At 40.2% G+C, this 72,089-nt stretch overlaps 1 pseudogene; it reads left to right on the plus strand.

Moving 5' to 3' along the window:
- Window positions 1–28,962: 28,962 nt before the first annotated feature.
- On the plus strand, window positions 28,963–31,091 carry LOC124868974 (annotated as a pseudogene).
- Window positions 31,092–72,089: the final 40,998 nt, after the last annotated feature.

The raw sequence follows: 72,089 nt of genomic DNA on the forward strand, positions 1-72,089 counted from the left end.
TCTGATCAAGCAATAGATGTGAAAAAATGGCAGAAACTAAAGATTAAAGTAATTTAATAGTTTATTTGCCGTAGGACAGATTTTTCTATTATTTTAATATAATTTAAAGTAATCAGAAATACCAAGGTTGTCTCTCATAGTAATTGATTTAATTTGGTGCCACACACACATGCAGTAGCCTTAATTAATGTTTGCTTCTTTTATAAACGCTGTCAAAGTAAAGACTGCAGAAAATAAGCACAGGCAGAGCTAATTTAGTTTTAAGCATGTCTGCTCACTCACAATCAGTGATATACAAGAAAATAGGCAGAGATCGAAATTAATAGATAGTGCAGTTAATGATTGACAAGAAAAATAATCATGATTAATACAGTTTTCTTTCTACAGTTCTCTTCATTGCTGGTTTAAGTCCAGTGGACTGGGAAAGGGGTTGAAAATTTAAAGCAGAGGAATAAATCATTCTCAGCTGTCAGTTCAGAACTGGGGCTCTCTGGATGTTTGGCTTTACTGGCCCTGAATCACTCAGCTTTAGCACGGCTGACCTTGACTAGACTCGTTTATGGTGCACGTTTAGTGAAGGACAGTTTAAAAATAGGGTCCTGGAGCGCTGGGAGTAGATATCAGAAGGTAACTGACCTACCTGTAGGTTAATACCTTACATTTGCTCGGGCCTGCCCCATCGTTTATTTCCTTTGAGTTCGAATTTCTTCGCCTCTCTGCTGTCAGCACGGAGATAACTGCATGGAGCTTTGTCCTGCAGAGGAATGTTACTTTACATTTTTGTCTAATGACCAATGTGGTCATTAGATAGAAGTTGATGAATATGTGTGTGTATAAACTGCAAAGAAAGTGACGTGACAGCTCTACTAACACTGCATTTTATCTGCACCCTTCATGATGTCTGAAGGAGCAGCAGCCAAGAGGAGAGCCATACACTACGGTTCTCCTGTTTGGACAGTGTTTTATTCATTGACCTTCAACATTTTCACACAATACAACCATAAACTTATGAGACAGACCAAAACCTTTATGATGTTTAAACTGTGTCTAACCTTTGACAAAGAGATGTTATTTCAAGGTACTTCCTGGTAAAAATAAGTTAAATTGGGCATAATTATGAAGCAGAAGATAAATGATACATGATTTTAAGCATTTTTACAAATATATGTAATGTGTGATGTGTTTTTATGTCTAGCCCCATTTACTCTGATAAAACCCAAAAATTGCCTTCTAAAGCCGGATAGTTGGTAAACAGAGTCCACATATATTTGCATAATTTAATAATTGAGCAAACAATATCATGAAGACCAAGTAATGTCATAACGGCTTTTCTGAGACTCTTAATGGGGACACAACCACGAGGACAACAGAGAAACGTTTCGAAAGGTTTATTGCTATGGATCACAACTGCAGGTTTTGAGCCAGGCAGGATCAGCGGGGACTCTACAGGTCCTTCTCAAAATATTAGCATATTGTGATAAAGTTAATTATTTTCCATAATGTCATGATGAAAATTTTACATTCATATATTTTAGATTCATTGCACACTAACTGAAATATTTCAGGTCTTTTATTGTCTTAATATGGATGATTTTGGCATACAGCTCATGAAAACCCAAAATTCCTATCTCACAAAATTAGCATATTTCATCCAACCAATAAAAGAAAAGTGTTTTTAATACAAAAAACATCAACCTTCAAATAATCATGTACAGTTATGCACTCAATACTTGGTTGGGAATCCTTTTGCAGAAATGACTGCTTCAATGCGGCGTGGCATGGAGGCAATCAGCCTGTGGCACTGCTGAGGTCTTATGGAGGCCCAGGATGCTTCGATAGCGGCCTTTAGCTCATCCAGTGTTGGGTCTTGAGTCTCTCAACGTTCTCTTCACAATATCCCACAGATTCTCTATGGGGTTCAGGTCAGGAGAGTTGGCAGGCCAATTGAGCACAGTGATACCATGGTCAGTAAACCATTTATCAGTGGTTTTGGCACTGTGAGCAGGTGCCAGGTCGTGCTGAAAAATGAAATCTTCATCTCCATAAAGCTTTTCAGCAGATGGAAGCATGAAGTGCTCCAAAATCTCCTGATAGCTAGCTGCATTGACCCTGCCCTTGATAAAACACAGTGGACCAACACCAGCAGCTGACACGGCACCCCAGACCATCACTGACTGTGGGTACTTGACACTGGACTTCTGGCATTTTGGCATTTCCTTCTCCCCAGTCTTCCTCCAGACTCTGACACCTTGATTTCCAAATGACATGCAGAATTTGCTTTCATCCGAAAAAAGTACTTTGGACCACTGAGCAACAGTCCAGTGCTGCTTCTCTGTAGCCCAGGTCAGGCGCTTCTGCCGCTGTTTCTGGTTCAAAAGTGGCTTGACCTGGGGAATGCCACACTTTTTCCTTCCCACAGACTTCCCACTGAGGTGCCTTGATACAGCACTCTGGGAACAGCCTATTCGTTCAGAAATTTATTTCTGTGTCTTACCCTCTTGCTTGAGGGTGTCAATAGTGGCCTTCTGGACAGCAGTCAGGTCAGCAGTCTTACCCATGATTGGGGTTTTTGAGTGATGAACCAGGCTGGGAGTTTTAAAGACCTCAGGAATCTTTTGCAGGTGTTTAGAGTTAACTCGTTGATTCAGATGATTAGGTTCATAGCTCGTTTAGAGACCCTTTTAATGATATGCTAATTTTGTGAGATAGGAATTTTGGGTTTTCATGAGCTGTATGCCAAAATCATCCGTATTAAGACAATAAAAGACCTGAAATATTTCAATTAGTGTGCAATGAATCTAAAATATATGAATGTTAAATTTTCATCATGACATTATGGAAAATAATGAACTTTATCACAATATGCTAATATTTTGAGAAGGACCTGCATATCTTCACTGGAGGGTGAGAGGATAAGGTTACTGATGTCCAGACAGGGTAAGTTATCTGAGAGTCTTTTGGTGGAACTTACTGGAGGGTGCGTGTCTTACCATGGAGCTGGGACCGGCAGTGGGTAGATTTGCGTGTGCAGCAGGTTTTGCAATTCCCTTCCAAGGAGGAATCCTCTCTGCGGTCGAGGGAGTGAGGTTGGAGGGTGGACAGGCAGGTGTGCAGACTCTTCAGCGCCGCACGGGCAGCGGGGCTGTGTGGGTCGGACCCGGAGCAGAGACTTACAGCTGGGCGTCTGGCAGGAGCCTTGAAGCTCAACTGAGCAAACACGAATAGGCTGGAACTCCAGAATCATGAACAGCTTCCTTTAACAAGGTCTGCAAGACAAGGCAAAAACAGAGGAGATCAAAAAGGTTTTCAAAAACTAAGCTGAGCAGCAGTTAGGTCAGTGCCACGCAGATAGCGACAACGGGCTGACGTCTCCCTCCCGGTTCCAACTCCTCTTAAAGCTCCGCTGCACTCTAATGGAGATCAGCTGTGCGCCAGCACCTGCCCGTCACACCCTGTGCAGAGAGGAGGGGAAAAGAGAAACACAGCACACTACCACAACGCACCCCAGCAGGGCCGAGCTCAATTTATGGCAGTGGCAGCTCCACTGCCACTGGAGCTGCCACAGCCTGCCGCAGGGTGACAGGGGATGCCAGAGAGACAAGACTGATAGGACATTCTCCATGTATTGTTCGAAGCTCTAACCTGTTACTCAGTTGTTAGCGGCAGACTGTGATGCAGTTATTGGTTGTTTCTTAACCAACATTCTTAACCTAAATTCAAAGTCACTTCTATTTTTAATAGAAAAATATTGACAGACATACTTTTTTTTATCTCTTTTGCTCAATAGTCCATAGCTCTGTTTCATTCTGCTTAGTTTGTCTTTGGCACTTGAATTACTTCTTTTCTGTTTGTATTCATGCTTTATGATTGTTTTAGATCAGTTTGCGAAATACAACATAACCCCATATTTCATGAAAGAATTAACAGTAAGATACAAACTTATGGTAGTACCATTTTCTGTATGTCATTTTTGGTCTAGGCTACAAAAACTTGCTGCAGTTAATAGTGTACTAAGAACACATGATGCACCCTAGACAACGGCCCCCATGCCAGTGTGTAGGGTGTCTGTAAATTAGGGTGTGCGAGCACAACTGCAAAACATAGAAACAGATAAAAGATGTTTTTGACTGACAGAATAAAGTGCATTTATTTGGCAAATGAGTTAAGGTTTTATTTCTGGATATGCTGGTGGGATCAATTTGAAATGGTTGCCAGATATGTGTTTGAATGCTGAATCCTGTTTAAAGTTTCAGTGAAAAGCTTACTATGCGGTATGACGCTTGTTTACACAAAGGAGGTAAGAAATAGTTGTAATAGACACAAAATGTAATATACACTGCTCAAAAAAATAAAGGGAACACTCAAATAACACATCCTAGATCTGAATGAATGAAATATTCTCATTGAATACTTTGTTCTGTACAAAATTGAATGTGTTGACAACAAAATCACACAAAAATCATGAATGGAAATCAAACGTATTAACCAGTGGAGGCCTGGATTTGGAGTCACACACAAAATTAAAGTGGAAAAACACACTAGAGGCTGATCCAACTTTGATGTAATGTCCTTAAAACAAGTCAAAATGAGGATCAGTATTGTGTGTGGCCTCCACGTGTCTGTATGACCTCCCTACAACGCCTGGGCATGCTCCTGATGAGACGGTGGATGATCTGCTGAGGGATCTCCTCCCAGACCTGGACTAAAGCATCCGCCAACTCCTGGACAGTCTGTGGTGCAACGTGATGTTGGTGGATAGAGCGAGACATGATGTCCCAGATGTGCTCAATCGGATTCAGGTCTGGGGAACGGGCGGGCCAGTCCATAGCTTCAATGTCTTCATCTTGCAGGAACTGCTGACACACTCCAGTCACATGAGGTCTAGCATTGACCTGCATTAGGAGGAACCCAGGGCCAACCGCACCAGCATATGGTCTCACAAGGGGTCTGAGGATCTCATCTCGGTACCTAATGGCAGTCAGGCTACCTCTGGAGAGCTCATGGAGGGCCGTGATGCCCTCCAAAGAAATGCCACCCCACACCATTACTGACCCACTGCCAAACCGGTCATGCTGAAGGATGTTGCAGGCAGCAGATCTCTCCACGGTGCCTCCAGACTCTGTCACATCTGTTACTTGTGCTCAGTGTGAACCTGCTTTCATCTGTGAAGAGCACAGGGCACCAGTGGTGAATTTGCCAATCCTGGTGTTCTCTGGCAAATACCAAGCGTCCTGCACGGTATTGGGCTGTGAGCACAACCCCCATTTGTGGACGTTGGGCCCTCATACCATCCTCATGGAGTCGGTTTCTAACCGTTTGTGCAGATACATGCACATTTGTGGCCTGCTGGAGGTCATTTTGCAGGGCTCTGGCAGTGCTCCTCCTGTTCCTCCTTGCACAAAGGCGGAGGTAGCGGTCCTGCTGCTGGGTTGTTGCCCTCCTACGGCCTCCTCCACGTCTCATGGTGTACTGGCCTGTCTCCTGGTAGCGCCTCCAGGCTCTGGACACTACGCTGACCGACACAGCAAACCTTCTTGCCACAGCATTGATGTGCCATCCTGGATGTGCTGCACTACCTGAGCCACTTGTGTGGGTTGTAGAGTCCGTCTCACGCTACCATGAGTGTGAAAGCACCACCAACATTCAAAAGTGACCAAAACATCAGCCAGAAAGCATCAGTACTGAGAAGTGGTCTGTGGTCCCCACCTGCAGAACCACTCCTTCATTGAGTGTGTCTTGCTAATCGCCAAAGATTTCCCCCTGTTGTCTATTCCATTTGTACAACAGATGTGAAATTGATTGTCAATCAGTGTTGCTTCCTAAGTGGACAGTTTGATTTCACATAAGTTTGATTTACTGTAACGATGAAGCAGCTCAACCAGAACCCAAAACGCAGCCAGACAAGAGAATGGTTAACCAAAAGTTTTAATATAAAAAAAATAATAATAATAATTGGGTAGAAGAGGTTCCACTGAAGCGGTCAGACAGGAAGGACAGGAATGGAGGTTTATCAGGGAACTGAAATCCAGCCGGGGAGGAAGGGGAAGTGGACAACAGGAGGTCTTGGGGGTTCCAGGAACAAACAGGAGACAGAGAATATTTCCACCAACCAGATGCAGAAGCAGGAGACAATCCAAGGTAAAGCACTGGAGGGTTTCAGGCAGGGGTAGTCCAGTAATCCAGAGACAGAGTCAGAGACAGGCAGGTTTCAGCAACGTGAGGTCAGGACTTTTCCAAACAGCAGAAGGACAAGGCAGAAATCTGTGGTCAAATAACAGGCAGGATCAGATAACCAGAAAAAACTCTGTTGAAACATGAATCAAGGCTTGAAAGCTGTGACAGAGGCAACAGACGATCTCGCACTGAGCTGGTGAGGAGCAGCTGATTAAATAGGAGCAGCCCAGTGCAGGTGAAGGCAATGAGTAATCAGCACAGTCAAGGTGAGCTGAAGGGCTGGAATCATGACATTTACTTGAAGTTATATTGTGTTGTTTAAGTGTTCCCTTTATTTTTTTGAGCAGTATATGTAGGGCTATGTCAAGAATTTATTGTCCAATAACAACTACAAATAAGTTAGAAAGCTTAACTGAAAACTGCGTATGTTGTTGCTATCACTGTAAAAGCGGAGGTTTGATTTGTGGATTTTATGCCCCAGAAAGTTGATAAAAACTAACTGGTCTGTGAATATAAATGTAGCTACAGTTTTTAAAAACTGAAAACCAAATGTTTGTGTATTTACATTTTCATTTAGTCATATTGACATATTTAGTTCACATTTACATGTGAGAAGAGTTGATGTTGATTCATTCCTGGCCTGTGCTGCTGCTCAGTGTATCTTCTGTGAAAAACAGCAACTTGGAAACAGTGGTCACCTTTTAAGAAAGCACCTGAGAGAAGCAATTTATTTTTCTGACAACAATCAAGGTATGACTTTATTGAATGTTATTTAAGTCTCTTATGGGATGTTATTGTTGTCATGTAGAGTATGCAATGCTTTTTAAACAATTCTGTATCTGTTTTTAAGAGAAATGTGTGGTGGCCTGCTTCTGTAAGGAAGGCGGACAAGCATTCAGCAGTCACTACCATTGCCCAATGTGCAACTCTCTTGTAATCACATGGTCCTCGAACTTCATCCAAAACGTCAGGCTAATTTGCAATACTCTAACAATATTAACATGCAAAGCGAAGGGAACTCAAGGGATTGGGACTGAACAGCTGTGTAACTTTAAGAAAACCTCTAATCAGTGAGGCTAACTGGAAAAAAGGCTTCAATTTGCTAGGGAGCATAAAGATTGGACTCTGGAGCAATGGATGAAGGTCATATGGTCTGATGAGTCCAGATTTACCCTGTTCCAGAGTGATGGGCGCATCAGGGTAAGAAGAGAGGCGGGTGAAGCGATGCACCCATCATGCCTAGTGGCTACTGTACGAGCCTGTGGGGGCAGTGCTATGATCTGGAATTGCTGCAGTTGGTCAGGTCTGGGTTCAGTAACAGTATGTGTTCAAAGAATGAGGTCAGCTGAGTACTTGAATACACTGAATGACCAGGTTATTCCATCAATGGATTTTTTCTTCCCAGATGGCACAGGCATATTCCAAGATGACAATGCCAGGATTCATTGGGCTCGAATTGTGAGAACAAGACCTTAACCCCATTGAGAATCTTTGGGATGTGCTGGAGAAGGCTTTGCGCAGCGGTCAGACTCTACCATCATCAATGCAAGATCTTGGTTAAAAAATAATGCAACACAGGGCGGAAATAAATCTTGTAACATTGCAGAAGCTTATTGAAACAATGCCACAGCGAATGCGTGCCGTAATCAAAGCTAAAGGCGGTCCAACGAAATATTAGAGTGTGTGACCTTTTTTTTTTTTATTTGGTGGCAACTTTTTGTTTTGGCCAGGCAGTGTAATTGACCACTTAAAACCAACAGACCAGAAAAGTAGAGCATTGCTCAGAGATGTAGCCAAAAGGTCCAGGGTAAATCTGGAGGAGGTGTAACAATACACAACTCAGCTGGACAAGACAGATCTTAAGCCTTCAGTCTGCAAATCGGACCTTTGCGAAAGAATGACAAAAAAAGAAAAGCAATTTCTGAAAGTAAATCAATACAAAGTCCTGTTTTCCACAAACTATAAGTTAGATGATCTCTTGAGTTAACGATCTCCACTGTCACCAACAGTCAGCAGATCTCCATCTAACATAGCATCAGTTTGGAAGCGAGATCAAATTTGTAAAAAACGTTTGACAGGCAACAAAATAAATAGGATTATTATATAAATTGTCTCATATTAGAATGCATTTTACTTTAATTATCAGTTAATGGGGTTTTTCTTGCTTAGACTTTGCAAATCATCTCAGCTGTAAAACAAGCCCCTCTTTTCTTATGTCAACATTTAATGAGCAGTAGTAGTAGTTAGTAGTAGTATTATACCTAATGGTTAATTGAAGAAAATAATGCATATCAGTCAAAGCAAAGTGTGATTATGCTGTAAATACACCCAAAAATCTCTAAAACTACTACTGGTTTGTAAGAAAGGAATTGTGAAACTTCCAATTTTCCAATTTTTGGCTTATAGTGTAGGTGACACAGCAAACATGTAGAATAAGGTGCTCTGGTTAGATGAGACCAAAATGTACCTATTTGCCCTACATGCAAAGCACTGTGTGGAGGAAACCTAAAACTGCACATCACCATGCGCACACCATCTTAACCCTGAAACATGGTGGTGGCACCATGTTTTTCTTCAGCAGGAACAGGAAAGTGGATCACAGCTGATGGGAAGACAGACTAAGCTAAATACAGGGAAAAACTGGAAGGTACTACAAAATACTTAAAACCCAGGCCGAGGTTCAATTTCCAGAAGGACTTGACACTAAACAAACAGCCAAGACAAAATAATGGTTTAAATTTCACCTGGAATGGCTCGGTCAAAGTCCAAACCAAATAATTAAATTAAGAGTATGTGGAAAGAGTAGACAATTGATGTTCACACATGCTCTCCATCCAAGCTGAGCTGAGCTCACAATGGGCAATAGAAAAGTTTAGCTTGTCAAGACATGCAAAGTTAGTGGAGACAGAGCTGTAACTGCTGTGGACATCTCTACAAACCATTGACACAGGGGGTCTGAAAACAAAGCACTTCACGTTTTTCAGTTTTTATTTGTAAAAGATTTTAAAACCATGTTTTCTGTTGCATGGTGGCACAGTGGTTAGCACTGTTGCCTTGCAGCAAGAAAGTCCTGGGTTTGACTCCCAGCCAGGGGAGTTAGCATCTTCTCCCTGTGCATACGTAGGTTCTCTCCAGGTACTCCAGCTCCCTCCCACAGTCCACAAATATGGCTGTTAGGTTAATTGGTTTCTCTAAATTGCCCTTAGGTGCAAATGTGTGCGTGCATGGTTGTTTGTCCTGTGTGTCTCTGTGTTGCCCTGTGATGGACTGGCGACCTGTCCAGGGTGTACCCCGCCTCTCGCCTATAGACTGCTGGAGATAGGTACCAGTGACCCTATACGGAAAAAGGGTGTATAGAAGATGGATAAATGCTTCCTTTTCCTTCCAGTTCAGAATGACGTTCTACTTTGTGTTGATCTATGTCATAAAATCCAAATAAAAGGCATTGAAGCTTGTGGGTGTAATGTGGTAAAATGTGGGTGTGAATACCTTTGTGAGCTACTGTATCCTTTTTTTGTTTTACCATGAGCATGATGATTATGTATTTCATATATCAGCTCTTCCTGCTCTTCTGTGTGTGCTGGCCGGTATACAATGACTCAACCCTATGTACTGATAGGAGGATAACTAATAGCTCAGCTATGGCCGCCAGCCCATACAATCATCCTTGCTATTGCCTCCACTGATTTATTGAGAGACGACGACCTTTGGTTCCAAGGAGTGCACTGCCTGGCCCTGTTCCCAGTCCGTGGATTGTTTTCCACTTTCGTGTCACACATTGCCATGGGAGGACACTTCTCCCCTGAGCTGAAGCTACAGCTGCTGCTGTGAATAAGGTGGTGACAGTAAATCATGCGCCGCCTTTGTTTAGCTGAATGCAGTCAATATGCTCGATAATAAAATACAGACTGTGAATTGATTTCATGATTGTGTGAACATTTTCAGGGGTTATAATGAAGTTCAATGTTTATTTATAATGTTAAACATTAGCAAAAGACACTAATATAACAAAATGATATTTCAATAGAGTGATTGTTTGCCTCTGATTAATGACTAATGTCTTATTCAAATATCTTTCAATTATCCCAGCTGGTATAATGCTGAGGTGAATCACAAGCGGACTGTTCTTGAGTGGAAAATAAATCATATTTTACATCTATCCGTACTTACTCAAATTCTGTTTCACTTTGTCAGTGCAAAATGTTTCATGTTACTGCATTTTTCCCAATGGAGCAAACAGTGGCATTCAGATCTCAGTTGTTGATCATCTGCCTTTCTGTGGATGAAGGTGCTACAAGAGGGAACCATACTGATAAAATGTTGTGGTTTCTAGAAGACCTTGATACTGATGACACAACCATGAGTCTATAGCAGTAATAAAATAGAACAAATTAAACTAGATTAATACAAGGAAAATTATATGTACTAGGAGATTTTGTGGCTTAGTGTGCTGCAGCACAGGCTTTATGGATTTGATACAGATTATAAAATGCTTTGATTGCCTATGGAAGATTACAGACATGCGGATATTGCAGGGGAGCTGCCTGGCCAGCTGCTAGGGAGACAGCCAGCTGATCAAGTGGGGTTGCACTGAGTATCTAAGGGAGGAAGCTTGGGAGCAGAACCTTTAGTCGGGCACGACTTAGAGCCACACTTCTTGAAACAGCTACACCACTGCTTCACCCTGCTAACCTTCATTCCCTGTAAGAAAATGCATTTCGACCTACAAATAACAGATGGTGGTGTTTTGGTTTTTGACCTGCTTCATGACAACATGTTTGGATCAGGCTGGCAGCTAAGCTTCTGTGCTGTAGATATACGGCAAAATCTGTCCTGGTGTTGTAGTGCAAACCTGAGGTAAAGCCTGAAGCAATATCGGAAGTGGTGGGAATTGCCTCCACCGGTCTCCTTGTACAGCAGTTGGTTACTATGGAGACTCTGGACGCAGCCTGTTAGAAAGTCATTGCTGACTAAGGTGTGGTTGACACTGCTAAGACATTCCTCCTGGCTCTGATTGGTTGGTTCTGATTGGAAGAGGTGTATTCTGCAAATGGCAGTACGATCACTGGTAAGAGGCAGAGGAGCTTGATTTTTTTTCACAGGTTATCTGTTCATATTCTACTGTCAGGACATAGTGACAAGTTTAACAAATATGTGAAAAATGCATTTTAACAAAGGTTACCTACTGCAGCTTTAACATCACCTTATTGATAGATAGAATGATCCCTAAATTATTATAGGTATTATAATAATAGGTATTATAATACCTATTATTATAATACCTATAATAATAGATAATAAAATAACTCATGTAGGGTTTTGCAATAACTTGCATCTCATTTAATGTTGTATAGAAAAACTGTGGTAAAATAATTGTCAAATAATTTAGATATTTCGGGTATGAAATATTTTTTACGTCAGTGCATAAGCTGTTTTTTAGTTTATTAATTTTGACTTTATATATTTAAATACAAAACATAATACATATTCAACTTATTTGAGAGTTCAATTTACTGGAGGAAATCGGATTTATTTATGGTCTATGAATTAAGTTGGAAACTTATGTCTATTCTGAGAGACCAGTAGCCATATCAATGTAGTGATGAAACAACATTAATGCTTAAAAAATTGTTCAGTCGAATGTATCTAGACTATAGTTATGTAAGTACTATAAATATATAATTTTGAGCCTATTATTTCTTGTTTTAGACTTTAAGGGCTAGATGGGTTTTAAACCATTTTAGGCTTTAAGATTGAACATAAAATAATTAAATTAATACAAAAGCCCAGTGTAAATCTGATAAAATGAACCTGAATTAAAAGTTCATGTTCATATGAGTGTTCATGCTTAATCTATAGAGAATGACAGTAATCCAATCTAGAGATGGCATAAACATATTTCCAAAAAAGGCTAAGGATCCACGTTAACCCATTTAAAAATGTGCAATTTCCAAAGGTATTCAAATCAGTTGTACTCTGTTTTTATCCAGAGTAAGAAAATCCTGTGTATGCCAGTCTTTGACATCTTGTAGACTAATAAACAGAGGCTGCAGTGGTGTCAGAGACATCAAATGAAAAAGAATACATGTCATCAGTTGTGCTAAAGTCACAGAAATTACTTTCAGCATGAAGTCATGAGATTTGCTCCTCTATTTTAAATTCATGATCTTCTTCTAATCAGTCAGATTCCAAATAAAATGTGTCGCTAGTCTGCAGACAACCAGACAACAAGACCACGCGCCTGTCTCTTTGCTTCTTCAGGGTGGAAATGCAGTGAGTAAAGACTGAATGGGTGCCTGGCTGACAGTTGAGACGAGCGCAGCATTGAAGGTTCATTACCAGCTGGTGGAGTGGAGCACTCCAGGGCATGGTTGTTGGAGGTAACACTCCGGGCCTCCTCATCAGCATCCTGTCACCTGAATTTCCATAAACTCTGGCACAGCAATCCGGCTGACCGGTTCCCCAAATCCAGCGGAAAAACTATCTTCCCAAACAATAAGTCAGAGTTTGGTACAGGAAAACAGGAAAATGTCACATTTTCTGTAGTCACAGAGGAATTGACAAAGGACATCCGTAGCTGAGTGTTACATGAATTTAACATGCAGTTTGTGAAAGAGACTTGAACTGTCAACGTATGTCAGAGCTAAAAAGATTTTTCAGCAGACTGCCTCATATCTGTAAAGCTTTTATTTAAATACAATTTTTTTATTAATTAAATATATAAACATTTCCTGAATCAGGTATCTCTCAATGGTTTGGCTTTCAATACAAGAAGGAAATTAAATTTTCATTAAAAAGCTTTCATTTGAGTTGAATAACATAAAAATGAATCCTATTTTTTTAACCTCGAGGATTTTACCCCCTATGCTGCATGATGATTGTACATCTTTATCTTTGAAGACTTTTTGGACATCAGATTTATCAGCACAGCATCCTGTATAAACAATGAATTTAAGTTGTAACCAGAGCTGTAAAGAAGTTGGACAGACGGTTATTTGAAACACTTATTTACCTTCACCCACCCAGCCACAGCTTTGCTTAACCACATAAACTAGCTGTGCCAGGTAATGGTGAAAAAAACATTTATACAGTGTGTTTAAAAGATTTTACATCTTCAGTTTGGATTATGTGCTGGCATGTGCTTTTAAATCCACTTCAGTATTCCTTATTAAGACATCAATGCGTGGTGTATTGCGGTGGATAAGAGATGGTGATCATTTCAGCTTGCCTGTATATGTATGTGATAAAGTGCACAGGCTTGGCTTGCATGCAACACCATTAACTTTCCCACTTCCCACCACTTTTCTTTCTTATATTTCTTTCTTATACTTTCCACAAAGGCTGCCAGTTAGTTCACTTAATTCTGAGCTGCAATCAAAGAGTGCTTTCCACAAGGTCAGCTTCACAGAAAATGTCTTTGAGAAGTTCCCCAGACAATTTCACTGCAGTATGAGAGTACTTTTCACTGTTATCTTTCAGCAGAAGAGGTGGGAGAAGGAAGTCATGCAATATCAGTCCGCAATATGTTTAGCTGAGAGTAAGAAATAGCTGGGCTTGTAATTGCTTTGGGACAAGCAAGGATGGTTCCTCTGGCAGTAGGAGATTTTCAACCATGAGGGCAATAAGACAGATAAGACAGACGAGAGAAAGAGAGAAAAAGAGATTGAGGGGAGAAAGAGATTTTTTGGATTCTCTGAAGTCTGCTGGCTAAATAGAGGTATTATTCCCCCATGAGTTTACAAAAAAGAACCCACAGCTTAAAGAAAAAGTTTCATGGGGAAAAAGCTGAATCACAAAATAAAACAACCAGTTTAGATTCTGTTCAGTTCTTTTCATGAAAATCTTTTACAACCTTTCTCATCCTGTGCTGACTCTCGCAAGAGCCCTCAGAGGAACCGTGTCACCGTCTCTGCTTTCAGTTACAATTTTTTCTCCAGCTCACTTCGGCCTATTTTGCAATCACTTCTTTATAAAATCGAACCTACTGAAGGCACAGAATGCGAGAAAGACACCCACAGCCTCACAGTTTTTTCCTCTCAGCATTGTACTGTAGATAACATCCTCTGCTGTGACCCTAATGTGGAGCTCAGGAGTTCTTCTGACTGTTTAACTGTCTGAAATGGGAATAACTATGTAAAATTATAAGGCAGGACTCTCAATCCCAGTAACAACAATGGATGCAGATTAGAGCTGCAGTGTTTTCTCATTTGAATAATGATTGGTAAAAAGAAACAAAAAAAACAATATTAGCATGTTTTGATTTCTCTTTTTGCCTGAAATTATGAAGCAAAACGTTAGATGAAACTCAGCCTGATTTTGCAGCTGTGTATCCTTTTAAACTCTCAAAAATAAACTTATTGTAAAAACCGATTACTGTAAAAATAGAGGCAAATCACACTTCCATGTAGTGCTGTGCAAAAGTATGTGTCCCCTTTCAGATTTATTCTGTTGTGCTTTTTTGCCACATTTAAGTATTTCATCTCATCAAATCAATTGAGGATTTGACTTATTAATGGAAACAAGCTAACCAGAACCTAACAAATCAGTTAAATAGAACCTGACAACATGAAGTAGGCTAAAACATCTAAAGAAAATCAACACATCATGCCCTGATGTGAGGCTGAAAAAGGGTTACAAAGCCATTTCTAAAGCTTTAGGAGAACAGCGGCTGGCCTACCCAAATTACCGCAAGAGTGCAGCAGCAACTCATCCAAGAGGTCAAAGTACCAAGGTCATCTAAAGCATTGCAGGCCCTATGTGCTTCAGGTTAGGTCAGTGTTCAATAATAGGAAAAACGCTGGGCAGAAATGGCATCCATGGAAGAGATCCTATGATCCCACTGCTGACCATAAACATACGAAGGCCCATCACATGCTTATCAGGAAAACATCTTCATGATCCTCATTACTTTTCGAAAATATTCTTCAGACTGACAGGACAAAGGTGAAACCTTTTGTAAGGTGTGTGTCCTGTAATTTGAGCTAAAACTAACGCAGCTTTTCTGGAAAAGAGCATCACACGGACAGTTGAACATGGTGGCAGTAGTGTGATGATCTGGGGCTGCTTTGCTACTACAGGACCTGGATAACTTGCTATAACTAACGCAAACATGAATTCTGTGCTCCAGTAGAAAATCCTGAAGGAGAATTGTGACTCTGTGACTTACATCCGATTGAAATGCTGTGGAATGATCCTAAACAGGTTTTTCATGCTCAAAAACCCTCTGATGTGGCTAATTCAAAGCAATTCTGCAAGAAAGGGTGGGCCAAAGTTCTTCCACAGTGAGGACATCAGTATTTGATGCCAAAGGTGGCACAACCCATTATTATGTTTAAGGTGGCATTACCTTTCCACTTTTTCTGCATTAATAAATAAATAAATGTCATGATTAGATTTTTGTTCACGTTATTTTTGTCCGACATTAAAATTAGTTTGAAACAAGTAAGTGTGACAAAAAGCATAAAAGCATAAAACAGAAACATAATAAGCAGACAAATACTTTTTCATGATTCTCTAAGTTTTATCAGGTGTTTGAATGTTGTACTTTCTGTAATCATGTTTTAATTACAGGAACAGACAATCTAGGTAATATTGTCTGTAGATACAGAATATTACCCTGGAGAAAGCATTTTATCGCCCATATCCTGAATGGTGAAAATCTTCTCTTTGTCAGTTTTTCCTTGCATCTCCTAATGAGATACAACAAGCTTATTAAATTGAACAAGGCTGCCTGGAGCCACTAACACAACATCATTTTATCTCCCTTTGTTTTCATCCAGTAGAAACATATGGAGAAGAACTTCATTTTATTGTTCTCTGGTTTTTCACATTATAACCAAATACCATGAACACATCCCGTTGCTCTGCTTCAGCAAATCATAACAAATGTGTACAAACACATCAGCTGCAGAACTGCAGCCATTTCTCTGCCTCCCCGTTTGCTGCTTTATTTCCCCAAACACACATTTTCCAGTTGGGCAGTTAATTGAATTCTGTGCTGGATGTAAAGTAGTGGGTGCTTAGCTACAGCTGCCTGCTCACACAGCATGAAGTAACGGGGGCTTTATCCACTGAATCCAGGCACTGATCGAGGAGCCAGTGGTGCACAGACACACCCACAGAGTAACTGATGGCAAAACCTACTGCTGGACATCAAGAATCGATCTGAGCTCTCAACTCTGATTCAGGAAAGGAGGTTTAACACCCAGTAAGACAAGCTGGATGTATGCAGGATGTAGCAAGAATAAATAGGTTTTGTGCATTTATCATGTGGCATTTCAAGATAAATGTCTGCACTTGCCTCAATAACGCCTCTCAAAGTTGTACTTTTCACACAGTACATCCTTTCTCATGTAATTACACTTCTTAAATATCCCTCAGATTTTATTTTATGGTCATTATTCCATTTAAGAGGTGCAGCTAAAATGTAATGAGCCCTCACATAAGTCAGCAGGCCTGCAGAATAATGCTGCAATCCATCTGACCTTTCTCATAGCTTTGATAGCGTCTGTAAAAATAGCCTTGGCTGTCCGCCTCTTCGCCCTCACTTCTCACAACAGGCCACTGTCAGTGTGTCGCACCTGCTGCGAAGAGACCATTACATAATCATTGCTGCTCATGCAGAAGATCAGCGTTTCTCTTGAGCGTCACACTGCGTGTTCGTTCGGAGGCTTCTAAACGACAGCAGCAGCCAGACCAAAGGACGCTAAAGGTCGACACAACATCAAACGGGACAAAATGGGCTTTTTGGGGGGTAAATATCCTGTCATCCTTTATCTTCTTTACTGAATCACCTTGTTTTTTTTCTCTCTCCATGACTGGAGACATTCCTAACTAAAGGTTATTGGAGCTTCGCAGTAAAGCCCGTCCAGTGTCTTTTAGCAAATGTGTTATCTCTTTACAGACATGTTAACCACCTAAATAGGTGAATTTGTATGGAACATAAATGATTGTAAACTGAAGGAGAAAATTACAACACTTACATTTGTAGAATTTGGCAAGTGACATCAAGCATCTTTTTAGCCCTTTTAAGTTGAAATTTCCTTCACTAGTTAGATTAAAAAAAAGCTTAGGAATTTTGCATATAAACTAAAGTATTTGTTTTACATAATAAATAATTAGGTGCACTAATTGTATTGCACAAATCTTGTAAAAATAGCAGGCTATTTTCAATGTTTTCATGTCACAATTTGTGAGACTTTCTGAGCTTCTAATCTTCATATCAAATTTGCATTGCAATTCATTTCCCATCTAAGAACACATGCAGTTGATACAAAATATTTACATACACTGTATAAAAACGTGTCATTTTTTTTGTACTGTCTGACCTCAAATACCTGCTCTTCATGTTTCTGACATCTTCTTGAATTGCAACACTAAATCTTAAGCTGCTGTCACACTGTGTCCTATATTGACATGTATGTTGGGGCAAACATGTCGAAGCATGAGTCCTTGCAAGGCCTTTGTTAAAAATGTGTGTTGCTTTTGATTCTGAAAAGTTTTAATTTACTTAAATCAATGGGGTGGAATTCCTGTTTTTCTCCTTAAGCAGCAGGAACTCAACACATTTTAGTGAAAGAACTAAGTATGGAAAATAAATTGATACTGTTGATATTGTTTTGTACTGAATATTCTTGTATATGTAGTACTTCTGAGGAGTCAGTATCTTACCAGTATGATCTCAGATGAAGATTGTTTTTGGGCACTGCTGCTCAGAAAAAGTTTCATTTAAGAGTAAATTCCCTCAGTGGAAATGAATTTGAACATTAGAAAATTTTTCAGCAACTCCTGCTGCTGTGTATTTCACCCTGCAGGGCTTCACTCAGCACAGTGCATTTTGTGTCTGTAAAAATGTTTGCAAATTTACGATAAACAGAATGTCTTCTGAGTACACAACCATAGACATATAGTGAAATTATTGTCAGATTGTCAGATAGTTATGTGATGTAAAAACCTAGAACAAGGCATTCTATTTTTTATTTTTAAAGTATGAGCAGTTTAATGGTTTTCTTACACTGTGCGATTTTAGCAATCTCATAAGACACCTCCATGACACACTATGCAACGTGGATCTAATTAAACTTTGGTACAACCTCAAGTTTGATGTGTACACATTGTACATTGACCGTTACTACAAAATCAGTTATGACGTACGACAATAAGCAACATCATCAGCTTGCACTGTATCAGTGTTCGTTATACATCTGGGGCACCAGAGTCAACAACAACAAATACACAATGAAGAACGCAGTCCCTGCTGCGGCTTTTATGTGCCTTGAAACAAATATGAAGAAAAGGAAAAGAAGGAGAAGAATGTGGACCATGGTTAATATGTGTGGATTAGTAAACGTAGGTTGTAACAGTTGTCACACTGTGAGATAGTCATATTAAATATCTGACACTGTCTTTTGTCGCAAGATGCTAACAACGTCCATAAGCCTGTATCACAGTGCAACATAAGGCAGCAGATTTAGAGTCACGACCAAAGATTTCTCCATGATTTTCATACAATCCTTGTCTTTGCATCTGTGACAGCCCAAAATTGCACAGTGTTTGGCGGCCTTTAGATTACATAATTTTACTCTTATATAATCTTTCACTCCCTATTGATATAATTTACTGTATACACTCCAGACTCTAAAAAGAAGGAGACGAGGATGAGAAAAACGAAACAGTTGTGGGTTTTGAAAAGTGTGGCATGCATTTGTAATCTGGTCCCCTGAGCCAGTACTTCTTAGAACCACCCTGAACTGCTTTTACCAGTGCAAGGCTTTTGTGGTTTGTCTCTACCAGCTAAAAGAGATTATTTTTTTACTTCTTTGCCAAATAACTCAACCTCTGTCAGACTGGATGATGAGTGTCTGTAAAGAAAAGTTTTGTCTTGCAACAGTTTTTTAATAAGATTATGGTCTATGTACTCTGTGCCATTGAGGGGTGGGGTGGGATGTGTTGGCCTGCCTGGTCATCACCTGGTCAAGCTTTGCTCCTGGGGCTTGGCTTGGCTCAGCCTGAATAAGCTGCAGGAATCACCCTCTATGTGGGCCCACCACTTGCAGAGAGGAAGGTCAGGATCAGGTGCCATGCAAGTTGGGTGGCAAGCGAGGGTGGGAGATTTGACATGCTAATTCCTGGTTTTAGGGACATGGCATATCACCTTATGGGTACATAAGGACCCAGGATTGTTGTGTGGAATTTTCTCTGGTGAGGGAGGGGGTACATGCTTTGTGATTTCAGCTTTCAAGAGTAAAGGTTTGGACTGTTGTCTGTGCTTTTGCACCGTAAAGTGGTTCAAATTACCTGGCCTTCTTGGAGTGTCTGGATGGTGCCCTAGAAAGGGTGCTATTTTGGGATTCATGGTACTTGGGGGACTTCACTGCCTGTGTGGTCAACAGTTGCATTACCCGGAGCGGTGTAACCAGGAAGAATAATCTCCCCGACCTGAACCCGAACTGTATTTTGTTATTGGACTTTTGTGCAATGTCCATAACACACACCATGTTTAAGCAAAAGGTGTTTCATTGATGTACTTGATATAAGGCTACCTTGGGCCAAAGGTCAAATATAAATGTGTTAATCATCTACAGGAGGAACATGTCTGAGTGATCTTCAATTCACACCTCCAGGAGAATTTCTCTCATGTCCCAAGGGAGGTTGGGGACATGGAATCTAAATGGACAATGTTCAGGACCTCCATTTCGAATGTGGCTTCCAAGTGCTATGACTTGAGGGTTATCAGTGGCTGTCACGATGGCAACCAGAGGATCTGCTGGTATTCACCAGTGATGATGGAGGCCGACAGGCTGTAGAAGGAGGCCTTTAGGGCTTGGTTGTCCTTAGGAACTGCGGCTTCTGTGGTCAAGGAAGTTCTGAAAAACCATTTTGCAACTCAGAAAGGGAAGACAGGGAACATCCCAAGCTGTATATGCTTTGGAAGGGGAATTGCGAACCCAAACTGAGTACACTGCTCAAAAAAATAAAGGGAACACTCAAATAACACATCCTAGATCTGAATGAATGAAACATTCTCATTGAAATACTTTGTTCTGTACAAAGTTGAATGTGCTGACAACAAAATCACACAAATTATCAATGGAAATCAAATTTATTAACCAATGGAGGCCTGGATTTGGAGTCACACACAAAATTAAAGTGGAAAAACACACTACAGGCTGATCCAACTTTGATGTAATGTCCTTAAAACAAGTCAAAATGAGGCTCAGTATTGTGTGTGGCCTCCATGTGCCTGTATGACCTCCCTACAACGCCTGGGCATGCTCCTGATGAGACGGTGGATGATCTGCTGAGGGATCTCCTCCCAGACCTGGACTAAAGCATCCGCCAACTCCTGGACAGTCTGTGGTCCAACATGACGTTGGTGGATGGAGCGAGACATGATGTCCCAGATGTGCTCAATCAGATTCAGGTCTGGGGAATGGGCGGGCCAGTCCATAGCTTCAATGTCTTCATCTTGCAGGAACTGCTGACACACTCCAGCCACATGAGGTCTAGCATTGTCCTGCATTAGGAGGAACCCAGGGCCAACCGCACCAGCATATGGTCTCACAAGGGGTCTGAGGATCTCATCTCGGTACCTCAAGCAACATCTGGCCGTGCGGCCCTCCAAAGAAATGCCACCCCACACCATTACTGACCCACTGCCAAACCGGTCATGCTGAAGGATGTTGCAGGCAGCAGATCTCTCTCCACGGTGTCTCCAGACTCTGTCACGTCTATCACATGTGCTCAGTGTGAACCTGCTTTCATCTGTGAAGAGCACAGGGCGCCAGTGGCGAATTTGCCAATCCTGGTGTTCTCTGGCAAATGCCAAGCGTCCTGCACGGTGTTGGGCTGTGAGCACAACCCCCATTTGTGGACGTCGGGCCCTCATACCATCCTCATGGAGTCGGTCTCTAACCGTTTGTGCAGATACATGCACATTTGTGGCCTGCTGGAGGTCATTTTGCAGGGCTCTGGCAATGCTTTTCCTGTTCTCCTTGCACAAAGGCAGAGGTAGCGGTCCTGCTGCTGGGTTGTTGCCCTCCAATGGCCTCCTCCACGTCTCCTGGTGTACTGGTCTGTCTACTGGTAGCGCCTCCATGCTCTGGACACTACGCTGACAGACACAGCAAACCTTCTTGCCATAGCTCGCATTGATGTGCCATCCTGGATGAGCTGCACTACCTGAGCCACTTGTGTGGGTTGTAGAGTCTGTCTCATTCTACCACGAGTGTGAAAGCACCACCAACATTCAAAAGTGACCAAAACATCAGCCAGAAAGCATAGTTCTGAGAAGTGGTTTGTGGTCCCCACCTGCAGAACCACTTCTTTATTGAGTGTGTCTTGCTAATCGCCAAAGATGTCCCCCTGTTGTCTATTCCATTTGTACAACAACATGTGAAATTGATTGTCAATCAGTGTTGCTTCCCAAGTGGACAGTTTGATTTCACAGAAGTTTGATTTACTTGGAGTTACATTGTGTTGTTTAAGTGTTCCCTTTTATTTTTATTTGAGCAGTGTATATCGATGGAATGCCATTCCACCACTGTGGCAGAGGTTGCTGAAGTAGTTAAAAAGCTCCCTAGTGGCAGAGCGCCAGGCATAAGGCCTAAGATTCTGAAGGCTGCTCACATGGTTGACATGCCTCCTAAATGTCGCATGGAGGACTGGGACAACACCTTTGAAGTGGCAGACTGGCGTGGTGGTCCCAATTTTTAAGAAAGGAGACTGGAGAGTGTGCTCCAATTACGAAGGTTTCAAACTTCTCAGTATCCCTGAGAAAGTTCAGCCTGGGGTGTTTGAGGCTCCGACTGATACACTGCTCCGGTCTCATGTGGTGAAGAAAGAGCAGAGCCTAAAAGCAAAGCTCTTGATTTACCGGTCAGTTCAAATACAACTGCTTTGTGACGGCTTCAGAGGTTGGTTAAGAGAATATTGGGGAGAAAACAGCATCAGGAAGACCAAGTAACACACACGACAGGTCAGGATGAAGTTGTGGAGAGGCAAGACAACTATTAGTTGTGCACTGCACAAATGTGATCTTTGTGGAAGAGTGGCAAGAAGAAGGCCATTGTTAAAGGAAAATCATAAGAAGTCCTGTTTGCAGTTTTCCAGAAGCCATGTTGGGGACACAGCAAACATGTGGAAGAAGATACTTTGGTCAGACGAGACCAAAATTTAACTTTTTGGCCAAAATGCAACACACTAAGTGAAGCAGAGAGCTAATACCACCCACACTGTCACATTCTCCCACCTGAGTTGTCAAGATGTCGGAGCCGGGGAGTTTCATGTATTGTTTTTACCTGCTGCTAACACTTACTCACCACTAGATGCTGCTAAGATCCAATGGTGTGGAGGGAAACAGGTGTGCCACATTTCCATCACCTACTGGAGTATAAGAAGGTGGAGCTGTCAGCACTCCAGTGCCTGGGTGTTAACCTCTGTGGAATCCTCAAGTCCTGGTTTCATGCTCTTGCAACCTTCAGCTCTGGCTCAAAGTCCTCATTGTTGGATCCAGCTTCAGCCTAAGCATTCAAACTTCAGAAGAATCCAAGTTTGGTTCAATCTCCAGCTGACAGCTCAGTAACAATTCCTCCAGACAAGCGAACCGTGCTCACCTCCACCAACTAATAACCAAAGACTCACCAGGTAAATTCATCTCCAAATTATTTATACGGATATCCATTGTCAATACTCACCAAAGCCTCCGCAAAAAGTACTCACCGTCATCCTGAACTATTCACCAGTGCCGCAGCAGCGTCTGTTCAGTCCTCCCAGGCTTCGTATCATTTCTCCACTCCACCCCCCTCTCATCAAAGACAGTAAACTCAAGTCTCATTTAATTCCCAGTACTCCGTTTATCTTCAGAGAACGTACCTGTCCTCCTTTCCCATGCAGTGCTGTGCCTCCAGTTCCGCTTCCAGTTCAATTCACATATCCTGTCTAAACTTGTTAAACTTTTCTCCTGCCTCCTGAGTGTCCTTCTGCATGTGGGTCAAATCTATAAAGAACACTATGACACAATGTCTGCAACTCCTCCAGTGTTGCAGAGATTGGCAGCCAATGTACCATAGGTACCATAGGTGCTTCTCTGATTATTGCTTTTCTTGTCAATTTAGGTGCACGGCCATGTCTTGGTTTCCATATTCAGATAGATTGACCAGTGCGCTGAAGGATTTTTAAAGCTTTGGATATTGTTTTATAATCTAATTATGCTTTAAACCTTCCACAAATTTCTATTTGACATGTCTGCTGTGTTCCTTGGTCTTCATGATGCTGTTTTTATATCAAAGTTATCTCACAAATCTCTGAGGCCTTTGCGCAGATGGACTTTATTTACTAGTTAGGTGACTTCTGAAGTGATTTGGTTTCACTGGATATTAGATTGAAGGGAGCTTAATACAAATGCAATTATTAGATCTGATTAGCATTTTCTTCCACATCTGTCACCATGCGTTGATCTATCAAATAAAATTTTATCTAAATGAATTGATGTTTGTTGTAACATGATAAAATTTGGAAAGAAATGTAGACTTCTTTTGCAAAGCACTGTAAATGTACATCATTTAACACTACCTCTAAAACTCTCTTAAGACACAGAACGTATTTCTTGTAAATTCAATTAGAGTGAATCTGTTTCAATAGAAAGTAGAGCTTTAGAGAAAGGATTTTATACGCTTCAAGCACAAACACTAAAGACCCATTTGGTTTTCATACTGAAATGAAATCGATATAAAACATTGATACAAGACATTTGGAGGGAATCAAATGAGTTATGTTTGCGTAGAGGTGTAATGTTTGGATTAGAGTGTAAGTGCTGAGCTACTGCTCCCAATTTCAGTTTTCTTTCCCTTCTCTATGGAGATGTGGAGTCAAAGCAAACTTTAACCAAACAGAATGACTGAGTAGGTAAACACAATGATTGTATGTGGTTGTCTCTACATTTAAGGAGTTAAAGATCTATGCTGACTCCATAACACTTGTACTTCGGTACGTTTTAAAGCAGCTGAACATGTAAACCACGATGTAAGAACACAACAGATAGCAGCTGTATACAGTCAAATACTGGAGTGCAGTGATGGTTCCGGATCAAGAAAGCAATAAATTGAACAATTGTCACCACACTGCAGAACAATAATTATTCATGTGTTACCTGGATCTCGGGATGTAGAACATAATATTTATCTATTTTGCCTTTACCTACTTGTAATACTTTTTAAAATTTTGTTTACTAATCAGTGAAGAAAGTAACAAAACGTCAATCCATCCATTTTGTATAGCAGTATGATCTTGTTTAGGATAGCAGGAGACTGGGGCCTATCTGTGATGATCTATGGGCAAAAGGTGGGTTAGGTTTGCTCTAACTCATCTACATGCCACACATGAAACATAGTCATGCCTACACACTCATACCATAGGACAATTTAGAGTACCTGAAAATTACAAGCTGGACTACTGTGCTGTCTTGCAACTGTGCAAACCCTTGCTTTGTTGTATTGCCCAAGTGTATGGACAGCATTATGAGTGAGAGCCACACCTCAGATGGACTTTCAGCTCAAGTTCTGGTCAAAAAACGTATCTGATCCCTTCCAGCAGAAGCGTCTAGACGTTTATACTCTAAGGGTGTATTCACACCACGAAAGTCCTTTAGCTTGTTTGGTCCAGACCAATAGCGGACTTTATTTTTTGTTTGGTGTGGCTGCTTTTCACATTTTTGCAAGTGAACTATTACTTGTAAACAAAGCCAGGCAGATGATGATCATTTCTCCCATTGGACAGAAATGAGAGCAATGATTGTGCGGGACAGGGCACAGACCCGAAAATTTAGGAAATCAACTGTAGACGTGTTGCGTGCAGCAACTCTATTCTGCATATTTGTGCTGTTATTACAGCTGCAATATTATTGTGGGAGTCAAGAGCAGCTTATTCAACAAAGATTTTGCGCACTTCTATTCATAATTTTGGAAAGGTGGCGGAGAATGCATGTGCCCCGTCCCACAACACGTCAGTAGCGTTGCTAAGCAACATACAGCTTCTCAGGCACAATTTCAGTACGACATACACCTTTTCTACCAGCTACGGTGGCTTGTGAAGTACAAAGAGACGTACATTTTATGTAGTTGGTTCTGATCGGGGCCGGTTTGTATTCAGACCATGAGCGAACCACACCAGAGTCCGTTTGGAAGCGGACCAAGACCACCTCAAAAAGTGGGTCCATTTGTTTGGTCCGGACCAGGGTTCGCTTGAGTGTATTCACACCAACTCTAGTCCGTTTAAAGTGGACCAAAAGTGGCAGGCGTGAATACACCCTAAATGACTGTACATGTATACATATATATATACATATAGTAACCATGTATATCTGTTGTAGCCACTGATAGAAATACTGCAGCCATTAATTTTGTGAAATCCTTATTTTCCTTTACTGTAGAAGGTACTCCTGCACCAGTGCTTCTGGGTTTTTCTGTGGCCGCTCACCCAAAGCTTGTCACTGCTGGAGGGTTCTTCCTGTTAAAAGCAAATTGATCCTTTCCACTGTTGCTACATGCATGCTCAGGAGGAGAGATGGCTATAAAGTCAATGACCTGATGAACCTGGCTGGCCTTAGGTAAGTAACTCTTTACCAATTGCTGACTGAATTTGACTGTATCATTTTACAATTTGGAATAAATTGCACTACCTTTTAAAATTTTAAAGTTTTAATTTTAATCATATGATTTTTAAGCTTAAATAACTGCTTAAGTGCTTAACGTAACAGCGAACTTTATATCTCTATCTAGCCTATTAAGCTCACTGAGTCAGTGTGTCCATAATATAATGAAGATTTCGGGTCAGAATGTTCTCCAGCTTAATGCATTTAAGACAGAATCTATTGTTTTTGGTTCCAAAAATAACCGAATAACTGAATCTGACTGCACTGTTCATTGGTTACGATTAATTGGAATGTATGTACCTGACTTTTGTGAAGTGCCTTCAGACAACATGTGTTGTGAATTGGCACTATATAAATAAACTGAATTGAATTGAAATTGAAAAATGCAAGGATTGAGATTAATGCTCAGCTCAACTGAATGGGGCCAAAGTCCACAGAACACGGGAGAAACTGCTCTCGGTGGAGGTGGACGCTTTTTCTCTGTCTCCCGCACCCCTCCCATATCTGCCCTGCTTCAGCTCTGTGTCTTGTCTTTTTTGGAGCCTCTGTTTGCACGTCTTCCAAATTCTTCCAAAATATGGATTTGGTCAGCTGGTCTCTCAATGCAATTGATCAAATTTTCTTGACGAGAAGACAGGGGTCGGGAGAGCCCACTTGCCCGGACGGGACATTTTTCTCCGGATACACGATGGACTCCTGGCAGAAGTGGAGGATTGTGTTTGTCGATAATGTCAGTCGAGGATGTGGAAGATGTGTATATAATTGGATGTTTGATATCAGGATTTCTGCTTTTTGGAGTCAGCGGTTACCTGGCATATTGAGAAATTCGGAGAATGTCAGCAGCTGTTTTGGCAATTGTGAGGCTGCCTGGCATGTGTGATGAGATCTTCAGAGCGATCAACACTCAGCGATCAACATTTAGACTGAGATGTTACGTGAGCTGAATCGCAGACTGGATGTGATCCTTACACAGGATCGCAGGCAGGTTGCGGTTCCTGGACTCAGGGGTGAAATGGGATGAATCTTGGAGAAAGTTGTTCGCTCGGATCTGGCAGAAAGACCAGGAATTTGGCTGTTTGAATTCGCCTTTGAGAAGCACCATCGAGACTCTCGAGGCTGAGGAAAATTAAGAGTCAGCCTAACCCAAATAATTGTTGTTTTTCTGAATCTGGCTCCCCTGCACGGCCTTGATGGCTGGCTATTTTCAACCTCTCCTGGAAGTTATGTAAACATGACGCTCTGCTCCTTCTGCCCCCTCCCTTCCCTGAGGACATCTGTGGACCTGCTCAGAACTTGGCCGGTTGATGAACATTCCAATGAACCATCAAGGACAATGGCCTCTGTGACGGTGCTTCATGGACTCACTTGCACACACACACATGCTCAAGATAAACATATGCACCCCTCACACCACCTTCACCGTTCCCGGCATGATGTTGTTTTGTAAATTTGTTGTTTCTTTGTGCTGAGGTTTTTTTTTTTTTGCAATCTCAAACTGTATCCTGCTAAGGATAAAGTGTGAAATATGATTTTTTTCCCTCTACTTACCTAATGTGGCCTCTTTTCTCATCTAGCAAGGGCACCGCCTGTGAGTGGGCAGCAAAGCCTCGGTGACCCGTCCCCCCTTGTCTTGTGTCATGATGTCTGTTTGGATGGGTTGTACTGGAATTCTAATTTCCCCTCAGGGATCAATAAAGTATCTTTGAATTGAATTGAATTTGTTATTTGTTACTAAATCAGCTTACTATCATCTTAAAAACATTGCAAGAAAAAGGAGGCACCATCCAGCACCCCCGAAAGGGACGCCAAGAAGGCCGGATACTCCGCACTACCGCCCAGCCTGTAGGCCAAATGACAGTCAGAGACCTGTCCCCAACCCGAAGGCGCAGGAATGCGACCCTCTCATCCATTGGGGTAAACCCCAACACGAGATGGCTGAGCTGGGGGGCAACAAGCAAACCCACCCCAGCCCGCCGCCTCTCCCCGTGGGCCGCTCCAGAGTAGAAGAGAGTCCAGCCCCTCTTGAGGAGATGGGTTCCAGAGCCCACACTGTGCGTGGAGGTGAGCCCGACTATTTCTAATCGACATCTCTTGACCTTCCACACAAGCTCAGGTTCCTTCCCCCCCAGTGAGGTGACATTCCACATCCCTAGAGTCAGCCTAAGCATCCGGGGCTCTGGCCGCCAAGGTCTCCACCTTTGTCCGCAGCCCAATCCTCTTTGCACCGGTCCCTCACAGTTCCCCCTGCAGGTGGTGGGCCCACTAGGGGATGACCTCGCGTGTCTCCTTCGGGCTTGGCCCGGCCGGGTCCCGGGAGGAGCAACCCAGCCAACCGGTCCCGACCCCAGTCCTGGCTCCAGGCTGGGACCCAGGCTCCGCCATACCGGGGGACGTCACGTGCCTCCTTTGTATGATCTTCATGAGGGTGTCTTGAACCACTTTTTGTCTGACCCATCACCCTAGAGCCTGTTTGCCATGGGAGACCCTACCAGGGGCATTTAAGCCCCAGACAACATAACCTCTAAGATCATTTGGGCACTCGAACCCTTTCACCACGTTAAGGTGGCGGTTCAAGGAGGGGAGAAACAGCGGTGCTGAAATAACAACCTGAGGACAAAAAACAAGAAACAACAAACTGAGGCTAAAAACCTGAACTCAGAAGCCAGGATTTCATCATGATTGTTCATATTTTTTGGGGCTTTTTTTAGCCCCTGATCTCCCCAGATTGAACAAAGATCCTGACCCCGGTGATTTTACAGCAGCTTTGTATACAAAGGACACAGCACCCCTGTCCTTCACTGATAAAACACTGAACCAATAAGGAATAAATAGAAGATATCAGCTGCGTATAACCTGGGTTATACGCAGCTGTACAGAAAGTCAAACTCCACAAGTCCTGAAATGTCCCTTTAAATACACACACCTCAAAGCTCTTCCTGAAACCAACAGTCTGATAACTCCTCCTACTGCTGCACCACCTGGTCAACACATTTCTTTGTTCCCTCCCCTTCAGATCTAAGAGTTTATAGGCGGGTCTAACAGCTCACACGCCGTCTTCACTACAGCAACACGTTATATTTAGAGCAGGGTTCAGTTTTATTTGTGAAGTGAAACTCAGAGTTGTCTCACTGAAAGGAGAAATGGAGCAGGCAGGAGTTCAGCTAAATGACAACAAATTCTGTTGTTCAATCTGTTTGGATCTACTGAAGGATCTGGTGACGACTCCCTGTGGACACAACTACTGCATGAACTGTATTAAAGAGTTCTGGGATGGTGAGGATCAGACGGGAACCCACAGCTGCCCTCAATGTAGAGAGACCTTTCGGCAGAGGTCTCTGGAGGACCTGAAGAAGATGGGACTCCAAGCTGCTCCAGCTGATCACTGCTTTGATGGACCTGAAGATGTTGCCTGTGATGTCTGCACTGGGAGGAAGATGAAAGCTGTTAAATCCTGTCTGGTTTGTTTGGTCTCTTACTGTAAGAATCACCTCCAACCTCACTATGAATCGCCTGCTTTTAAAAACCATAAACTTGTTGAAGTTTCTGCTAAACTTCAGCAGCACATCTGCTCTCGTCATGATGAGGTGATGAAGATCTTCTGTCGTACTGATCAGCAGTGTATCTGTTATCTCTGCTCTATGGATGAACATAAAGGTCATGAAACAGTCCCAGCTGCAGCAGAAAGGACTGAGAAGCAGAAGGAGCTCCAGGTGAGTCGACAACAAATCCAGAAGAGAATCCAGGACAGAGAGAAAGATGTGAAGCTGCTTCAACAGGAGGTGGAAGCCATCAATGTATCTGCTGATAAATCAGTGAAGGACGGTGCGAAGATCTTCACTAAGCTGATCCTTCTCATCCGTAAAAAAAGCTCTGATGTGAAGGAACAGATCAGATCTCAGCAGGAAACTGAAGTGAGTCGAGCTTCTTGAGAAGATGAAGGAGATCACTGAGCTGAAGAAGAAGGACGCTGAGCTGAAGCAGCTCTCAAACACAGAGGATCAGAACCAGTTTCTGCTGAACTTCCCCTCACTGTCAGCACTCAGTGAGTCTCCACACTCATCCAGCATCAATGTTTGTCCTCTGAGATACTTTGAGGATGTGACAGCAGCTGTGTCAGAGCTCAGAGATAAACTACAGGACATCCTGAGAGACACATGGACAAACATCTCACTGACCCTCACTGAGGTGGATGTGTTGCTGTCAGAACCAGAACCAAAGACCAGAGCTGACATCTTGACATATTCAAAGCTAATCACTCTGGATCCAAACACAGCAAACAGATTTCTGTTATTATCTGAGGGAAACAGAAAAGCAACTTTAATGAAAGTAAAACAGTTTTACTCTGATCATCCAGACAGATTCACTGATTATAATCAGGTCCTGAGTAGAGAGAGTCTGGTTGGATGTTGTTACTGGGAGGTGGAGTGGAGATGGAATAAAGTTGATCTAGCAGTTTCATACAAGAATATCAGCAGATCAGGATATTCAAATGAAAGTGGTTTTGGAAACCAGGACAAATCTTGGTCATTATATTGTAACTCAGACAGATACACATTTTGGCACAACGATGATGAAACCTCAGTGTCAGGTCCAGTTTCCACCAGAGTAGGAGTGTATCTGGATCACAGAGCAGGTATTCTGGCTTTCTACAGCATCTCTAGAACCATGACTCTCCTCCACAGAGTCCAGACCACATTCACTGCTCAGGAGAGTTTTATTTACCTGAAATAATAATCTCCCTTCCAATCTTTGTTTCATTGGGGGAACCATAAAGTTAAAAATAAAACTGTAATCAGAACAAATGCTTGGCTGATTAAACAACAATTTTGAAATACTTATGATAAAATAAAGTTTTTTTTAGTATGGACCACTGCAATCTTACTTTTTCCCATATTTTTTTTTTGTCCCATAATTTGAGACATGTTTTGGTCACATATATAGCAACATGTCAATGAACACTGTGTTTGCTTTCAGAAGACGGTGAAGCTGAAATTAAACCTCAGGCTGACGTTACCGACAAAGAATAAGGAGCTGCAGTGAAAAGCACAAACAAAGAAACAATTTATCTGTCCAATGAGGTGTTTTAGGCAACAACAGAGAGTGAGGTGATTATTTCAAACGAGCTTATTTATTGCAGTCATCCATCAGCACTGAAGAGCTGTGTTTAAGCTTTTTTCTCTTCGTGGTCCCTGAAACACATGGTACTGAAGCAATACCAAATATTTGTTTAAGCTCATTGAGGTGACAGAAGGTTCTGGATCAAAGTAAGTTACTGTTTGAGTCACAAACTCCATATTTTTATGTGTTTGGCCTGTTTTCATGTCCTGGTATTCCTAACAGAGAGCTTGAGCTGATACTGAAGGTATCTGTGACTACATGAATAACTAACTCAGTATGAATTAGCTATTCTGATTAATTAGATTATCTAAACAATTCAACAAATTAAATTAAGTCAATTTCAGGGTAAAATGCCAGTTTGATATCTAAGTCTGGAATATTATGGAATTTTATTTGTTTTTTTCAGTGTGGATGAGTATGGAAAAATATTTATACTTCCAGGTTTTGTTACCAACAGCATTCCATTCATCCCTCCATCCATCCATCCATCCATCCATCCATCCATCCATCCATCCATCCATCCATCCATCCATCCATCCATCCATTCTATGGTTTTTCCAGGTTCCATATTTTTAGCCAGGGTGAACTTTTATATTTACACTTTTTTTAAATAGTTTTTTTGCCCCACTAATGGCCTTTATGTATAAAGTGAGCTGACAGGAAATGGGGAGGGAAAGTGGGGGAAGACATGCTGCAAAGGTCAACAGGCCTGGACTCAAACCCGTGACTGCAGTGAAATTCCGTACATTGTTTTCTCTAAAAATAAATGTTTTACTGCATTTGTACCATGTTTTTTTTTTTTACAGATGCAAAGGGCATTCCTGAGTTGACTTAAATTTGTTAGGTTTTGATTATTTAATTTAGTTGATGAAAAAATAGATTTTGGTGCTAATATTTTATAATGAGGAGCAATACTCTTGTTGATGGGTGATTCTGGATGTTTCTGGCATAAAACTCACATTAAAGTCAGATTTTAGGGTTAAATATTGAGAATGGCTCCAGGTTGGTAACTTGCCCATTTCTGTTTTCTCACTTTTACAGATTTATTTATGTCTCAAAGGATTGATGAGCTTCCAATGTTTGGCTTACATTGAATCTGTTGGACTGATTTGCTTCTTTGAGTTCAATGAGGTTACAAGTTGAGGTGGTTTTAATGGGTTTGCTGATCTAGACAGTAAAACAAAAAATACTACCATTATAAATAATTCTAGTTTTTTTTCAGAAGTACATGAGCCGGCACACATTAAGACGTTCCCAGACTCACATTTACCCTGAGACAAGATGGCACCCGTGATTTCACAGCTCATCACAAATGTTTTGTGAGACAAGGCTGGAGCGAATGGGGAATGAATGTGATTAGCAAAAATAATTTTGCTCAAGTGATTTGATCAGTCATTAACATGAGACAAAAGACTCAGTGTCCCCAAACCAATTTGCTGTAAAGTTCGTGATGTGAAAATACTGTAAGAGTAACATTAATGTCAATGTTTTTCATTCCGCTTCACATACCAGATGACTCCACTGCAGAGGAGAATGTCTTTATTGGGCCAATTTTCTTAAAGACTTTTAATTTTAACTCAAAATCTCAATACTAAAGTCCAAACACAATAGTTTAGCCTTTGATTGCTGTCGCTCTGCGATGATTTCTTGGTGAACGTGCAATTTAATAAGACACCTGCATCAAACATATCTTAGTATTAACAATCATTTGTTATTTTATTTTATCTTATTTTTTGTGATTTTACTGTTTTAATAGTTGCATCACCCTCATTGTAAAATCAACATACACCTGAGTAGACTGAAAAAACAATCAGGAAGCAGCTCTTTGTAAAAGGAGAAAGATTTTGTATTAGGTTTTGGCTTCCTTTTAGTTTTCAACAACTGTTTATTTGTGGGGTTCAGTTGAATTTTAGTTACCTTTTTTATTGTCAAGCCTTTTAATATTTTAAACCCAAGTTTTGGCGCCCTTGGTTGCCAGTTTTGTCTGCCTCAACAAATTTTTTCCTAAAACATCCACACCCTCTAGGCCACATATCAAATAATAATCTGAAAACAATGGTGTTCATGTGTATTTCGTCCCCTAAATAAAATCCAGTGTAACCAACTGATTTCAAAAGTCTGCTAATTAGTAAATAGAGTCACCCTGTGTGTAATTAATTCTCAGTATAAATCCAATTGTTCTGTGAAGGCCTCAGAGGTTTGTTAGAGCACATTAGTGAACAAACACCATCAGGAAGAAGAAGGAACACAACACACATGTCACGGTGAACGTTGTGAAGACGTTTAAAGCAGGGTTAGGTTATGAAACAATATCCCAAGCTTCGAAAAACTCGGGGAGCATTGTTCAAGCAGCCAAAATGTCTATTAACTGCAGAGATGTACAAGTAAAGTGGGAGAATGTGTTGACACAACTAGCTTTGCAGTATGCAAAATTGTCTCCTATGGAAGAGTGCCTAGATTGTTGAAAGAAAAAAAAGCAAACTTTTGTGCCATCGTGCAAAACTCTGTGTGTCAGAAATCCTGTAAGAAAACGTGTTAGAGACTGCAAAACACCTGAGACTGGGGCGGAGGTTTACGTTTCACACTTTTGATGAGCAGGAACTTGGAAGCTGGTCCGAGTTGACATTGATGGAGCTAAATAAAGGGGAATCCTGGAAGAAACCATGTGGAATTTCACCTTCCAGCTGCACAATGACATTCAGCCAGAGCTACAATGGAATAGTTTACATCAGGGGTGTCCAAGTCCATTCAAATGGGCCAGGCCTTTGCAGAGCTGAATGGCTTGCCAATGAGGGAATTCAACATTTTGGTACAGGTGTGTTGGAGAAGGGATGGGTCCAAAAGTTGCAGGATAGGAGCTCTTGAGGACTGGAATTGGGCACTCCTGGTTTGCATCAAATACTTTTAATGTGTTAAAATGGCGTAGCGAAAATTCAGGCCAAAATCCATTTGAGAATCTGTGGCAATACTTCAACATTGATGACCGAAGAAGCTATCACTCCAATCTGACTGATCTTGATCTGTTTTGCAGAGGAAAAATTGGTAAAAACTTAGTTATCTAGAAGCTCAAAGCTGGTAGAGATATTCCCCAAAAACTTTCTGCTTCAGTTGTAGCATGAGGTGGTTCTCCATACTAATGACACAGGGAGACAAAATACAAAGGCCTGGCCACAGTTCTATGTTTGGGGGGAAAATAATAAAACCATGCATCATTTCCCTTCTACTTCAAAAAATATACACTACTCTGTGTTGGTTTAGCACAGATCAATCAAAAATGTTTCTGAATGTATGTGAATGGATGTTTAAATGCTTTTGTAAGGTTCCTTATGTGTGAACACAGCACCACCAAACCACTGGGCCTTTCTCTACAACACATCTAATCGTGTCAGTCTCCCATGCTGCATGATTAATTGACACCACCGGGACCCATTGTTCCTGACCTGGACAATAACAACTTCAAATCAAAGCTAGTGGATCAGCTCTTGTATCAATGGGACTATTTGACAGCTGTGGTTTAAATGAGATTTCTCTGACATGCACCGGTGTCAGTCAGCTGCATATGTAATTGGACGTCTCTGTCAATCACCGCAGGGGCTTGTTAGCAATAAAGTGACGACACAGCTAAGTGCCGTTTCTGAAGATTCGGCATGCCAATAGGATGGAAAAAGGAATGTCAGTCAATGTCAAACCAACAGAGCAGCGGCTAAGTCGGTTGATTTCATCACTACAGAATCTGTCATAATGCGATTCTTGTGTGGTGGACCAGAGGCAGACAAGCACGGAGAGAGCAGAGTGGGATCAAACTCCTTCTTTAATTTCCAAGGTTCAGAGAGTCACTTACAGTGCAGGCGAAATGCAGGTGTACAGCATAATCCTGAGAACAAGGCAACCTCAAAACTGAAACCTAACAGGATCCGAAACTGGGCGAGAATCCCAAAGGAGACATCAAAGTGACATATCACGAGGACATGGAAGAGACATAACGACACTGCGTGGAACAAAGGACAAAGGCAAACTTAAATACAGACAAAGGTGGACATGAAACAATAGGGCAGGTAATCAGAGGAACAGGGAACAGGTGAGACAAGGAGGCAGGGAAGCAGAGAGAGCAGATGAACCAGATAGGGACAAATGAGGACATGGAGGAGCTAGACGAAGAACAAACTGTAAACACGCCCAGGGACCAGAACACGTGGGAACAGATCTAGTAATAATAATAATACAAACACAGTCAACAGAACAGAACCTAGGAAACAGAACCCAGAAACGAGGACTTAAGGACTAGCCACACAGTAACAAAAAAAACACCTGACTAAAGGTAACTAATTACAGAATCAAAACCACATACAATAAACCGAACATAACCTAGAAAATAAGACACCAGAAAGGGAACTCAAAGACTAATCATACTGGACAGCAACCACCTAACTAAAATGTAAACAAATACAGAACCAAGAGACACACCGTGACAGAATCAATGCAAATAAACACAGTTCCTGACTGCAATACTGATTATTTTTGATGCAGGCAAACATTCTAGTTGCATTCCCAGAGAACTTTGTTAGTTTCACCTGGTAGGTGTTGGGACCCACAGCCATGGTTACAACGTGAAAGGCCAGTACAGACTTTCCTGGAACTTTCAAAATAAATTGATTTAACCTACTTCCGGCACAACTTAGGAATTGGGGGTAACAGCGGACTTCCCATGATGCCATGGCCCGTATAAACCCCCACCTTTCCAATGGTCCGATCTCTTCCACGCCGGTGATCATCGGGATAGGAGGAGACAGCGCGCTAATGTCTCTTTGCTGGCAAAAAGACATAAACTCTTCAACTGGATCCAAGGATGGCATACGATCATCGATCATATGCAAAGTTAAGTACGAATTAAATACTGTCTGTGTATCCGGTATTTTCATTCATGAACGGGGAAATTAAGGTGTTAGTATTGCTTACTTTCTCTCTGAGACCTGCAGAAGCAAACTGTCCCAGAGAAGTTCCCTACAGTAGGAGCTCTGAGAGAAGAAGTTCTGAGAGAAGGACAACAAGAGCCGCATCACTGTGGTTACGGCAACGTGCAGTTTTGTCCTACCGACAGGACGGCCACCACTCCCCACAGCTAAGGAGGTTAGCTGTAGCTAACCGTTTAAAGACTGTGGACGTTTCTTCAAACTTCGTCGCTCCGGACAGCTTTTCCTCAGCATGGTCAGAGGTTAGGATTGGGCAGAATAATAATAAAAAGATTTAGATTGAAATGATCTAAACGTTTTTCATTTTATGAAGTTTGGTTTTGTTTGTGTTGAACTCAGCTATCTTGGTGCTAGCAGAATATCTGCAGCACACATGTTCAGGTTGTGTTCTTTGTTTGTGTGTTTTTAAAGTTAAGACAAACTTTATTTAAAGGGTGATTTTAAACAGAAGGTTGATCATAAAGCGCCGTCCGCGCTTATGCATTTTAACCCTTTTATTAACCCTGATATTTTAAAGGTATGTGTTTTGATTCTGGTGCTAAGTTATCACCTTCTTTTGTTAGCTCAAGAAATAACCGGTAAGAACACGACCTTGTTACTAAAGAGTATTTAACAGAAAGGTTGTTAGTTTTCAAGCTAGTGAATAATAGTCCCTAAACATCATTTTACTAAATTTGATAACTAAGTAAACACCATTAAGCCCCATTTCTCCAGAAAGATTTGGCTCTTTTCCAAAATACTCCCTTAATAATATTTCTTTAAATATTATTTTAATAAATAAAGGCAGCTAATGAGAATAAATCATCCAGAAGGTTGGTTTTATTCAGCAGATCATTATTTAAAATATTATTTTATTAAAATAATATTTTACCTGATCTTGAATGGTTGTCTAAATGTTGCTGATTATTACCTAAGTTATTTCCAAGACTAACTTAACTTCATTTCCAGATTCTTCAAGATAATCCTTGGTTCTCAAACATAAACATTGCATGGTAATGTTTCATCACTCTTTTGGTCATGATTTTCAATCATCTTTAAACTTGTTTATATTGTACATAGCCCATTAGTCTTCGTTATTCTTTAATTCTGCTTGGTAGTTTAGTTGGATTGTTTTAACATAGTAAAGAGTTTGTTGATTGAAATATGTTTGACTTTGAGTTGAATTATTTTTGTTAATAAATTCTTGTATTTTAAGAAATTGTGTGAATTCATTCCGTGTGTGCAGAGTTTATGCTGTTCAATAATGTCAGAGCTCGTCTCACACCTTTCCATTTTGTCCTAATACCATCGCCTTACTGGGCTGGTATTCACAGGACAATCCTTAACGGACTGAAATATTATTTGATAAAATATTAAAATATTAATATTAAATATTAAATAATATTCTCAGATTAATAATCCTAACATAGGACACTAAGTCCCTCTCAAAACAAACATGACAAACATTTAATGCTGTATGGTTTTCATACACCAAGAATATCTTTATCAATATAATTTTTTACCATAAATATAAAAAATGTGAAGGCTCTTGCAAGAATTTAAAGAGAAACGTCACATAGCTGGTTTTACCCCATGGTGTTTCCCCTTCCTCTACTTAAAAACGGACAGGGCACCATTCCCACCATTTGAGGTGGGAGATAAATAAAAGTTATGTCGGTTGCACCTTAAATACATTTTCTATTTTTTATTTTCATGTTAACTCAGTTGGGCTTGTTTCTCACAATCTAGGCAGTGAAACACATTTATGACGTTAAAGTTTATATCAGCTTTCATTTCAGAGAGGGGTTTCACAAAAATGGCTTTCTTACTGTTTTTAGGACTTTGGACCATAATTGATCATCCCAAGGTCAAAATTTAAAATTGTTAAACTAATCAAAGCTGAACTTGAATAATAAACATAGAACATTTTTTCTTTAGTTTGTATGAAACTTTTATTTGTGAAAGTACAAAAACAGCATTTTTACTTTTTATTTTTTACACCACCCTAGATTGAGAGCTCACCCAGGGCACCATTCATACAAAAGACACCGCTGTGCTTGACTTCTATGCATCTGCTTTCCTTTAAGCCATCAGTAATGTGTTCAGACCGGCATCGCGTGTCAGTGCTGAGAACAGTTTTAATGCCAGCATGATCTGTGGCAGCTGTTATCTGCGTGCGCTGCCATAAATGCTGCCATCCAAGCAGCAGCAGTCAGGAAGCCGCAGATGATAAGATCCCTCCAGTTCCTGAGCAAGACTTCCCTACACAGCTGATTAAACTTCGCATCTTTTATTTATCACTGAAAGAGTTGTGATGCAGCTATATGGAAGTAAGATAGTCTCATTAGAATCAGACATTTTTTAGACATTTATAATTTATAACGCTGAATTTTTATCCTGTTCAACTAGGTATGTGATTTTCTTTGTGCTTAAAATTTGCCAGCAAAAATTTCAACTGCAAGAATTGGCCTTAAAAAATTCAAATGCAGAAATTCTCCTGCAAAATTTCAACTGCAGAAATTTGCCTGAAAAAATTCAACTGCAGAAATTCGACTATACAGCAATAGTTGTACTTAGAAACTTGCTAATTAAATAACATGTAAATAATTGACAATTTGTCCCATTCTTGACATGTTCCCACAACCACTGTGGTTAGTCCTTCTGACTAGAGGGGATTTCCCAACACTGCCTTTTTATGGAGCATTCAAGGGCAACTCGCAAACTGGATTCTCTAAAGAGCAAAACAACACCAATGTGATTTTGTTAAAGCTTTTTTAGAGACACTAGTGGCCTTTCTTTTTATTATTTTTTGAAAGTAGGCAGACAGGATGTGGGTTGGAGAGATGGGGAAGACATGCAGCACAGGTCTCCGGGGTTGGGCACCTATCTGTTTGTCGGCCCGTCAGTCTGACCGTCCATCCTTTCTATAATGTCCACTTTTTATTTATTTTTCTTTACTGAGGCAAACACCAATCACCAAACAGTGATTTTTTTTTATACCCTAGTAAGCTTTATGTTTTTCCTCCCTCACCATCCTGCTCATTGTGCATGGTGGGCAAATGAACTCAAGTTTCAGCTAATTTACCTTTTTAATTGTTGCTCTGGCTGTAAAAATGTTCAAGTTTAGGTGAGTCACTATTTTCTTGTGGGGATTTACTGGCTTCCTTCCTAGAGATCAACACACAGTATTTCGGCCTTACTTGAATGGCATGTTCTCTTGTCTTTCCCATTTTGAAGAGTGACTAATAGAAATGAGAAACTTTGATAATGGAACAAAAAGTTATGGATTAGTAATCAAAACTTTCTACACACTGAACAACCAAAAAGAAAAAAACATTTAAAAATGTTTCAGATAAATTTATTTTACATGATTTCTCTGTAGTTATCGTGGCACAGGTAAATTTAGTTTAAAACAAGTATTTTTTTCTCGCTCTGAATAAATATATTCAAATAAAGGTTGGACTTTACCAGTGGTGGCAACACATGTGAAGCAGTGTTTCTGAACGATTGCAACCATCTCTCAACAGTGAGGCCAACAATTAAATATTTTAGTTCTTAAGTTTCCCGTTACAGACAGCTATGAGTAAGTTGTTTTTCCTTAGTTGCCATTGCGATCTACACTCATTGGCCACTTAATTAGGAACTGCTTGCAGGTCTTGGGTTGGTCCTCCCCTTTTCCTTTAGGTCTACCTTACTTCTTCTGTACGTTTGATGGACTTGTCTCTTTGGTGATGGAGGGGCTCTTGGAACCGCAATTCTTGTAGTAAACTTTAATAAGCAGTATTTCGTTTGGGGTTATTTAGTAATGATTTGGTTTTTAAATTCCCCTTAAAGTTTCTTACAAATGCAGTCGTAATGAATAAATTAGAATAATCGTTCTGATAAGGCGTGTTTGTCAGATTAAAAGTACCTTTTGACAATAACAACCTTTAAGCAGGTATTAAACATATTTTTTATTAAGGCCACATTTCTGCATTAAACTGTTTTTTTCGTTAGTCTGATGTAATATTTTTATCTAAAATGTTTCATTAGCTGCAAGTGGAAAATCACCATAATTAGCAGAAATATCTGTTTGTAAGTAACCTATAAAATGTGTTTCACTTTGTGAATTAAGTTATTGACATAAATGAACTGTCCAATACTATTCTGATTAATTGAATATGACCGTATGCCCATTACAAGGTATAGTAACAGTGTTATTTTTTTAAACAGAAGATATTTAATTAGAAAAATAACACATTTCAATCAGATTTCAAACAATCTGATCTTTGTCCTTAGTGCTTAACATACGACCTAGATACTCAAACAAATAAGCCATAATGTTGGATAACGTTAGCGCTTAAAGTGAAGACACCATTAATGGTGTAATAATAAATATAATATTTATGAATACAACATTAATGGTGTATTGATACATATTCATCTAGCCATTTTCAATTGCTGCAGGGCTGTGGGGGGAGGGGGTCAGTGGTTATCTCCAGCTGGTCATTGGACAGGTAAAATAAATATGTTGTCGTTAATGATTAAACATTATTTTTGATTAAACAAAATGGACTTCTTCCTAATGCTGGCAGAGACCTTTCATCTTATTTCACTCAGCATCTGAAATATATTCAGGAGGTGACTTTGATGTCCAAATATATGCCCATGATATGGGGATATTATTTTAACTCTAAGAATATATAAAGGGAAGGATTACAAACTACACCATTTTGACAAAACATTGCAAGCAATGCAAAATATACTAATGTCACCAGAACCAGAAGAAGTGAATCACTTATTAACTGTATTTTGTTAGCTTACAATAAACTGATTACTTAATGACTGAATATAGCTGATTTATGTTGGGTAAACTGGGCAAACCGCAGCTGGTTCCAGTTTGAACTCCACACAAATGCTGGTGTTGATCTTATTCAGTTAGATAGCCAGGAAAGATCCTTTATGACTGTTGTAGAAATAGATCCTGCTAGAAGACAATAGTGTAATTTCAACAGATGGAAGAGAAACAGTTGTTAGAAGCAGAGTAAGGGGCCCGAGGAAAGGTGTAGACCTGAAGAGAGCAGCAGGCCGAGTGCGAAGAGGAGTGGGGCCAGGCAGAAGACAAAGAAGAGGCTGAAGAATGTGTTGTGGTGGAAAGTCTAGGTTTAGTCCAAGTCAGATGAACTCTGATCTTAATCAGTTGCCAGTAACCTTCAGACATGTGCTGAGAAGATCAGATTTGAAGAAATGTAAGCTGACTTTAGAAAAGAAGCCACAATTGTTTAAGGAGAATAATCCATCTTTCTCAAATGTTTAGCAACGCTCAGGGACGCTGATGTCAGTGTCAATGGTATTCACCTCCAACAGGCCTGGCATAGATATTTGAGTGTTTTAGTGGGCAGCCTGCTGATTGTGTTAATGGAGAAATATATCAGTTTAAAAATGTCTGTAGTCAGTTTCAGAGCTTTAATTTCTACCTATCAAGGCATGGGATTGTTTCTTGTCATTTACTGTTGCTGCATTTTAAAGTCCAAGGACTGCAGATAACAGATGTCTTAAAATCACACATAGGGTGACTTCTACCCTTCTACTCTTTTGCCATTTGATGACGAAGCTGTTTTACTTTAACTCTTGGTTATATTACTGTGGAAATCTTTGGATCCGGTGAGTGTACAATTTTAGTCTTTTATATTTTTGCTAATCAGTTCTGTATAAGTTTAGTTTTTCTTAAGTACTGTTTTTAACCATGAAGAACCTGAAATCACCCAATTATTGTGCCAAAGTTGTCATGTTATGTTGTTTTGGAGTTGGACGCAAGTGCAGACAGGAACGACTGATGAACATTGCGAAGATTTGATGATAAATAGAAAACTTACAGGGCATGGAACATAAGGAGAACAGGACATACAACATGGGTAGAGTCACAGGCAGTAAATGGTGAGGTTGACAGGCATTGTAACAGGGATTAACATAAGGATCCAGCAGAGCACAATGTGACCCAAGGAGCCAATATACAGAGGGACAAGTGGAGAATAACATGGGAAGCCAGTGAATAATCAGAGGATGATGTGGAGCAGCTGAGGAAGAAAGAAGGCAGGGAAGCGGAAAAAAAGTCTAACAGAGAACTAACAGAGATAAATCCAAATGTACGAAGAACAGAACACAAGAATCAACTAAGAAACTAAACACAGAGGAAGGAGCAAGCAAGGTGACACCTAGAGGACATAATAAACAAGGAAGTGATCAAAACACAAACACAAATGAAAACCAACACCCAAGGATCATGACAAAAGTAAGTCCTAAATTATTTTTCTATGACTTCTGCCATGTCTGTTTTTTCCAAGCTGTTTTCAGACTCGTTCAGTTTTATTTTATACTTTACAAAAGCATGACAGACTGAATTTACTATTTGAGAATTTTGATCTGTTTTTCTCTTCCTGACCTGCACACAGAGTGAAAAGTGAATTGAGTCATATTGTCGTCACAGGAAACGATACAATATGACAGACCTTCAGCTGGGTATCCATCCTGCTCATGGGAAGAAGAGCTGCCTGCTCCGCAGTTTTAGTTTCCAAGGTGAATGATTTCCACATATTCTCTCAAGAGCCAATTATCTCTCTTTCATTTGTATTACTTATGTATCGATCCGGTTTTGAGCTAAATCTATTAGTGAACCAAAAACAAATCTAAAATTAGACAATGGGATAAAAACAACTAGCATTTTAAAATGTGGATGTTTTTTATAGAGCAACATCACAGAGTGCATCACAACCTACGTCTCCATGGTGCCATGACTATCCCTGTCATGTTTGTCTCAGTACCGCATCAGTAAAGTCATTACAAAAACAGAATCAGTTATTCAACTGCTTGTAAAATCACTGTTAGCAGTATTGACTCTGTCGCCGTTTTCTGTATGGGGTCATCAGTCATTGTTGCCACAGCATTTTAATCAGGCTGACACCTTGACACTTTTCTTTTTCATCCCTTTATTTGTAAAATTGTTGCTGAGTTTGAGATCATGATCTCATGGTGCTTGGCATTAGCTTCAGCTGTTGGGCAGACAGCCTCACATTTGACTGTGAAACAAGAACAAATCATCACGCCTCCAATTCAATGAAAATACGGATTTCTGCATGCAGCAAAACTCATACTTCAAATGATAAGATATCTGGGTCTGTTGAATGAAATCAAATATTAATGGACTGCTTGAAAAAGTAGTGGTGCCATTCTGATTTGCACAGTCAGAATTTAAACAGCAGTTTTTATTGTGTTGACTTTTTAACTCAGTAATAGTAAACGTCAAAACAACAAGCATGAAACTATTGGGAATTTAATTTCAGATCTCCATTTTATCTGCCAAACACCTAAAAGAGAGTGTCCTGTAAAAACAAATGCTGCCCTAACAGAAAAAATCAAGTGATATGAGCAAGCATTTATAACGGAAGAAAATACCTTTTTAAATTGTTTGAAAAATTGTATCTAAAAAAAAAAACTATTTCTGGTTAGGAATAAAATAGGACATCCCCACATTTTTCCCAATTAAAACAGCTAAAATTAAACAGGCAAACCACATCAGGAGCACATGATTAAAAATATAATGACTTAGCATTTCTGTTGAGATTTGCCTTGTTTTAATCATAATTAGTTTGGTGCTTGATCCAAAGATCTCACCATAGTAAGAACTACAGCAAATGGCAGTAGCTCTACAAGTAGTATCTACAAGCTACAGGCTTCAGAAAGAAGATTGTGGCAGCCTATGAGTCTGGTAAGGGATCTAAAAAGATCCCCAAAGAATGTAAAATCAACCTTGTACAGTAGTAGAAGAGATTCAAAACAATATGATTAATATGATCAGGTCTGGCTGTTCAAGCAAGTTCACCCTAAAAGCAAAATCCCTAAACTTTTATCATGAGACCTACAGCAGGGTCTTGCTAAAAGACATACAGGCATACAGAGGCCGCACAAGTTTAACTTTCGTGGGGTTGGGTTGCTGCACAGAGGTAACCTTTGGTCTCTAGGACATGACATAAAGGTCAGACTGAAATGTAATTATCTGGACATCAGAGGAGAGGACACGTTGTCCTCTCACACCTGGGGAAAGATAACCTCATACCAACTGTGAAGCATGTAGAAGGATCCACAATAAATCGTACAGTGTATCAGAGTCCAACAAGGGCTGGTTAAAAAAAATTGAAACTGAAAGTCCTGGACAAAGTGAAAGCCCAGATTTGTATTCTTCTGTGAAGCTGTGGAGTTACTTGAAACAGGATAAATATGCAAGAAATTCTTCAAACATCTGACAGCTGAAGGTGAGGAGTGGGGCAAATCTTTCTCAAACTGAAGTCAGAGACTGGTAGGTGGCTACAAGAAGTTTCTCACTGGTTATTTCAGTGAGGTTATTTTTGTTTATTTCTTTTGTTTAATAAGAAAAACATATTTTTTTTGTTTTATTGGATCACTTTCTTTTCAATAGATAAATAAAAAAATGTGATTACACATCAAAATTAGAAGATTTCTTGAGGAAGCACTGGGTGGTCCAACTTTTTTCACAATGGTATACACAAACATACGTAGATATACATAACCACAACTACAGCAGTTTATTTTGGATGAAGTACGGAGCTTTGGGTGTTTTTTAATGGAAGAGTTTGTGGATTTTCAACCTTATTTCCCCTCGTTGCATATCTATACTGTCCACAGGTCTTCTGGCACCACTTAATCCAACCGTAGTAATTTACTTCCTTCATCCCCTGATATGTGCTGGATGCCTGAAGAAAGCAAAGAACTGGAAATTTGGCAGTTTGTTTTCTCCTCTTACAGGTCAGACTGTGATCAAACCTGAGAAAATATTTTGAGGCCAGCCATTCAATAATGAGGCGATCGAGGGATATAGTATTGCGTGTTTTATTACATGTTGTCAGAGGCTTATCGGTTTAAAAGGCACATGCAGGTGTAATAGCGTGAGACTATAAGAAGCTTTGCACCAGTTTTGTTTCTTTTTTTCTTCTTTCACCAGTTCTAAACCTGAATGAAATTGTAAAATAAAACATTTAACCCATGGACTGTGGAACAGATAGGGACAGCTGGGTCCTTCCTGCAAAAAGGAGCACAGAACAGCATTGAAGACAAATCAAAAATTATTTGTCAAGTCGAAGTCCTGAACTCTTAATTTTGAGTCTTTAACAAGTAATTTGACCAAATATGTAATGTTGCTTTTTACATGAAATATTAACTTAAACTAACAAAACCTCCAGCATATTTAGGAAACAATGAGAAAAATGATTCATAATAAAAAATTATTTCTATGCAAAATAAAAATCATTTCTATGTTAGCGTACTGCAACAGAACAAACCTGCTCTTACAGTATCATATGAGTAACACCAGATCTGCTGCTACACTATCTCACATAAGTGAGTACACCCCTTACATTTTAGCAAATATTCTATTATGTCTTTTCTTGGGACAACACTGAAGACACTTTGATGCAATGTGAAGTTGTCATTATGCATCTTATATAATAGTATAAATTATCAGTCCCCTCAAAATAATTCAACTAACTAACAAACTAACTACTGGTCTAAACTACTGGTAACCAAAGTGAGTACACCTCTAAGTGAAAATGTCCAAATTGTGCATAATTAGCCATCTCCCTCCCGGCGCAGCGCTGTTGGTGTAAGGATTTAACCGTGCGGCTTTTGTACCGAGGCTTTGGTCCTCTACGTGGTCCCAGGTAGTCCCAGCCCTAGCAATGTTTGCTGCATGTCTTCTCCCCTGTTTCCTGTCTACCTACTGTCAAACAAAAACAACAAAAAAACACTGGAAAACATAAAGGCCATTAGTGCTGCAAAAAATAAAATCTTAAAAATTTGGTGCTTTTGCTCTCTCATACTAGTCATGGTAAGTTCAACATGGCACCTAATGGCAAATAACTTTGAGGTCCACAACTTTGCTCTACATGACATTGCCCTTATTCTATAGAAACATTACCTGAGCTGTTGCATGGTGGCCAAGACAATACAGTGCTTAAACAGGACAGGTTCCACTCAGAACAGGCCTCAGCATGCTCAACCAAAGATGTCTAGTGTATGTGATCAGCATCATATCCAGAAGTTGTGTTTTAATTATAGATGAACAACGGGTGGGGAGTTAGCTTCTCAGGGCTCACACCATACACCTCACACTTCATCAAATTGGTCTTCCCAGAAGAAAGCCTCTACTAAAGATGATGTACATGAAAGCCTGTTTGCTGAAGACAAGCAGACTAAGGACATAGATTACTGGAACCATGCCCCATGGTGAGACCAGGATAAACTTATTTGGGTCAAATGGTGTCAAGTGTCAGCATGCACTGGAGCGGTTCGCAGCCGAGTGTGAAGCGGCTGGGATGAAGATCAGCTCCTCCAAGTCCGAGGCCATGGTTCTCGACCGGAAAAGGTTGGCTTGTCCTCTTCAGGTTGGAGGGGAGTTCCTGCCTCAAGTGGAGGAGTTTAAGTATCTCGGGGTCTTGTTCACGAGTGAGGGAAGAATGCAGCGGGAGATCGACAGACAGATCGGTGCGGCTGCCACAGTAATGGGGGCGCTGTGCCGGTCCATTGTGGTGAAGAGAGAGCTGAGCCGGAAAGCGAAGCTCTCAATTTACCGGTCGGTCTACGTTCCTACCCTCACCTATGGCCATGAACTTTGGGTCATGACCGAAAGAACGAGATCCCAGATACAAGCGGCTGAAATGAGCTTCCTCCGTAGGGTGGCCGGGCACTCTCTTAGAGATAGGGTGAGGAGCTCGGCCATCCAGGAGGGGCTCGGAGTAGAGCCGCTACTCCTCCACATCGAGAGGAGCCAGTTGAGGGGGCTCGGACATCTATACCGGATGCCTCCTGGACGCCTTCCTTGGGAGGTGTTCCAGGCACGTCCCACCGGGAGGAGGCCCAGGACACGTCCCAGGACACGCTGGAGGGACTATGTCTCTCGGCTGGCCTGAGAACGCCTTGGGCTCCCCCTGGAGGAGCTGGAGGAGGTGTCTGGGGAGAGGGACGTTTGGGCGTCTCTGCTGATTCTGCTGCCGGTCCCGGATAAGCGGAAGACGACGAGTACGAGTACAAGGTGTCAAGTGTGTGTGGCAGCAACCAGGTGATACAAAGACAAGTGTTTCTTGCCTTCTGTCAAGCATGGTGGTGGGAGTGTCATTATTTGGGTGTTCCATAAGTGGTACTGGCTGTAGGGAGCTACAGTTCAATGAACATAGCATGAATGGCACCATGTACTGTGACTGAAGCAGAGCATGATCGGCTCCCTTTGGAAACTTGGCCGCAGGGCAGCACTCCAACATAACGCCCACTGCCTTGCTAAAGAAACTGAACGTGAATGTGCTGGACTGGCCAAGCATGGATCCAAACCTAAATCCTATTGAGCATCTTCATATGGGTGGAGGAGTGCAAGGTCTCCGATATCCATCAGCTCTGTGATGTTGTCATGGAGGACTGGAAGAGGATTCCAGTGGCAACCTGTGAAGCTCTAGTGAACTCCCAAAACAGTTAAGAAACTCGTACTCGTCGTCTTCCACTTATCCGGGACCGGGTCGCGGGGGCAGCAGACTCAGCAGAGACGCCCAGACGTCCCTCTCTCCATACACCTCCTCCAGTTCCTCCAGGGGGAGCCCAAGGCGTTCCCAGGCCAGCCGAGAGACATAGTCCCTCCAGCGTGTCCTGGGCCGTCCCCTGGGCCTCCTCCCGGTGGGACGTGCCTGGAACACCTCCCGAGGAAGGCATCCAGGAGGCATCCAGTATAGATGCCCGAGCCACCTCAACTGGCTCCTCTCGATGTGGAGGAGTAGCGGCTCTACTCCGAGCCCCTTCCGGATGGCCGAGCTCCTCACCCTATCTCTAAGGGAGTGCCCGGCCACCCTACGGAGGAAGCTCATTTCAGCCGCTTGTATCCGGGATCCCGTTCTTTCGGTCATGACCCAAAGTTCATGGCCATAGGTGAGGATAGGAACGTAGACCGACCGGCAAATCGAGAGCTTTGCTTTTCGGCTCAGCTCTCTCTTCGCCACAACGGACCGGCACAGCGCCCCCATTACTGTGGCAGCCGCACCAATCCGTCTGTCGATCTCCCGCTCCATTTTTCCCTCACTCGTGAACAAGACCCCGAGATACTTAAACTCCTCCACTTGAGGCAGGAACTCCCCTCCAACCTGAAGAGGACAAGCCACCCTTTTCCGGTCGAGTACCATGGCCTCGGACCTGGAGGAGCTGATCCTCATCCCACAGTTAAGAAAGTGCTGGAAAATAATGGTACCACACAAAATATTTACATTTTTATTTAGGGGTGTACTTACTTTTGTTGCCAGCAATATAGACATGAATGTCAGTGTTGAGTTATTTTGAGGGGACTGCCAGGAATTGTGGCTCTTAGAGTAGGACCCAGTTGCAGACAAAATGACAGGAGCAGCACAATGATTTGAAGGATTTTAATTAAAACGCAAAAACTGTAACAACATGGCGTGAGAAGATCAGGACATGGAGCATAGCAAACAAACGGAGAGGAGCAAAACAACAGACATGGAAATGGAACCAAACAGAAGAATCCAGCAGAAAACAAATGATCAACAGAGAGCTTATAAGGGTGATGAAACAGATTCATCACTATGAATAGAACAGATCAGAGATACAAGAAAACCCAGCGCAAATAAGTAACAGGAAATAATCTAAAAGTACAAAGAAAATTAAAAGTAACAACTAATAACAAATAAAAGGCACAGAGAAATTAACTGACTAAGACAAGGCCTAAAGAATATAATAAACAGCAGAGAAAAGGTCAAGACACAAATCCAAAAGAAAACCAAAACCGAAACATCTCAAGACCGTGACAGGGACCGCTAATTTACACTGTTATGCAGGCTGCACACTGACCACTTTACATTGTATCAAAGTATCATAACTTCAGTTTGGTCCCATGAAATGATATACTAAAATATTTACAACAATGTGAGGAGTGTACTCAGTTTTATGAGATACTGTATCTATCAGCTTGGAAGCACTTACTGTGTTTGTGGTTCAGGCCCAAACCCCGGAAACCTGCTGCGTACAGACTGGAACCTGTGACTGTCTGGGCTCCACGATTAAATTAGTGAGCACAAAAAAAGCCTAGTTGTTAAGCTAACATGAAGCAAACAATAGTTCCTTTATTGGCTTTGATTTATTATTCTTTGAGTAATTTTAAATGTCAGAGAGAAGTTGTTCATTCTCTGCTTTAGTTTTCAGCCCACATGTTTTTCTAACTCAATTTTTTTTTTTATCACCTTGAAGTCTGTGAAAGCAAATAAAATTATGTATAATATTTCTCTGCTGTGTTATATCTGGGAATTATGAGAATTTAATAAGAGCTGGCTGAAAATTAATAAATCTACCTTTAACTGATTCAAGAAATGTATAATCGACACTGATAAGCAACATTAAAATACAGAGTTTACAATTTAACAAGGCAAATTTGCATGTGAAAAAATAACTAAAACTATTTTTCAGAATAATGATGCCTATAAATCTAACTATAACACTGAAACATTGCAAGCATTTAATTTGTCAGTGACATATTAATTTAACCTTGATAATAACGACAAAGAACACAGGGATATTAAAACATAAATGTTTTGCTTTGTTTTCTTTTGTCAATATTTTGTTTTATTTATTTGTTTTTTAAAGAAAAAACATTTCCATTATGACTTTAAGGAAGACATCACGGTTCCTCTCTATCTTGGAGCCTTCTGCACTGAGCCCATCACCTGAGACAATGGCCACACATTTATGGCAGCTCTGGAAACTTGTACATAATGTCGCTGGTGACTGGTCAAGAGTCACTTTACTTCTGTATCATGAACTTTTTATGTTTTATCTGTGTTTCCTCTTCATCTCCTCTCACTAACCTGCATTTAATATGCCCGCATTGTCCTCCTAAACATGCTATATTGTCTCCATTATCCCTGATGCTAAAGCAAAAGCTCTGCTAATCCTAAAACAGTAGCCACCATTAGTTCTGCTGTGTTTACTATACAGCTTGTTGTGTTCACACTGCAGTCAGCCATAGCACGCCACCAGCGCTCATATACACATTAATATTTGTATTAATGGTACTTAAAGGAATATGTGGTGCTTAGAAGGGATCCTAAATAGCCCCAAGCTGGTATTTGATTGTTGTCATGCAGGGCTGCTCATTCCAGATGTGACATCATCATGCCGGGTGTCAAGACGGGCAAACTGTCATTTTTCGCCACCATCATGTTAGTCCATTATTCCATTAAATCACAATCAGTTACTGTGATGGCTGGTTAACTCAACATTCAGAATCAATTGTCCAAAATTATTTTTAAAATATTAAAAATTATGGGTTTTTTTACCCTTTTGCTTTGCATTGTGAACTGGTTTTTTGAACACAGAGCAACTGTTGTTCTTAATGAGTTTTAAAGCTAACTTGACATCATTCTCAATTCCTGAAAACAAACCTTGGTTCTTAAACATACACATTCACATTAACCTGCGATATCCCTGCATCAAATTATTGGTTAGTGGTTTCAGTTTTGTTGTTATTTCATTCTTTTACTATTTTTTTGTAGTTTAGTTTCCTTATTCTTTTCATTTTTAATTAGTAGGTTAGTTGAGTGTTACTAGTCCATTTAAAGAGTTTTGTTCACACAAGTATTTTAACCTGAAGTTAAAGTATCCTTGTATTATGGAGATAAGTTGCTTGTGTTTATTCTCTATATGTGTGCATCTCTTGTTTCAAAACACCAGAGTGCGAAGTCAGTCCTTCATCTGTTGTTCTATAATACCAAACCTCACCAGGTGATTATAATTACTAACTTTGTAAATAATTGCCTTTGGCACTTATTAATAGTTATTCATGGCCAAACCAAACCTATTGTTGCACAACAATAGGATGCAGAAGATAAGAAGGGAAACGGCATGGTGGATGCAACATGCTTGTTGAAACAACAGAAGGAGGAAATATTGGCAAATGGTGAGGGATCATAGTGGGCTGAATCAGACGCTTGGCACAGTTACATGGTTGTGCACCTGACGCTTTTTTTTTGTAACACGCTTTCTGAATGGTGTAAGAATTCAAGTCTTTTCAAGTCAAAGGGTTTAAGTCCAAGTGAAGTCATAGGTCAGTGGTGTGAAAGTCTGAGTGTATAGTCCAAAGTCTTTTATGAAAGCCATTCAATGTGTGATAATGCAGGAAAGCATCAATTCTAACTGATTGGACATGAAAATAACTACTAAGAAACTAATTTGGGGTGAAACAAAAAAAAATTTACCCCCTCGTAGGACCACATCCAAGCGATGCAGCCCTGGGCAGAAAGCCTTAATGTGCATATTGAAAACCTTCATTGCAGAAACCAAGAACAAAAACAAGCTACTGCTTATTATGTAGAAACCATCCCACCATCATTAGTTTGTTTGTTTGTCAGCAATTATACCTTTGTGTTCAAGGACTTAGAGGACATTTTAATTCAAGATTTTTCTTTTCAACTTTAAGTTTTGTTTAACAAACTCACTTTTTCACACATTTTTTCAACCTTTATTTTGTTGACATTTATTTTAGTACTACAAGCTACATAAGTCCAACAAGTTGCGTAAAAAATAGTCAAAAGACATTTTTTTCCATCTTCCAGCTGCCTGTTAGACTTTTTATTTTTGAAATGTAGCTGAAGGTCATCTTTACCTTAGTTTTTGTGTTAAAAGACTACGCTGGGGATGAAGGGGTAGAGTCCTACATCTACAGATGTTACTACTTCAGTTGAACAACATTAATCTCATTTACAAAAAAATACATTGTGTGTTCACTACAAAATTGTTTGCTATTTTTGAGGTTGCAGAGTGGAAACTAGCTGGGAACTCGGTTCCTTCGGCACAGCTTGGGAACACCTCTGACAGCTTGTTTTCCACTAACAAGGATGCCATATCTCAGATAACAACCCGTGCATCACCATCTTCTGTGACTCACACAGGGACACCCACGGCAAGAGTTCTCAGGGAGGAAATGTCAACCGTGTAATTGTCACTAAAAGAGAAAAAAATAAAAAGTTTAATTTGCGTCCAAACAAATCCCACAGGCATATGCATATCTTCAAATTTACTTTCCCTCAAAGCGTCTCGGAGGGGCTGGGCACATGGCAAATGCAGCACACATTCATCTCATCACGTTTGCGTTTTATGGGAGAGCAGCACACCAGCTGGGATGCATGCTTTTACCCAAAACTATACAAACTCAGCAGCCCTTGCCTCTTCAATCACACCCAACATGTGATGAGCTGTTTCTTACAAATGAAAAAGGCATACAGTGTAAGAGACAAACAGGAAGAGGAAAAGAAACAAAGCTAGGAGCAGCCTGTCAGGAGAATAAATTACACATTATGGGGAACATTTTCTTTTCAGGCCCTGGAGCTCTGAACCACCTTTTGTCTCTGTTATAATGGAAGACAAAGCCAACCTGTTGTTTATATTCATTTCTATGTACTGAAGAGTTGAGAAGAGGTTTCCTAAGAAGTCACCAAGTCACGAAAACAAAACAACTGTAAATTTCAGCACTTTGAACTACTTCTTCTTAATAGCATAAACAAACATATACATAGGATAATAGGACTCTGCATGTATTGGTATACAGTATCTTGTTTGCTTTTGTGACATATAGTCCTGTGAAAAAGTATTTACCCCTTACAGATTCATTCTGTTTTTGCTCTAATGTCACATGTTAATGTTTCAGATCAAACAAATATTAATATCTGAGAAAGATAACCTGAGTTAATACAAAAAGCAGTTTTCAAATGATCACTTCAAAGAGAAAAAGCTATTCAAACCAGCCAGGTCCTATGTGGAAAAGTTACTGCCCCTCTTGTTCAAACACAAATTAATCGACCACATTTTCTGGTCAAATTTCACCTGCAGCAACCCAACCTGACAACAACCAGAATCAGAAAATTAAAACAAGCCCGGCAACATGAAGTAAGTTAAAATACCCTAGAATGCAAAACCTTTTGCCCCAATCTAAAGAAATTTAGGAACACATGAGAAACAAAGTCACTGACATTAATCGGTCTGGAAAAGATTATAAGGCAATTTCTAAGCGAACAATAGTGAGAAACATTTTCCTGAAATGAAACGACCATGAAAGGGTGGAGAACCTTCCCAGGTCTAGAATTTTGTCCTACCAGAATTACCTCAAGAGTCCATCGATGACTCATCCAGGAGGTCACAAAACAACCCAGCACAACAGCTGAAGCATTGCAGCCCTCGCTTGTCTAAAGGTCAGGTTTCATGATTCAACAGGAAGAAAGAGAGTGGGCAGAAATGGCAACCATGAGTTTCAAGGTGAAAACCAGTGCTGATCGAAAAGAACACAAAGACCCTCCTTCATAATATCGAATACGAAAATATTGGGTGGACCCGTTACCTCTGGAATAAAACTATCAGCATTTCAGAAAAAGAGCATCTTAGCTTCAATCAAACATGGTGATGGCGGTTTGATGGTATGAGGTTCCTTTGCTATTCTTGGATAACTTGGAGTAATTGATGGAACCATGAATTCTGCTCTCTACCAGAACATTCTGCAGGGGAATGTCCATTTCATCAACTTAAGCTAAAGGCTACCTGGGTTAACATGTGGTGACATCTACTTGAAAAAACGTTAGATTACAAAGGAGTTAGAGGAATAAATAAATTGTTGCTGGATTTACATTATCTTGACTAGAAGACTAGTGTTCTAGTTGTGATTTAATATATGCTTCTGTAATGTATCCATTTGCCATTTGTAAAAGAATAACAAGTACAATCTTTCAGTAATTAAGGTAATTTAATTTTTTTTTAAAAGCATTTGAGAGGGACTTAAATATAAATTCAATATTTAGCAGCAATTTATGTAAGAAAATTTAACTGATAATTGCGTTTTTATGAAAGCAATCACCAAATCCTAATAAAACTACTTGTTCTACACATTACATACTATATATAGTTTTACTTCACTGCAAGTCATAACTTCTCATAAAACTCTTCGGGCATGCATAACATAAGCAACGAAAATATCAGCAGGTCAAATCTTAAATTTTTGCTTTCAAAAAACACACTGGCTTGTAATGCAACTAGTGTTGTGTAATATTAAGGAATAATGGACATCAAATCAGAGTATGCTCTGTCCGTGCTACCTTTCAATCTCTATCACTTTTCAGCATGTTTAAAAAAAAATCCCATTTATTTTTCAGATCTGTTACAGGGCGTTTTCTGATAAGATATTCTACATCAAAGGGTTGCATCCATCAGAACAAACCTTAATAAAAAGAAATGAAATGAAAACTGCCTCTTTGAATGGAAAAACATTTTCCATTCACATGCACTGACTGCGCTGTGGTGCATAAGACTGCATGCACAGAGAAAACTATTCATCTCAGCTAAAGCATTCAACCAATATGATGACTTGCTGTACAAAATTTAATTATCTCGAGTGAACATAATGTAATTACACAAGGATGGTGTGTGAGCCTTAGTTTTATATTGATCTTGTATCTCCATGTTCTCCAGAAAAATTAAGATCAGAATGAAAAATATGTAAATACAAATGGTGCTACAAAAATTGTTTTATTGTTTTCCTTACAAAATGGTATTTTTTAACACATTAAAATTGAAAAATATTAGTGTTGTCTCTGCTTGATGAAGCTTCATGAACAGATGTAGGTTAGGTTATGGTTTCTTAGCACATTCAAGCAACATCTTTAAATAACATGCAGCCATTCTGTTGTTGCATCCATTTATGTGCAAAGACTTTTTCTGCGGATAACATTTCTCTTTGGAGAGTGGTCATTTTGCTCCTCCACCATTTTCTATTTTTGCAGTTCTGGGCCTTGCGTTCCCAAACATTTTGTCTATTAATAGCAGATGTCCACCACAGCACCATTCATACTGAAAAAAATCAATTTGTACTCATCTTTAGGACATTTTAAACCACGTTGACAACTATTTAAAATAATTTGTATAAACTACTTGTAGCCTATAGTAAAGAAATGTGGTTGTGTTAAGCCAAAAACAACAATATTTCTTGATCAGAGGTCAAGATTTCATGAAAGCTAACTGACACAAAGACTGGCACTCCAACCGATAGATTTAGGGTGTAATATAAAATAGAAAAACATCAAATAAAATAAAATATAATTGAAATAAATGTGAGATTTGTGCAATGCTTGCGTACACAGGTATGACATAGTTTTTCCAGGTAGGAAATGGAAGTAGGTTGCAGGAAACAGCAACAGGTGTGTATGATATAGATATGGATAATTAGATTATAAACCTTTATACTTTAGTTTCTTTCTGTTTTCCCCGTCAGAAAGTGATGTGCAGTGAGGTTGCAGGTTGTATCATTTCGCCTGATCAGATCGGACTTTCATTCCCCCAAGATTATTTCACGTTAACTATGAGACAGTAAATATGGGTGATTAAATCAGAGAGGATGAGTTTCAGTTTTTCTTGGGAGATAAGATGTTGGTTTGAGCCTGATAATACAGAGTAACACTGGTCTGATAAAAACATAGGAACAGAGAGAGAGAGAGAGAGCAGAGAGAGAATAGCAAAATGTTAACACCAGAGAGAACTCAGCCTACCTGGTGGCGCTGATGCAATAAGTGTTTCCAACTGTCATCACATCCTGACTGCTATTGCTGCCATGAATGAAACGTGACAAGGACACAGCTTCACGGTCAATCCAGCAGGGATGTCAGCCCCTCACAGTAAGCCAGTAAGACCCATCATGCAGAGTTCCCTGCACTCCTAAAGTCCTTCATTTTCCAAAGATAAACAGGAACAAAAATATATCCAACATCAGAGTCTCATGTCCAAGTATGCTCTATATTTGACAAACCTGTGAGTACACTGGGGGGAATGACAGTGTCAGCTGTCAGCAAGGACTGACAGGTAGGCCCAATGTTGCATCTGGTTTCAAATGTGTAGCCTAAATGTGCAAAGTAAGGAAATATTTACTTGACTTCCTTTGTTTTAAATGCAACATTTTGAGAGTAAATGCAACAGTTGATCTGTAACATTGAAAAGGATACAGTGCATCTAAACAGAAAGGAAGCTTGCTAATGGATCACCTTAACAAACTCTTTCACATTCAAAACACATCAGTATCAAAGACATATTTGGACAAAACGTTGACACATATCCTAGAGTTTCATAAATTGAGAGTGGAGCTGTGGGTGAATTTTGTATTAAACAAAATTGAGACAGAAAAATGAGTCAATAAACTGACAGAATTGTAGCAAACAAAACTGTTAAGCAATCTCTATTATTCCTCCATCCTGTGATGCTCATAGTGAGTTCTGTTGATAACTTCCTGAGCAGCATTTTGACCTGTAACCAAATGGTCTCTGTAGAGCAAATAAAACATCAGCTCCCACATCTTAAATGGGATTTTATCCTTTCACCAGTCCCAAGTAGGCATCTTCCGAAATGATCTGTTTCCAAAGGACATGTCCCTAGATGTGTGATTCTCACACCAGACAAAACATTTTCTTTAGAGATAAGCTACTTCAAAAATACAGCTCATTTAATACCAGAACTTAATAATCAATGCTCCTGCAGCGCTGCCAGGAATAACACAGATAGGATTGAAATTGATGTTGTAATCGCTAGTTGCAATAGTTTGTTACAATAATTATTTCATGAGATTATTACATTTTTGAAAGAATGAACAATAATTAATTAGTAGTAATATGACATAACCAATTAACCTTTTGGACATGTGTTTCTGCCAGTTTGCAGGCTCAAAACTCTTCAAAGTATCAGATAGACTGAAGTTGCAACAGAGGACTATAATGCTATCCTTCAGTGGCTGTAGCTAAAGATTTCAGCAATAATGCACAACTGCAGCAACCATAAACACATCTACCCATCCCCTTTAACTTCTGTGGGAAGACATAATTTCTAAAACTGCTCTTGCACACCAAGCACAGACACAAATAGCTGCATGAAATCAAAACTACCGTTTACTTCCACGTACTGGCTGCACGGTTGAAATCCATTATCTGCTCGCAATGTGCATGACTGGAGAGGACAGAGGACAGAGAGAGCTTTGCAGAGAGATAAGCCATGGTGTCATGTCAGCTTTGATAATTACTGCTTCCACAGAGGAAATGGGACTTTAATCAGCAGAGCTGTGTGTTGATCATCAGTGCTCAGTGTTCCACAGAGGATCATCAGTCAGTTAATCAAGTCGCTTGTCGGGCAAAGGCACTGGGAATGTATACTTTTAGTCAAATGCTTTCTTAGTTGGCTATATTCCCCATCAGTGATTTTCATTCTGAAAATTTATTTATTTTTATTACTTTTGATGCTATATTTTCTTATGTTAAAAATGCATATGCATAACAACATTAGTGTGGTTCTTTTAGTAATGGCAGTAGCATGTAGAGTTCTTTGCAAAAGTATTTAGACCCCTTGAACTTTTTTTGTCATGTTGCAGCCACCACCTTCACTGTATTTTGTTGGAATTGTATATAATAGCCCTAGACAAATTAGTACTTAATTGATATGAGCAGAGACAATGATACATGGTTTTCAACAGTTTTTACAAAGAAAATCTGAAAGTGTGACATTCATTTATATTTAGTCTCTTTCCAAAATATGTTGCAGTTACAGCTTTTACTGTACATACTGTACTTCCAATGCTTCCTATCTTTTCACACCTAGAGCCTGAAATTACACCCATTCCTCTTTGCAAAATATCTCAGGTTCAGTCACATTGCCAAATCTAACCTAACCTAACCCTACTTTAAAACACTCCTTAGTGCTGTTGTCTCTAATAAACCTCTGTGGTCTTTAAAAACATCAGAATTTATACTTAAATTACACACAGAATTACTGATTAGTTATTTTTCAAGGTAACTGGTTTCACTGGGCTTTATGTGAGTAAAGTGGGTGAAACACAAATGTATGCCATACTTATCAGACAATTCTTTGAAAAATAAAAATCAGAAATCACATATTTTGAAAAGAAGCAGTTTATGTTTTCCAAATGAGTGTAACCTGTAATTTAGCAGCTTTTTTGCCTGAGGAATAAAGTTCTGGCACAGACTTATTGTTCACAACTCAATGTAATTTTCTTGTAAACAGCAGATGATTGGTGTTGAGGTAGGGAAACTTTACTGGCTGTCAGTTAATTCTTACATTACTCCTCACCTCTCTCCGACTCTTTATATTTGGCACCCCAAAGGACAATCCTCAGTCAGAGATCAGTTGTACGTTTCCACAAGTTTATTAAAACCAATCTGAATTCAGAGAGGGGACACACGCTTACACTGGTACCTGGAAACGTCTGTGTGTTGTCTCACTGGGGGTGCGCCACATTACATTTTATACCCCACGCTGCTATGCAGTACACATACACAATCATTCTGTCTGTGGATGTCTCCCCAGCAACAGTATCAAAGAAACAGAGATACATTTCATCATTTAATTAAAGAATTGTTTCCCACACGTCTTCAGGAATCTTCAGTGAGAGGAGTACCATGCCTCCCTAATATACTGCCAGCTTCTCACGATACAGACAGAAAACACCTGCAAGCTTTAACCTTGAATAATAAACACTCATTGTGTGACCACATTAGAAGCTACTGTTTAAGGATTTTTCTAACTCTCAAAAGCATAACTAAAAACTCCTAATAATAATCAATCTATAAGCAGCAAATCCCAAATATATCTTAGCTTTAGCTACTAATGATAAGGCATTTATATTTCCACAATACCCCCTTTTGAAGTCACCTATGTGACTTCACCACTACTTGGAGATGCTAAATAAAAGATTTTAACAATCATTACAACCTGTGGAGCAGAAGGAAATGTTTGTCATTAAGCTTTTTGACCCTGCCTCCAATGCCACGCCATGTGCCCAGGGACTATTGCCTGTCGGGCCTTTGTAGTCCCAAGGATGCTTACAACCTTCTAAATCTTGACAGGGAGTCGTGACCCCTCTAACTGGAGGGTGTCGATCCGTGCTTTATTCCATAGTCTGTCCAAATATGCCAATATAATATTATACCATCCTTCTGCTCCCTAGACAGTAATACATATCAGACGTCCTGTAATTTACTCTTACGGGTTAATCTTCGTACTCCTCCTCGTTAGCATCCACAGGTAACCATAATAGCTACAAAAACAGTAATGGAAATAAACAATGACATAATCAACCCTTTCCAGTGTCCAAACATGGCCGTCATCCAGTCTTCTAACGGATTGTCTAGTCCTGAGTGCTCATGCATAGTGGCTGAAAGTGTTTTTAATCCTTCTAAAGCTTTTGAGACGGAACCATCAGGTGCAGTGTTGTTGGGAATAAAAGTGCAACACATATTCCCAAACATCGAACAGACGCCCCCTTTTTCTGCTAACAACATATCTAATGCCATTCGGTTTTGCACAGCCATGAGGGAGGTTGGTGCCAATTGTTCGGACAGGCCTTCTACTGCATCCCTTGTTAAGTTAGCTGGACGTAAAACATTGTAATGGATGTAGTTGATTCGATCTACGTTTTTATTGGGAGTAACATGGAACAAAGCTGTTATAATGGGGATGTTTTCAAAGCCTGCTGAGACTTGATCCGCTAATTTATATTCATTAGGTACGCCTTGAGGAACTCCAATTGCATCAATGTAAGTGGGTGAGTCTTTGCTTAAGTCAAAGGTGTTTGCGCTCCGTTTTATGATGTCTGCGCCTTCTCCTAGTTAAAGCTGTGCTTTGGGCGTGTGTTGAAGGAAGATACTTAAGGTCTTTTCCTAACTAGAGGAGAGGTGCCTGCAACCTAACCATGGCACACACTCCAATAGTATTATTTTGGATTCTAGTCAGAAGGCGGTGTCCTCCACAATAATAATAAAGTCCTGATCTTTCCCAAGGACCTATCACTGAGCCTGACACAGTGGAGTTGCACCAATCGCGAGGAATTTCCCCAACATTCACCTGCGGGGTTTTGGAAGTGAAGTTAAAACAACTGTATGTGCCATTTCTCCGTAGAGGGGTAAAAGAGCCAGCCCTGGTTTTGTTGGCAATGGGTGGAGCGCTGCGTTTTGATACTTTATTGTCTGGATGAGTGGAGCATGCTTGGAAAGGCAGTTCACAGAACAATCCGAAAATCAATGTAACAATGAAGAATGCTAAAACACCTATACTTACCATGACCCAACCCTTAAGGGGCCTGGGTCCTAGATTTTCACCTCCCATTCGTTTCGAAGGTACCTGCAAAGGAAGATGAGGATTAACAATATGGTGAAACACAAAATACTTTTTTATTATTAATTTTTTTAAAGTTCAGTGTTCAATTCAGTTCTCGGTGGGAGAGCAGCTACGACCACCAGTGAAAGAGAGGAAAGCTCAATCACATCCGCCTCTTCTGTGTGATGTCCTGGTCTTCACTCACAGGTGTAGACTGACCTGGAGCTAAGTGGTCTCACCAGGGGATTATTCTGCCCCTATTGGTGGGACCACTGATCTGACGGTGCACCCAAGGTGTAGACTAACCTTTAGGTGTAAATGAACACTTTCTCACCCTAGGGGATTATTCTGCCCCTTGAATTGGGTGAGAAAGATCTTCTGGTGTGCTGGTGTTGTCCCTCAGGTTCTGCTGGACCTCTGGCAGCGATCTCTGTGGTGCCTCTGCTGCTGCACACTGGCTCCAAAGATACCACGTGTCTCCTTTGCCCTTGACCCTCGCCGCATGTGAGGTTCTCTCTGTGACCTAGAATGGACCCGTCCACCTGGGCTCTGACCACTTCCTTCTGATCACCTTCAGCAGGATCCACTCAGCTACGGACGTGGTTGGCTGAGGTCCCTCGGTTGGTTTCTCTGGGACCTGTTTTGAGAACTCTGTAACCAAAATTAAGTTGGTGTCTGAGGTGTCCTGCCAGTCCCCAGTCCCTCTCAATTCCTTAATCTTTAACTGAAACCCTAATGCTTTAGAACTTAGTTCTATTAGTTTATTTACAAAATGAGTTCCATTATCTGACCTTATAATCTGTGGGATACCATATGTGGGAAAGAAATGTGTAACCAGGTTAATCTATTACCACTAGGCAATATTTCTTCCCCCGCGTTTGCAACAAATTATGCATGATCTGCAAAAATTTTTTGCATAGTCAGAAACATTTATAGTGTAGGATTAATGCTTTACTAGATGTAACATATTCTCCCCTTGACACATGGGTCTTCCCAATGTGTCACTGTAGCCGCTGTCCTTATTACATTTAAAAATGAGATCACTATTTTTGGTAGTTGCTATTAATTTAAATAATGCTTGGTTTAGTTCTTATTAAAAATAAAAATAAAAACTCACTCACTGATGAACACAAAAAATGAAGGGCATATTATTTCTTACAATCTTAGTTTATCTTACCCAGTTTTATAGGTACACCATCCAGTTTCAGTCAGCTTTGTATTTAGTTCAAGTAACTAAAGTTTGTCTCAATTAACTCAAGTTTTCTCTATTTCAGTCCAGTCCAGTAATTCTGTTAAGGTTCATTTCATCTTATGTTAAGTTTGAGTCTAATTCGATCATTTTGAACCTGACTGGAAAACGTCTAAACGTCTGTTAAAATCTTTTTGTTTTATCATAGAGAACTGACCTAATATTATTATGGTATGTTGAGGACTCTAATTTTTACATAACATGAAACAGACATTTATTTCACAAAAACAGAAAGTCAAATACAGACATTTGGCCACATGAAAGTTTAAATAACCTGTTTGTAAAAGAATTGTGAAAAATTGAAGACGGGTCTATGAACTTTCTTATGGTTATCAGTATTTTTAATACAGGTAGAACCTTTGCTATCTTTATATGATTTTCTGGAAAAGATTCTGGAAACCTTATTAAGATATAAGTTTGGCAATGATCATCAGAACATCAGACCTTTATTAGCGCTTTTAAGGTCCCTCAAAGATGCATTACAATGAAATCAGTCATTCCCATTCACACACATTCACACACTACTTACTTACTTCTCTGTCAGAGTAATTTTATTTGCAAAAATTTAACATAATTTGACTTCTATTATTCTTAAAATGTACAACGTTTCCTCATAACCCCTTTTGTTTCCACTAGGTCTGTTTTGAACGCTTCAATTCTTTTTATTCACCAAGAATCAATAAGGTGGTCTTAGTGGGTCCACCTTAAAGGTGTTGTCTGTTGGGTGTCATATTATCATTGTCTGGTCAGTGAGGTTCATAAGTCAGTCAGAACCTTGGTCATTTGTTCTGTGCTCATAATGTTTCATAGATCCAGCCTATGATTAGTTGGCAAAACTTCCACCTATAGGAGAAAAATGTATTGCAGGGCAGAGTTTCAATCCCCATCTCTCAGCAGAGACAGGCTTCTGCCTTTTGTGCAGAAGTGTTATCTGTGTTCTCAGGCAGCTGCATCTCCCCGTCAAGGTCGCCTCACAGAGCTGAAAACTAACTTCTCTCAAAGAGGAAAAATCAAGAATGCACACAATCTGAGCCAAATATGGAATTATTTCCCTGTAAAATGAATCTTTTGCATTTTATCATGGTATTGTTGGTAGTATAACATTTAGCACCCTAAAGAGTTTTTACACCTTACAAAAGTATTCACACTTTCAAAAGTGTTCACACCCAAACAAGTTTTCGCACTCAAAAAAGTATTAGCATGTCTGGAACTGTCAGTTAGCTTAATGGCACCAGGGAAAACTTTCAATCTGATAAATCACCAATGATTCTGTATGCAAAACTATTGTTTTCCTCAACATACCAGCATATACCTTTTTTTTTAGAGACAGATGTGTGAAACTTGTGTGCAGATCTTTGCTTGGACTAACATACAGAGAAACACTGAGAGGCATCATTCTTTGGTGGAATCTAATCCTCAGCTTGTGGATATGATGTGTCATGACGACAGCTCCGTGGATCCGAGAATACCCTGCTATCGCTCATTCTTCAAATCAAGTGTGAAATGTGCTTTAAATCACTTTTACCTCAAGGACTGATGTCATGATGACAGCTTCTAAAGCCCATAAAACTGTCCGTCATGTTAGTTTACGATCAAAACAGCTAATTTGTTGAGTAACTATTCTAGATTTATTTATGAATGACCTGCAAAACTCTGGAGAAACTCCCATTTAAAGCTAGTTAATCTCTAGTTTGTTCAGCAGTTAGCAGAGGCAACATCAGCATCAGAGGAGTGATGCTTATCTAAAAACAGATGCTGGACACACCTGTGTCAAAAATCACATCTGTGGAGCACTGCTAGATTCCCACCCAGCCCGTCTTCATGGATTATTGGTAGCAGTAGCAGCTACAATTAATCTTAGCTTTGTGTATTACTCTACGAGATTTAAAATGACTCGGCTCCCACTCTCATCTCATCTCATCTCATCTCGTTCTCCGGAAGCTGTCTCTGTTGTGATGAATCATTTCATCTCCCGCTCATCCCTGGATGGCAGAGAGACAGAGCAGCAGGCGTTCCAGAGACAAATGTTTTGCACTCAAATTTTTTTGCCCACAGACGGTGGACAGTGAATCTAAAAATTGAGTATTAACATTTCTTCCCTGCACAAAAGGTTTTTATGAACACATTACTCCTTCAATACACACAGGCTGAAGACATATACTCACATAAACATACAGACTCTTTTAGTTTTTAAGTGCAAGCTACGCTGTTCACTGACAGCACAATTCAATTTTAACAACAGCCAAGATATCAGGAAGATACTATGCATCTCCCCAAGTCTGGTTCATACTTGAGTGCAATTTCCAGATGCCTAGAGGTGCCACATTCATCTGTTCAAACAATTTTATGCCAATATAAACACCATGGAAATATCCTGCCATCATACTGTTCAAGAAGGAAACGTGTTCTGTCTCCCTGAGGTGGAGGTGTTCATGTGTTATGGTGCAATATGTGAGTATCAACCCCATTAGAAAAGTAAAAGACCGTGTGAAGATGCTGGCTGGTTGTTATCCACAGCGAAACGAGTCCTGTACCAACATGAAATGAAAGGCCATTCAGAACGGAAGAAGCCATTACTCTGAAAGCACCGCAAAAGGCCAGTTTACAAATTGCAAATGAACTCAGGGACCTTTGAAGGCATGTCCTGTGGTCATAATCACCATTGTTACATTAGAAGGAAAGGGGCAGGGGTTGGGTGAGATGTCTTCCAGATGGAGGCGACTGTGGCTCAGTAGGAAGAGTAGTCGTCTTGCAATCAGAAGGTTTTGCGATCGATTCCTGCTTCTTCCAGTCAATGTGCCCCTGGGCAAGGCACTTAACCTGCATATCGGTGTATGAATGTCTGAGCGCGATTGGGTTAATGTGGCTCTAGTGTAAAGCGCTTTGAGTGGTCTGTATGACTGGAAAGGTGCTTTATAAGTTCAATCCATTTACCATTTATATCAAACCCTAAATTAGTTACAAAGTGGTTTTTGGAGTGACTATCACAAAGCCTGATCTCATTCCCAGAGAAAGGAAGCCTGCAAACCTGTCTTAGTTCCACCATTTCTGTCAGGAGGAATGGGCCAAAATACCAGCAAACTATAGTCAGAAGCTCATTAAATTCTACTAAATACTAAAGTGAGGTTTTTTTTTAATAACCTGTTGATGGTATTCTAATTTACTACATACAGGTTAGTTGGGGTGTACAGTTTAAAGGTTATTAATATCAAAATAAATTATACAGGATAGATTAAAGTGCAGTTTACACAAGTAATAACAGCCATGTTACAAGCTACCACTATTTCAGTCAGTCATTTTCTACCACTTATTCCATAGTGGGTCACGGGGGAGCTGGTGCCTATCTCCAGCAGTCTATGGGCGAGAGGCAGGGTACACCCTGGACAGATCACCAGTCCATCGCAGGGCAACACACAAACAACCATGCACACACTCATTCAATACACCTACGGTCAATTTAGAGTGACCAATTAACCTAACAGGCATGTCTTTGGACTGTGGGAGGAAGCCGGAGTACCCGGTGAGAACCCACGCATGCACGGGGAGAACATGCAAACTCCATGCAGAAAGACCCCAGGCCGGGAATCGAACCCAGGACCTTCTTGCTGCAAGGCAACAGTGCTACCAACTGCGCCACCGTGCTATTTCACTCTGCAATTTTATCAGTTTATAGAACATGCTGGAGGTTTCACAACAGACAACTGCAGAAAACCACAATAATATACAGCACTTTATTTAGGCTCCAGTAGTTTTTACACAGTCTACTATCCTCATAAACGAACAGAATCAAGACAAGACAAACAAGTGCATCGTCATGTTTTGGCCCAACAAAGATACAGGCAGTGGTGCTTCATTTTAAAAATTAATTTCGCCACTGAGCTGCTTTTTTCTCCCAATTTGCACACTGGGAACTTCAACCCAAAACATACAGATGCAAATATTGCAATTATGAGTCCAGCTGTGCTTCTTGATTGATTGAGACGTAGGATGAATAAATTAGGATGGCATTTCTCAGTTTGTTGCATCAATTAGAACTTCCTATCAACCTCCAGTTTTACTACATCACAATAGCTGTACAACTGATGAAAAAGGGTATATCTGCAGTGGCTGGAGGTGTGAAACAGCCTGATGCAATAATGGCTTGATTTACTTGTGAATTAGGAGACGCTCGAGGTTTTGAATAAATATGACTGTTTAGCGAAGACTTTTGGTGAAGTTTGAGATACAAAAACAAATTAGAGTTATGAAATATAACAAACTGTCCTCAACAACAAAATAGTTAAAGAGTTAAAGAAAATAAGCCTTGGGGTAAAAATTGAGCATCTCAAGGTTTCATTAAATTATGTTTGAATAGCTGGATGTCAGAGCAAATTGTTGTAGTTTAGGCTTAACTACTTTGACAGCTTATTTAAATTTATAATCAGATGTTGGCATTAAAAGATTAAAAAACAATATTCCAAGCTCCAAACATCTCACAGAGCCCTGTTCAGACCATCATCTGAAGGTGGAAAGGCTATGGGACTTGACAGAGAAGCAGCCAAGAGCCACAACTCTGGAGGAGGTGCAGAAAGCCACAGTTCAGGTGGAAGATGCAGGACAGCTTTTGGTTATGGACCATAGAAACCTGGCCTCTATGGAAGAGTGGAAAGATAAAACCCCTTGTTGAAAGAAGACTAATTCCCCCTCGCAGTTTGCTACAAGTCATATAAAAGACACAGGAAACAAAACATGAAAGAAGATGCTCAGGTCAGATCAGACTAATGTTTAATTTTTTTGTATTCATGCTAAATGCTTTTGGGGTTGAATAGAAATGTACAACCCACTTTCCAGACTAAGTTTTTAAATGTTTAAAGAAAAACAATCATTTCCTGTCCATGTCACAATTATTCATGACTTTGTGTATGTCTATTTCAAAAATGTTTGTGGTTACAATATCTGAAAAAGTCTAAGTTCTGCTGTATCTTTTATTTCTTATAATAAGCTTACATTTCCTGATATAAAACTTTGAATAATATTGACCATTTTCATATTATGACATTAAACCTTTTGTTTCTTAAAATGTGGGTCATCCATGAAATCATTGTTCAGTTTATTTCCATTTCTATTTAAATTTCTTTAAGTAATACCGGTCTTGTCACACAGATTTATTAGATTTACAAAAGCACAAACTGCCTAGTCATTCAAGCAATAACCTTTTTTTTTATTACTTATTAACAAGCTGGAGGTATCTTTTTATTTCCTATTTTGAAGATGCAGTTTATAGAAATTTATGCAGAAACAGTAAAAGTAAAAGTGATGGTTCAAACTGTCCTTTATTCAGATTTTGGGCAGAAAAACCTAAATATAACCGAAATAATAAACACGTGGTGTTGTATCTCTGCATACAAACAGTTCTGATGAACAACAGCAAAAAACTCACAAGTAGAGACTCGATTATATTACGGTACATCTGTCAATATGTCATAATGCTGACTCATTGCCAAACTACATTAAATTGCGCCAACAGAAGATGTTTTCTTTGCTAAAAACTCCGCCAGGGTTGTAAGTTTGTGTAAAACCATAACCTGAAACCAATAACAAAGTTCGTACTTTGCCAGTATAGTGCGGAATTGTGATGCAAAAGTCAACAAATTGCTCAGAATAGACTGAAAAGCACGGTTTGCCACAGTAAACCCAGGAAGATAAAACCACTATACAAACAATCACCGTCACTTTAAAGGCTCTCTGTGCTTTACAGAGTTTACCTTCTATTGCAGAGCGATAAACAAAAAACAGCAAGAATCCTTTAGTTCAGCTTCTGCATTGTGAGGAAAACCAACAGGTCGTGTAAAAGGGGGAAAAATCTCTTCACTCGTCTTCATGCTGGTGATATCTTTTGTGTGTAATAGCTCGTAATTAGTTGTGCAGAGGCTGTTTCTGGGAAACTGTAGAAAGTGTGAAGAGTTCAGAAAGATAGATTTAAATCAACAAATTGTTCTCTTGCAAACCGCTGAGGTTCATGAAGAAAACAACATCACATATGATATTTGAAAGATTCAGTAGCTTAAACAAACATTTTATTAGAGCTGCACGATATATCGAATCGCAATGGCAATATTAGAGTATGCAATATTTCAATTGGAGGGGACTGCTCTAATGCTAAATTTGCTAGGATGCAATATTTGTACTGTCTGGCATTTAAGCTCTGCATATCTTTAGTACATTTAGCAAGTTGAATGTACTTGTATTTCCCTTGAGGTACTTTATTTCTCTGGCGACTGCGGTGCTAAAGCTAATGAAGACTGCTGGGAACATTGTGCGATATAGAAAGAAAAAGTGTCTTGAAAAGGAGGATTAATCATAATCATCAATCGTCAGCATAATTTTCAGGAATGCTATCGCACCTTTTTAACCTTTTTTAAATAGTGCAGCTCTGATTTTTTGCTTTTTAAATACCTGGCACACGACTACAGTACGTGAAACAACCCTGTTAAAATACCAAGTTTCTGCAATATTAAAATACAACCATAATAATTTCAAGACTCTTTCCACCTTTAACGAGGACGCTGGAAAATAAAAAAGATTTGTTTAAAAGGTGCTGTAATATAGGCGTGTAGCTGTGCAAATCCCATAATGTTTACTTTGTTACAGCACCGTTTGTGTTAGTTTCAATCTTCTAGGAGGGAATCCATCAGATTAGGAGGACATCTCGTGTCCACAGCCCTCTTCAGGTGAGCCCAAAGATTTTCTGTCAGATTTAATTTTGAATTCTGGCTCCGCCATTTGAACACTTTGATTCTCTTTCTGCAAAGTCATTCTATTGTTGATTTAGATGTATTCTTGTATTAACATGAAGCTGAGAAATAAAATCCCTCCTTATTTTTAGCTTTTTAGCAGATCCCTGAACGTGTTGGGTGAGAGCCTTACTTACTTTTGGATCTGTTTATCAACTAACCTGCATTGATAATAAATGCAGGTCCAACTGATGAAAAGAAACCCCAGAGCATGATGGTGCTACCACCATGTCCTACCTTGGGTGTGGTATTCTTTTGTCATAAATGCTGTTGTTTTTGTACCAATTAGGTATTATGGTCCAAATGTTGCTGGCAGCACCCTGACAAGCTTTAGTCTAATCTTCTCATCAATTCTGGAGGAACATCCTGTTTTTGTAATATTACAGTAGTCCTATATTTTCTCCAACAGTTGGTGACTGTTTTCACTTTTCCATGCTATTTAGAGCATGCTGTGGAATTAGGGACTCCTTTTCAACTTGACACTCCACAGAGTGAGGTGTCAAGCTGAATCCAGAGAACTGCCCGATTTGTACCAATAAAATCCGATTTAGCTCATGGCAAACATCTTCAGACAAATGTAGACCAGGTCTAACCCCACCCCCTCTACAACCTGAATGTAACTGAAGACTAATGTGAGCTTGAAAATTATGTTTAAAATTAGTTAAAATGAGATTCATGTAATTATGCATCTTTCAGGTGCTCAGGATGAGAAGGATCTGTATGTGACCTTGTTTAGCTTAAAGTACTTTACTCACTGTGTATACCCAACACATCGTGATTGAAAATTATAAGCAAAAACCACTCAACTCCATTTTATTTTGTGGGAGACTGTGAGTAGTCAGCCTCCCACACTTCAAAGGAAGATGTTGCATCTCCTGGGCTGAAATTTCACCATCACACACACACACACACACACACACACACACACACACACACACACACACACACACACACACACACACACACACACACACACTCTCTTGTTTTGCTATATGTAGTGAGGACCATCTGTTGACTCCCATTGACTTCCATTGATTTTCAGTCATTTTCAACCCTTTCTATGCCCTAACCCTGACAATAACCCTAAACCTAACTATTACCAGTGCATGTCTAACCCTAACCTTAACCTAAACTCAATTCACACCTTAGTCCTAAACCTAACCGTTAGCAAAATAGGTCGTGAGGACCAGCAAAATGTCCTCACTTTGGTACAAACGGTCCTCAATTAGATGGTGAAATCGGGAAAATGGTTCTCACTGTGATGCCAAGACAGGAACACACACACACACACACACAAAACACTGAAAAAGAAATCCCTGTTACTAACATGTTGAAAAGCACATCACTGTTTGATCATGTTAACAGCAGCATCAGTGAAGGAATTGATATTCAGATAAAGTGATCCAAGAGGGGACGGACATAATTTCTCCTGGGAAAAGGAAGACCTTCAGATTAAATTTTAAAACAAGAGTGAATAATTGTTTATAATGACCCATTCTGTATTTAAAGGTGAGAAGATTGTTCATTAACATTAATGAAGCATTCAAGAGAGCCTCAGGCATCTTTGCAACAAGATAATTTGTGATGCACATTGTAAAACTTGGTAAGGAAACATCTCAAGAACAATTAAAAAAGAATCTTAGCGATAATGGTTATCTGTCTTTTTATGCAGTGAAAGTAAATATCTGGTTTATCAAAAACATTTTACAACCTAAGTTTTCTATGAGTCACCTTCAAGTCTGGAGGAATTCAAAAATGACGGGTAAAAAATTTTGACTCTAACATCTAAAGTGAAAGGAGGGATGGAACTAATGAAATCTAAAAAATCAGTCATGACAAAGCCATCGTACACGCACCTTCCGTCACTTGGAAACAGCTACATTTGCATCTCTGCAGCCTCTTTATCTAGGAGCTAATCTCAGTGAGCCTCCCATGTGCTTTTTATCTGAAGGGTTTCAGAACTGGCTCGTCCCTGAACACACAGATGCACACAAGACAGCAATATGCCAAATCTGCAGTCATGGCATTACTGCACCCAGTATTCCTGTTCAGATTGGAGCAGTAATTCCCACCTTGGCATTTGCTCTGCCTCTCAGCCTACAGATTGAACATGCTTCTGTGGCAAATCCAAGCCCACTCTAGGGTCTCTGGAGGTGGTGGGAAGTAGTCTTGGCCATGGCAGTTTTCCATGGAAGTAGATTGTAACGCTCCCACTGAAGAGGGTAATTGCAGACAAGCGTGGCCAGACTGGCAGCGCACACCACAACACAAACTGTGATCTCAGACACACACATATTTTTTACCCTCTCAGGGGTTCCACAATGACACCTCTGACAGTATTTTCATCAAAGGGAGGAGAATTGGCCAAGAACAACAACAAATTTCCACATCACAGCCACTTGCTTGTTAACTGAGATGTTCTGATGAGCAGAATAAACAACCTCACTGCTGTTAATGTCATCGGAGAGGCATAAAGGGAATTGTAGTAATGATGCCTTGTGAATTATGTAGACCGATGATTCAATTTTTGTGTGAAAACAACACGAATAAACAGAGAAATGCACAGATTTTATCTCACATTTGTAAAAGTAATCACCAGTGTATCATTTACAAATCACTGTACAGAGCAAGTTGTAATTAGATGTGCTACAATGATAGGATAATCCCTTTTTTATCCACAGCAATTATCACACTGGTGAAAGTAAACAGAAGTGCAATAAAGTTGAAGTCTGTGGTAAAATACCTAACAAGGGTATGATATAAAGTGCTCTCTGCCCTCATTCCACATCAGCTAAAACCCCTGAGTATGACATTGCGTTTGATCACCAGGTTCACCCCCTCCGCTCCCAGGATCGTTTCTGTCAAGCATCTTGTGATAGCAAAGCAATCAGGGAAGTTTCCGCAGTTGCATCTAAGGATTAGCTCGGGCCCGAGAGAGAGCGCGGGTTAAAACGGTTCAAACTGAGAGAGAAAAACTTTGATCATCAGTTACTGAGGTTACACAAAAGAGTTTCCAGAAATAATTGTGTTTGCCTGACACAGCTACGTAAGGGAAGGTGGAAAACTTCTCCCACATGTCCTTTGGGACAAAGTCTGAGGCAGAAGTTTGCCAACAGTAATATTGTCTTTGGGGTAGGAAGTGGAGATGATGCATTATTCATCATGACTGGTCAACTTCAAAGAGGAGATGTTAGCAACAGTAAGGTATCACTGCTTGAGTGCTATCACCACACTGTTTGCTCTATTGAAGCAGCTTAAGAAGATGTTGCCTCAGGAATTACAGCTCAAAGGAGAGAGAAAGAAGGCGAAGGAGACTGCTAATTTAGTCTTCTTTTCTTTGTTTCCTGAGAGCCAATGATTCTCCTCAAAGAGTTTCCTCATTGTAGATCCTGCATCATTCAGTGTGTGTCAAAATTCAGTTCGTCTTCATCGTTGGCTCTTCCTTCCTCTTGACAGGAGCCCATAACTCCTGTATAAGGTTTAGATCAAGTCAGGTTGTGGCTGAGTAAAGCACAGTGACACCGTGATCATTACGGTGACTGTGGCTCAAGAGGTAGGAGTTTGTCCTGTAACCGGTGGGTTGCTGGTTTGAATCCCTGCTCTCTATGTCTCAGCCGTTGTGTCCTTGGGAAAGACACTTCACCTGCCTTGCCTGCTGATGGTGGTACGTATGAATGAATGGTGGATGACTGATTTTAGTGTAAAGTGCTTTGGGGTCCTCAAACTAGTTAAAGCTTCCCTCTCTATGCACAATGGAAGTAAGCAAAGTTGGTCAAAAACCTTTGGACTCAGATGTCAGTAGATGACACGGATCTCCGAAACATCACTGACAGTGGAAGCTTTACACTGCACCTCAAGCAACTTGGATTCTGTGCCTCTTCACTCACCCTCTGGTCTCTGGGACGTTGATTTCCAGATCAAATACAAAATGTGCTTTTATTGAAAAACAGGAGTTTGGTCCG

The sequence above is a fragment of the Girardinichthys multiradiatus genome, chromosome 5 (genome assembly GCF_021462225.1).
Source record: "Girardinichthys multiradiatus isolate DD_20200921_A chromosome 5, DD_fGirMul_XY1, whole genome shotgun sequence".
NCBI classification, from domain to species: Eukaryota; Metazoa; Chordata; class Actinopteri; order Cyprinodontiformes; family Goodeidae; genus Girardinichthys; species Girardinichthys multiradiatus.